The sequence below is a fragment of the Gossypium arboreum genome, chromosome 6, assembly GCF_025698485.1.
Source record: "Gossypium arboreum isolate Shixiya-1 chromosome 6, ASM2569848v2, whole genome shotgun sequence".
Lineage (NCBI taxonomy): Eukaryota > Viridiplantae > Streptophyta > Magnoliopsida > Malvales > Malvaceae > Gossypium > Gossypium arboreum.
In genome coordinates this window covers 114444928-114517016 of record NC_069075.1, presented here as the reverse complement: position 1 = coordinate 114517016, position 72089 = coordinate 114444928, and the positions used below count along the sequence as shown (strand labels likewise).

General features: G+C 33.1%; 2 protein-coding genes and 1 long non-coding RNA gene across 3 annotated transcripts; all 3 read right to left on the bottom strand.

Annotated features, from left to right (window-relative positions):
• Nucleotides 1–6396: 6396 nt before the first annotated feature.
• LOC108465446 (uncharacterized) lies at nucleotides 6397–8329 on the bottom strand. The gene is made up of 3 exons (XR_001868427.2): nucleotides 8131–8329; nucleotides 7514–7604; nucleotides 6397–6585 (listed from the first exon to the last, which is right to left on the bottom strand). It is a non-coding gene; the product is annotated as an uncharacterized LOC108465446 (long non-coding RNA).
• A 2465-nt stretch (nucleotides 8330–10794) lies between these two features.
• Nucleotides 10795–13687, bottom strand: LOC108465445 (uncharacterized). The gene is made up of 2 exons (XM_017765770.2): nucleotides 13389–13687; nucleotides 10795–11642 (listed from the first exon to the last, which is right to left on the bottom strand). The coding sequence occupies exons 1-2, from the start codon at nucleotides 13471–13473 to the stop codon at nucleotides 11041–11043; spliced, it is 687 nt and encodes a 228-aa protein (XP_017621259.1). The 5' UTR covers nucleotides 13474–13687; the 3' UTR covers nucleotides 10795–11040.
• A 10972-nt stretch (nucleotides 13688–24659) lies between these two features.
• LOC108465444 (F-box/LRR-repeat protein 15-like) lies at nucleotides 24660–31359 on the bottom strand. The gene is given in 18 exon segments (XM_017765769.2): nucleotides 24660–25006; nucleotides 25157–25315; nucleotides 25495–25581; nucleotides 26050–26113; nucleotides 26196–26659; nucleotides 27051–27249; nucleotides 27323–27344; nucleotides 27347–27482; nucleotides 27605–27757; nucleotides 28052–28219; nucleotides 28310–28409; nucleotides 28495–28583; nucleotides 28685–28783; nucleotides 28866–29136; nucleotides 29221–29418; nucleotides 29508–29607; nucleotides 29969–30101; nucleotides 30204–31359. Coding segments are annotated over 17 exon segments (2493 nt in total). The 5' UTR covers nucleotides 30333–31359; the 3' UTR covers nucleotides 24660–25006; nucleotides 25157–25234.
• Between the last annotated feature and the right edge of the window lie 40730 nt (nucleotides 31360–72089).

Sequence of the window (72089 nt, the reverse complement as noted above, 5' to 3'; positions counted from 1 at the left end):
TTGAGTCCGAGGTTCATTGGGCCATATGAGATATCCGAACGAGTCGGTCCGATTGCATACGTTTGATTTTGCCCCGAACTCGAAAAGATTCACGACGTCTTTCATGTTTCGATGCTTGACGCTATAGATCCGATCCATCGCACGTGATTAGTCCATCGAGGTTGAAATGCAAGCCAATATGAGTTACGAGGAAGAACCCACTCGTATCCTAGCTCGGGAAGTGAAAGAGTTACGAAACAAGAAAGTTCCGTTAGTAAAAATGTTATGGCTCAAACACGGATAGAAGAAGCTACATGGGAACCCGAGAACTCTATGAAAGAACGATACCCAAACCTATTTACGGTAAGATTTTCGGGGCGAAAATCTCTTAAGTGGCGGAGAGTTGTGACACCCTAATGTGACCCTAGTCGGAGAGTGGTTTCGGGACCACAAAACCGAGTCACAAGAATAATTAGGTGTTATATTCGTGCTTATTGTATGTGGAATTTGTATGCGTAAATATTTCGTGCCTTGATTTTATTAATTAGGTGCTAATTCATAAGAAAGGACCCATGTGTTAGGACTTGAAAATGTGATAGGTGAATTTTAAGTGGCCAAATAATGCATGAAGTAAAGACATGAGGATTTGCATGTCAATTTAGCCAACTATAGGAAGTGGCCGCCATGGTAATGAAGATGGGCAAAAGAAAACATGTCTTGAACATGTTTTGCTAATGGTGGATGTTAGAAATAATAAAATAAAGAGCATGGGCAAAGGGAACATGTTTCAAACATGTCTAGTTAATGGATCATGTTAGAAAGAATAAAGAAATGGAGAAAAAGGGAAATGATGAACAAAAAAAAAGAGTGTGGATGCCCCCTTGTTGCCGTGAGTTGAGGAAAAGAAAGGAGAAAAATTTTGTTGTTCATCCTTTCTCATTTTGTTACAATTGCCATGACTTGAGAAGAAGAAAAAAAAGTGTTCATGTTTTCTTTCTTTTGCTATTGCGAAATTAGAGGAAGGGAAGAAGGAGATTCGCCAAGGTGGTTTTCTAGATCAAGGTATGTTCAAGGGTACCTTTGGATGTATATACAACCTTTAGGTGATGAGCCTAAATTTTATCTATTTCATGGTTGGGTTTGGGGTTGATGGAGAGTTAGAATTGGCTAAGGAGCCTAACAAAAACATTTTGGTTGATACCTTGATGCCATTATCATGCTAAGTTGAATGGTGGATGCACTCTTGGTAAGGTCAAGGAAGTTGAGATTTCTTGTGTGTGTCTAGGCAAAATGCCGAATGATTTAGTGTTGGAGATAGGAGCTTACTTAGAATGATAAATTCTTCTCCTATGATTATTTTTCTTGCATGTTAAATGGCTCCTACTTAGCCATGCAAAAATTTGTAATTTGTATGGATGATTGGAGCATTCGGCTAGGGTATAAATGAAGGGATTTTGGTTGTTTCATCTAAGTATGGATGATGAATGTGCTATGGAAAGAAATCGGTCTTCCTATGAATATGATTCGTGAATGTTTATATTAGTAAAATAATTTATGTTCAAACACTTGAGGATTCGGCATTGTCCATGACTATTGTGTTTAGGAGGTGATTTTGATTATTTGAATATTGGAAAGTAAGAATAGGTGTGATCGGTCATGGGAATTTGAGATGTTGTACATTAGAATTGAAAATACTTGAGACTAGGTTACCTTAATAGTGATAATACATTCGCCTTGATGCATTAATTGAATGTTGGCTAAGGTTTTGATATTTTGAACAAGGATAGTTGTGAATGGAGTGAAAACTATTAAATTATACACATAAGTATCCAGCAAGAAATTTAACTACTAAATGTATTTATACTAGGAGATCAAGACATCAAAAGGGGAGAATCAAACAAAGGCAAAGCAAAGATAATCGAGTAGTCGATTGGAAATCGTTTCATCCAATATAAGGTAAGTCATTAAGCATATATTTGGTATTGTTTTAAATGATCATAATATCTATGCAATTGTGTTTAATGAGATGATATGTAAATGAAAATGTATGTGTATGGAATGATGACATTGTTGAATGTAAAAGAAATAGTGAAATGTGTAGAAAGTTGCTTTCGGCACTAAGTGTCTTGAACAATACGTGTGTACGGTGACGAGATTGGCACTAAGTGTGCATGCTGGAAATATATGGCACTAAGTGTGCATGCTGGAAATATATGGCACTAAGTGTGCATGCTGGAAATATCTGACCTTTGGGTGTGCGAGCTCGAAGGGTATGGCACTATGTGTGCGGGCTTAAATCACATGGCACTAAGTGTGCGAAATCGAGTATTAAGCACTGTGTATGCGTACTCTATATATATATATATCTCCGATCGAACAATTATATGGAGGGTGTGTCTTCATTGAGTGGAGTATGGACAGCGGAAAGAGTAAGTACCTTGAGTTCGTGGCTAATAGATACTATGTTCATGCTCAGGGTTGAGTCGGTAAGTTTTAAATCTATGTGATGATTTCAATTGCATGATTGTTGCGAAATGAAATGATGAATGGAAATTGCTTCAAATATCCTATTGAATAGTATATGAAATGTAAATGTATGACTTGGTATGACATTGATCCGAAGGTCTAAGGAACTATGGTAGTTCGGTATGGCTGGAACAATGGGCCTTGTTTCATTATTTCATTTTATGATAATTTTAGTAACGGATGGTTGTGAAATGCTTATGACTTACTGAGTTATAAACTCACTCGGTATTTTCTTGTCACCCATTTTAGGTCTCTTGGACTCGTATCGTTTGCATGCTCGGAACCGTCGTTGAAGTCATCACACCGCTGGAAATCTTTTGGTATTGTCTTCGTAGTTGAACTAGGAGAACATTTGGCATGTATAGGCTATTTTGTTTTGTTGAATCTCGGGTTGTAAACTTTAAGCCATGCGAAAATGGCCTATGTGGTCGGTTGAGTGTGAATCTAAAACCTATAGGCACGAGCCTTAGAAACCTTAATTTTGATAAGGTGGCCATAGTTTGTATTATGTATGATGAAATAGTTGGCCATGGAAGAATTATGAAATAGTCATTGTTTGCTTTAGTACCAGATGCTGCCAGCAGCAGTAAGGTGAGATGGAAAAATCACTAAAAATAGTAGAAGTATAATTAAATAGTGAATAAATTATGAAATTTAACCTTGATGAATCTATTTTCATATGGACGAAACGAAATGACCGTATGAGCTGTATTTTAAGAGATATTCAGGTTTTCGCGAAACAGGGCCAGAACGGTTTCTGGATCCCCTGCTCCGAATTTGAAAATTCACTATAAATTAACCAGAGAGAATTAGAAGTCATGATCTATATTTGCAGATTCCCTTGCGAGTCTAGTTTCTCTAGAAACAAATGGCATAAGTGTTGGAGCCCTGTACAGGAAGATATCCAAGTCGTAGTACACAAAGGTCAGTGTAGTCGAACCCTGAAACAGGGGAGACTTTAACTAATAAACTGTACTAATTGGCCTGACCAAAAATTCTAGAAAAATATGTGTAGATGGAATTATGAGTCTAGTTTCAGGGAAAATTGACGGAACTCATTTTCGAGTTCTGGAACTCGAGATATGATTTTTAAGGTGACAGTGACGCAGTTAGCTAGCCTGCCTGGAACAGAAATTAAATAATTCCAAGAGAGAAATAAGGGAAGTAAGCCCGGTAACACCACGTGGTCAAATCCGGTGACGGTCACGGGTTTGGGGTGTTACACGGTTATTCGAATGATGTCCGGGCTAAGTCCCGAAGGCTTTGTGCTAAGTGACTATATCCGGACTAGGATCCGAAGGCATTCATGCGAGTTAATAAATCCGGGCTAAGCCCGAAGGCATTGTGCAAGTTACTAAACCCGGGTTAAGTCCCGAAGGCATTCGTGCAAGTCGCTATAACCGGGCTTCGTCCCGAAGGCATTTGAGCGAGTCGTTATATCCGGTTAATTTCCGAAGGTACGTGATTCTAGAATAAGCGATCTTGCTGTAAAATTTCAGTTAATGCGGTTGAAAAAAAATTCCAGCAATGAGGTATGTTCATATGAGCTTGAATTAGTTGATTCCCTTCGAATAATATTCGCTCAGTCGAGTAATGAGTTTCCGGTATTTGACTTAGGTGATCCCTTATGTATGAACATAGGGGTTGGAATGTGAAATGAGTATGATATTGAGAATTTGTGCATATGAAATTATCCGTTAGCTTTATGAATGCTATGCTTTTGTTGTGCTGGAATTTCTTGCTCAAACTTACTAAGCATTAATTGCTTACTCCGTTTTCTCTGTTTCTCTGTTTTATAGATTTTGCTCGTTAGCGATCGAATTCGGGATCATTGAAGTGAAGTCATCCACACTATCAAACCCCCTTTTTGGTACTCTTTTGGTTGAACTTTGGATATGGCATGTATAAGACTACCCTCGATTGTTTTTAAGTTCTTTGTGATGTATATGTGTACGGCCATGCGAAAATGGTTCGTAAAAGTGGAGGATGGAATTTGACCATTTGTGCTTTGTAATTATATTTGGTTTCATGATGTGATTATGGTTTGGAATGAGAGTGTTGGTCACATGATCAGCCTTTGGAATGGCTAAATATGATCATATGTGGACCTATGTATGTCAAAATTTTAGTTGGCCCATGGAAACCACGAGATAGGTAAAGTTTACCTTGAAAATCGATGCTGGCAGCAGCAGTGGTGCGGATTTGAAAAATCGTCAAAATTTTTAGGATTGGTATTAAATAGTGAATAAGTTATGTAAACGAACCTTGACGAGTCTATTTTCATATGAAAGTAACGAAAGGATCATATGAACAGTATACCGAGAGATATTAAAGTTCTCGTGAGACAGGGCCAGGACGGTTTCTGGGTCCCCTGTCGCGACTTTTAAAATTTACTATAAATTATCCAGAAAGAATTAAAAGTCATGCCTTATATGTTCAGATTCCATCTTGAGTCTAGTTTTATTAGAAACAAACGGAACCAGTATTAAAGCCCTGTACGGAGAGATATTCAAGTTGTAACGCGCTAAGGTCAGTGTAGTCGACCCCTGTAACATGGGTGACTTTAACTAATAAACTGTACCAATTGGCCTGACCAAAAATTCTAGAAATAAATCCATGGATGGATATATGAGTCTAAATTCAGGGAAAATTTACGGAATCAGTTTCCAAGTTTTGAAACTCGAGATATGATTTTTAAGGTGACAGTGACGCAGTTTTCCAGCCTGTCTGGAAATGCCAAATTGGTCGGTACTTTAAGAGGATTTGTCTCGTTAACCCCTCGTGTCCGACACCGGCGATGGTCTCGGGTTCGGGGTGTTACAGATTTGCTGTTGTGATTCACATATGGTGATGTATATGTACGTGTTCTTTTAAGCTAAAAGATGTGATGATTTATATTTATATGTTTGGCTTATGGAATGGTATAAACTGAGGAAGAATTGGTAGTGTGACACCCCAAACCTGACCAAGATGGACCAGCCCAAATTCCAAGCGTTACATTAGATATCATAGCGGCTCTCCAGCTAATGGCCACTTGACGCACACCCCTACCTTATAACACCTCATTTATGACTAATTAACAATCATTTATTAACACGCAAGCAATTTCTGAACCATTTTTAAACTTTTTCTATATATTTAAACCTAAGGGTATTTTGGTTATTTTACCACCTAAGGTTAAACTATCCCGATTTTGTTTCTAAATAGTTACTAACCTTCTATTAGTCATATTATGCAAGCCCTAAAAATTTTAGCTTAATTCAAGTTCATTTACTATGTCTAATTCAAGTTTTATTATTAAGGACTAAATTATAACTTTTACAAACTTTTAGTACATTTTTAAATTAAAAATTAAGAGTGTTTCTACCAAATATTAATAGTTTCAAGTCTAATCCTAAAATATTACCAAGTTTCCCTATCATTGAAGGCTTCAATTAATCTAATCAAGTTTTATGACTAAATTATAAATTAAGCAAATTAGAATACTATATTACAAAAACTAAAAATCTAAACCCAAAAACTCACATGGCCGTTTCCTCAGCCCGTGTGTTGTTTAAAACCTTGATTTTACATATTCTACTTATCCATTAAACTTGAAATAGCTACAATTAATTATCATAAACATTCACACATCTCCAATTTAATTTATTTACAACAAATATGCAACAATTAATCAAAATTTAACACCCAATTACATGCTTAGCAAACACCAATTAATTCACACAAGCTACATACTTTAGCCGCAAGCAATCTGCTCCATGTAAGCTTCAATTAAACATTGTTATTATAAAATACATGCTAAATACATCGTGTTAACAACCACCATACGAAAGCTCATTAACATACCAAAAATCAAACATCAATTAAACATAAAATCATGTACTAAAGCAATTATAAAATCACCAAAATTAATGTCTAAAATTTAATATCCAATGTCCATTACAAGTAAAATAACACTAGTCCCAAAAGCATCACAATGCCCCTATATAGTCTCTAAAGTAAATTTCTTAGGCTATTACCGAGCCTTATTCTTGGATCGCCCTTGCACTCGCTTCTCGACTCCTTACGCCTGGAAATTCTCTACACGAAATATGAGGGTGTGAGCTTAAAAAACTTAATGAATGATAGTAAAAACATCAAGTAATTTGCACCCAATCATGCATAAATCAAAGCAATTAAGCATTAAATTTTCAGTCACAACATGTTAATATTTCACCATAACATCATATGCTATTTCAAGAATTAAGAATCAATTTTTCCATGGCATGCAAAATCATCTTTTAACTCATAAACATTCAATTATATTGGCATAATACATCCACGACAATAAGTAAATATGTGATCATACATTGGATAAACAGATCTCCAAATTCCCACAAATCAAATACAATCCTCCGAAATGAGTGGGCTAAAGCCACACGCTCCCTATAGCGCCTCAAATAACCTAATGAGTGGAGACTCAAGCTCAATAGTCCCTTATCTACTCCAAAAAAATTAGTCTACCAAGAGCCATATGCTCACAATATCACAAATAATGGTGAATACTCACAAATCCTATGGCATACCAACTATATCCAATGGATCCACCATGCAATATTGCCAATATAATCATACATATAAGGCATAAATTTTGATGTTTAATCACTTAATTTAGGATGTTAAAATGCAAGTAAAAGCATGGTGCTAAGCAATTTTAACATCAGTAAAATTAAGCATAGCAAATATCATTTTCCCAATATTCATATACCAATTAGAACACCTTTATCAAATGTTCAATAAATCAGCAATTCATGCGCCAAATATCAATTTATTCCATACAATTTAATCATGTTAAAAGCATAATACACAACTTATCAAACCAATTGCCATTTTGCTCTTTTATAAAATAAAACCTATTTTTGCAAATCCAACCATCCAATATGAAATTAAGTCATTAATAACACCAATTAAACCTTTAATTTAACACATAATAAGGCCAACTTACCAAATTACCCTTAATATCACTCACCTCCACACTTAGCTCTTTAAGCAAATATATGTTCAAACAAGCAAGTTTGAGCTTCAATTTTGATTTGCATGTTCCTCCTCTTGATGTGGAGCTTTAACAGAGACAAAGTATGCATTACAAACTAACAATAGCAACAAGAAACACGAAATTTGATAAAGTATACGAATCTAAATCATTACTCTAAACTACCTTATTGATATTGCACAAATAAGCCGAAATATAAAATTTCTCAACTAAACTCCCTTTTCAGCACCTCAACCACTTCTAATCTCCATTCTTAGTCCAATAACATGTATTCTAAGTGTTAATTTCATCATTTAATTCTTTTCATAATTTTCTGGAAAAATCATCCATGTTCTTGGTCAAATTCGAATTTCTCGAAATTGATCCATAAAATGTGTTCGATATTTTAGTTTAAGATTAAGAACCTCTTATTAGACCTATTGTGAGCTTTGACATCCATTAATATTTGGATTCTAGCTCAAATTAAAGATCCACTATTGTTGATCCTCAAGTTCAAGAAAGAAGACATTAAAGTTGAAAATCTATTATAATCACTTTAATTAACAAATAATGATTGAAATCAACTTAAAAATAAGTTTAGAGATGAGAATTACCTTCAGTTGAACTCAAATCATTGATTTGGAAGTTTGAATCAAAATGCTTAAAGAAATTCAGATGACTTTTTGCCCAACTTTGAAAATTATTTCGAGAGATTTTAGAGAGAATTTTGGGAGAGAAAAGGTTTAGATCTATTCTCTGATATTTGGTTTATGAAAACAAGCAAAAAAAAAAGTGAAAGAAAAAGCTCTCAATTCGGGTGAAAAGTGAGGTAGCTACAGAGTTTTTAAAACTGAAAACCCCCACTTGGTTTTCAAAATTTGGGGAATTTGCCATCAAGCCACTCCCTCGTTTCCCTTGTTTTACAATTTGCTCATTTCCCTCCAAAATTCCGAAAATATGGTTTATTTACTATAAAACCTCTTACACATTTATCTTGTTTTTCAAATTAGTGTCATTTAATTAATATTTTCAATCATCCAATTAAACCCCCATTTTAAATTATTTTTAAATTCCAATTTAACCCAAAATATTTATTTTACCCAAAATTATTTAAAACCATAAAATTAATTTTATAAAAATATTTTTATTTTTGGAATATTATTTACCAATTTTTTTAGATGAAATTAAGCTAACTAATTAAGAATATAAATCTCTAATTAACCCGATTAATTCCTAATTTTCACTTGGAACCCAGTAAACTTACCCGAAACTACTAGACCTATTTCTTACAGGTAGCTTGTTGATAGGTACAAGATGGAATGAAATTTAACACTTATAACTTGAAGAATGCTTGTGAAATGTTGCCTAGCTGAATAGTTGATGGTCATGCATAATGTTTATAAGTCATAACTACGTACATGTGTTCGTAAGTGTTTATAATAAGATTGAAATTGCATGTTTCAAGGTGGTTGACATGGGAAAACTTTGGCATGAAATGTCTTGGTTATTATGTGGTTGTTGGCATTGAATTACTTAGAAATAAATTATGTATAAGTAGTAAATGTTTTGGTAGAGACTTGAACATGGATGCTTGAACTATTTGGTATAATTTTATTGTATGTTTTAAACCAATTAAAATTGGAATCTAGTGTATATGGTGTAAGGTTTGGTTGAAAGTTATGAAATAGGTACAAAATGATTTATTTTTATCAAAAATAAGGGTCACGTCGCAACATTGCCATTATAATGAGTGACGTCATGACAAGCTAGAACTTGTTGTTGCGACGTGACATGATGTAATGACCACATCGTGACGAGAACAAGATGAATTCACGACATTGATTCTTATATTTTAAAGACTTTACAATTTGGTCCTATTTCTGGTTTGGGTTGACAAAAGAGCTCTCATAAGCTCGAATAAGACCCGGAAATGGTGAATTATTATAATTTAATCATGATTAATGTTTGAATGCATGAGAAAATGACTATTTTATTGTGAATTTGGTTGTAGTTACTTCAGCAACGAATATAGCAACCGTTAGCTCGAACCCAACGATCGGGTCGAGCGAGGGGTGTGATACGTGCCTAAACTATGGCTTTTTTTTCTCATTTTGGTACCTAAACTTTTTTTTGTCACAAGTGGTACCTAAACTAAACTAATTTTTCTAAATTGGTACTTTTGTACCACTTGTAACCAAAAAAATGTTTATGATCATAGTTTAGTTTAGTTTAGTTTAGGTACCACTTGTGACCAAAAAAATGTTAAGCCAATTTTAAAAAATAACAAATTAAAAATTGACATGTGGTAAAAAAGACAAAAAAGTACTATTTTCTCTTATATATTTATTTCTCTTTTTTTTTTATTCTTCAAAACTAGACCAGTGATTGAACTAATCAAGCCACCAATTCCCAATTTGATCACTTCGTCCGGTTTGATCAAATAAATTATTAAAAAATTATAACAATAAAAATATTTTTAAAATAGATAAAATCAGTTCAATTGGTTTTTTAGCTTGGTTTAATCGATCTATATTGATTTGAGAGTCAATTAGTTCGACCCTTATCTTTGGACTAGTACCCCAATCGATTTCAGGTCTAGTTTTGGAAACACTAATTTTATCGATGAAATAATTTTTTTTTACTCCCATCAAGTAGAGCAAGCACGCAGTGAAGTTCGAAAATTGAATTAATCGCCATCATTTTGACCTCAAGAAGGTAAATTTTGAGCATTGCTAAGAAAAGAATAAAAAAGAAATAAAAGAGATAAATAATGTAAAAGAAAATAAAAGAAATAAAAATATTTTTTCTTTTAAGAAATATAACATTTTGGTATAAATTGGGTAACATAAGAAGAGTTTAGATACCACTTGTGATAAAAAAAAGTTTAGACATCAAATTGGAAAAAGGATATAGTTTTAAGTACTAATTTGTGAGTTAAACTCTTTTTAAGAAGACTTAACAGTTAAACTAACGGAGGTATCAACTTGGGAAAAAATAAATTAAGTACCACTTATGATAAAAAAAATTTAGTACTAAAATAGAAAAAAGGGTATAGTTTAAATATCAACTTGAGGATTAAGCCTTTTATATATTATAAATTATAGAAATAGAGAATTTGGGTTTTTGGTATTTGATTTTTTAAAATTCTACGAAAAATTTTAAGTTTTAATATTTTGGAGCTTAAAATAAATTAATAATACAAGACTTCCAAATTATGCCTAATGAAAGTATAAAACTAAATTGCTAAGTTGAGTATAATATTGAGATGAAAATCATAATTTGGCCAATAAAATCATCATAAACAACATATACCATTCCCAGTAAAAAAATGTCATTTCCAATTTAGACATAAAACAGGAGAAAATTTAATAGCATAAAGTGTGGACTCATGTGAAATGAATGATAAATTAAATCCCTCCAGAAACAAATACTAGAGGGGACCAAGCTATTTAAGGCAATGGACTGAAACTGGCCCCAGAATGAACAATCAAGTGAAAAAGTGGTCCATACACTACAGGCTATGATCATAAGCCGAAGGCATATCCCACAGCAATGAAAGCTGTAATAGCATACACCCACTTATGACCAAACGGGGATGGGCCATCAGCACCGCTGCAATCATCATTGGCACCACTGAAGCACCCAGGTCTGCTGATTTTAGCCACACCGTCTTCCAGAACAAAGCTACTGTTGTGCTTACCGTTGCTCAACAGCACACACCAGAAATAGGGAGCTCCACCATCAATGCCAGTCACAGCAGCCCCGATTTCTGTCTGGTTCTTGTTGTAGAGGATTTCCAAACTCTTTTCATTTTTTATCAACATTGAGAACGCTTCGGAAGGCTGGACATATTTGGATTGGCATCCAAGAAAACGGCCGGTGATTGGTGAGAGGGTCGACGCGTCGACTCCGCAGTAAGGGGCAAAAGTTTGTGCAAATTCGGAGTCGGGAGGCTTCTTGGCATCAGACCCTCCTACAGCTTCACAATCACCTTGGTATGCTTTTATATATTGCAAAGCAATGCAGGCCAGGCCTGGGTTGTCTGCGAGGGATGATGACTTGTGTGCCGTTCTATTGGCATTAAGCACAGCCACCAACTCATCCGCTGGGTTATCGGTTAGTTTGGCTACAATTTGTATTCAACAGTTAGTGTTAAAGAATAATGATACAATCAGATCATAATGTGAAAGCACAAAAGACACAAACACAAAATTCGGACCATAAACAAGGAGTGCACTCGAGCATCTGACAGATGGAAGGAGTATATGCTTTGCATTCTTTCGAGCCATTATTTGTTTCATAAGAGTTGTACCATAGAAAAAGTGAAGTTAAGACGGATGGGGGCAACCCTTGGATTGTATGCTGAGGATCCTGACTAGAACAGCATATAGAATCAGGTGTAAATTATGCAAAACTTTCAAGGTATTGGGAAATTGAAAGAGAAGGGACCATTTGCAACATGAAGGTCATCAAAGATGTTTAGTTTGCCTCAATGAAGTTGAAGACTTTTTTTATTATGCCTCATAGAAGTGGGTAATGGTGAAATATTGGAAAAACAGCATAGCTTTCTCTTCTTGATGCATTGCTTAGTTTCAACATCTCGTGCTCACTTGGGCAATTCTCTCTCTGTTACTCGGAATACTCGTATTCAAAAATGTGTCAGATACAGGTCTTGGATAGTGATACTTAAAAGAACCGAAGAATCAAAGCAACATAGCTCTTTCTACAAGAGATGTTTATTCCTTATCATACATAAGCATGATTCATCTCATGATCAAAGATTTTCATCTGGGTTTATACCAGAGCTAGAACTTAGTATTCTAAAAACACCAATGTCCTGAATTCTTTGTTTACTACGAATTGAGATTTAGAAGCTTAAAGATACCAAATTATAAACGGATTTTTTTTCACATCCATAATAAAAACAAAAAGGTTAATAAAAAAAACACCTCAACAAACACATTTGGAAAACCATAAAACACCGCAATTAAACGATACTATCTTAAACAAGAAAGAAAAGTACAAGATCACATCTCACAACATAGACCAAATACTGTCCTTGATAAGATATACATTATAATCAAAACCAGTGGCTAAAGCCCATTTCTACAATTAATAATGTTAGCATAGATAAGCTTTCATGAATTTTATCCCTACCTATTTATCCCAAATCCTCTGCTAAGTAATGAAGCTTGGAAAAATCTCAATATAATGATGGGATGGAAATCTAAAATGCAAAAAGTAAATTTTCTTTCCTTTGTTTTCCTTGCTCTCACTAAATTAAAGCACTAAAAATAGAAACAAAATAAAAAAAACCAATCAATCAATTAAAAGACACAAATTTAATCACGAGATCCAGCGAAAACAAACAATAAAAACTCAAAAGAAAATCAAGTCAAATAAAAATAGACAATCATTGGAAAAAATTCTAGCCAACTTACCAAAAAACCAAACAACTATTCTCAAAATTCTTTCTACTCTTCCTCCATCTTCTACTATTCTCAGATTATTTTATAAAGAATTATTGCAGAAATTTTTATAATAATTATTTATAGAAATTGATTTTTTTGTACTCTATTCAAAGTTTAGTAAACTATTTTCGTTAATACAAAATGCAAATAGTCACATAGTTTCATTGTATTCTCAAATATTTTATTTTTTCTGTTTGATATTTTTTCTCACTAAAATTTCACATCAACAAGAAGCATTTAGAGAAAAAAAAATCCAAAAATTAAAATGCAAAAAAAAAACCGATATATTTCAATAGTTATGAAGCAGATCAATCAGTAGGCAGAACCAATACCCCAAATAGAAAACATAAAATGCATTGTTGCAAGTGATTAGTTTTCACCAGAAGGGGGACAGGACTTACTTTGAGTAAGGGCAGAAACAGAGAGGAAAAGAAAAGGAGACAAGAGAAGCCATAACGCCTCTGCCATTGCCATAGCCATTGCCATTGTTGTAATTTTGAGTTAACTGAGGAGATTAGAGACAGAAGAAACCAAGAGATGAAATAAGAGGGAAAATGGTGAGTAAAATGTCCGTTTCGTTTCTGTTGCTTTACAACTACGGCTAGTCTTTTTTTGGTCTTTAATTGCCGTTGCCGACAAGCCACCATCGGGGTTATCGGGTTTAACCCTTTGAATCTTTATTTCAAAAATGACCCAATACCACATTTGAACCAAAAAAAACCCGGATCTTTAATCAGGGTTAATTACAACAAACGTCCCCACACATGTATTAGTATCTTAAAAGTATAGGGTCATTTTCATTAGGCATCTATGACCAAATCTTAAATTGATCTCTCAACTTAAAAAATGTTTTAGTTTGGTCTCAAAATATCAATATCATATTAATCAATTTATTCAATCAGCTTAGGCATTAGTTTTAGTGTTAAATGCCACTCAAATATGATATGGAGCATATTTAAAACACATGGGTTAAATTATAAATATGTATATATATAATGCATAAATAACTTAAATTTAACTGTTGAAAAGAAACAATCTTTTTTTTTAGCTTTGCAACACTTAACACGTTAGATTCAATTTATTCAAAAAATAGGTACACGTGTTTACAATTAGATCCATACATTTTAAATATGCTCACATTGAATATGAATTAACATTTAATGCTTAAATTGATGGTTAAGCTTACAAAAGGATATGACTGATGCAATACTAATATTTTAAAGACCCAATTATAATATTTTAAAATTTAATGACCAATTTAAAATTTAGATGTTAATTTGGGACAATTGTAACTAATTATAGTTAAAGAAGTTTTATTTTTATTTGTCAACAAAGCTTAGTTGAAACGGTGAGACCTTCAAATTTTTTATGTTCTAAATTTAAATAATTCCACGTGTAAATACCATACAAGTTATCTTCCAGGCTAATTTTTTCAATATATGCTGAAACAAAAAACTTATTTGAGTATATGTGTTTTTTTTAATTTACCTATCTATATTGTTTTAAACGGAAAAGGACACTTTCAATCACGCCAGCTGAAATAGAATGTATTTATATTAAAATAAATCATTTATTTAACCAATAGTTAAATGTTAATGTTTTTGTCTTTAAGTCTTGGTTTGATTTTTCTTCTACTTACATTTTTATTTTTTATTTCATATTGTTTTATGGTTTTATTTTTTTAATTAATATTTTTGACACGTTAGTTCTTTTTATTAGATGATTAGATAATTGTAATTTCATTATTGAGTCCTAAGTTTAATTTTTCTTATAAACATTTTAATATATATTTTTATTTCATGTTGTTTCAATCTTTTATTATTTTAATTAATTTTTATAATTAATAAATATATTGTTTTTAACTTTTTTATTTTTAACTCATCTCTTTTTATTTATAAAATCAAATAATGAATATGTAATTATTTTTAAAAATACTAACTAATTTTTAGATATATTTTTTATATATAATATTTATATGTCAAATATTAATTTTCTCCACTTATATTTTGGGGTATGGTGATTTCTAATATTATAAAATCAAATAATTATTTCAAATATTATTGTTTTTCACCTACATTGTGGTTATGATATTTAAAATATTTTTATACGTGAAATATTTCAAATATTATTATGTTTATATGTGAAATATTTCAAGTACACATACAAAAATATATAATATGGCAATTTACTACACTCATGATATGGATTGAAAGATAAATATTACACATATAAAAATTATAGTTACTAAAACTAATGGTATTTGCAATAATTATTTGATTTTATAAATAAAAGAGTTATTAATTAAAGAGATGAATTAAAAATAAAAACTTTAAAACTACTATGAATATCTTATTAAGTGGATGTCCATCATGATCAATATAAAATTTTAATGTACTTTAAATTCTAATAGTTATTAGAATTAGATCTCTACTCCTATTATACTTCTTATGCCTATAAATAGAGACTCTGATGAAGCATTGTAAATCACTCCTTTTGATCAATAAAGTACATTCTCTACTACTTTCATATTTTCTTTGTTCTTTATTCTTTCTATCTCTCTTTATTTTATAACACGTTATCAGCACGATCTTGCTCAAAGTGATAGTTCCTTTTATCAATTATCAAATTTATCCTTCATGATTTTCAATATCTTTGACAGAAAGATGCAAAGTTTTTACAGGAAGTTTCTTTTATTTAATGTTTCATATTCTATAGCAATAGTGATTCATATTTTGTTTCTGTTAATATTCTTTGAGGAAAGATATGAAAATGTAGTAAGGAATTCTATCATTACAAATAGAAAATATTTATCTTATTTGGTACTAAAACAAATAAATATTCTTCCAATTTTTAATACTACAAAATTAGTTGAAAGCTCCAGAAGAGCTAATATATCACTATCTAAAAAGCACAAAATTTGTGATGGTTAATGCATTACTTTTAAAAGTTATTTGTAATGGATCCCATATTGAGATTGTGAATGAGAAAAATATTATATTTCATATGAATAAAAAAAGAGGATTGAGTTATTAATTTATAATCTTTATGATATTCTTTTGCCATCATCCTTATTAAAGGGTTGAAAGCAAAATATTTGACTGTGAAAGATCTACTCGTGAGCAATAGAATATGATAATTCTATCTAAAGCTTATTATAGTTGGATGCACCTAAAGGTGCAAATATTTTTTAAAAACTGTGAGTATAGCTCTACAGTATTCAGAATAAGTTCTCAATTAAAATTACGTGGTAAAATATTACTGATGAGAACTTGTAAGAGAGAAAACTTATGTATGAAAAGTCATTGGTTATGTACCTGTTATACACATGGAAAATAAGATTTACTCTCAAAGTTTACAATTAATAGATTTTTGAATATTTGAAAATTTTGGCATATTCCCTAAAGCGAATACTGCATATAATTATTTTGAAATTATATTTATTGACTTGGTGCCATTATAGACTTTGCATTGATTTAGACATTTTCAGTAGTAAATGTCACAATAGTACTTATATGTGGATACAAATTAAAAGGAATGATAATAAAATTATCAATTTGTTACAATGTAGTACAATTGAAACACATGTTAAAGTAAACCAGAAGTTTACTAATACAAATGCGTTTACTACTTGGCGTAACCAGTTAGACTATCCTGGATCGTATATGATGCGAAAATTAATTGAGAATTCATATGGACATCCATTAAAGAACCAGAAGATTCTTTAATTTAAAGAATTCTCATTTGTTACTTGTTCTTAATAAAAATTGGTTCTTAGAAACTCACTAGCTAAAGTTGAGATTTAATGTCTTGCAACTCTGAAATGAATATGGGTCCATTCAATCACTATGTGGATGGTTTTGATATTATATGATTTTGGTAGATGCATCTACAAAATAATCACATGCATTATCAACTCGCAACCTATCGTTTGCGAGAGTGCTTATTTAAATGATTAATTTCAGATTATGCAATTAAAACAATTCATCTTGCTAATGTTGGTGGGTTTACATCCCAAGCTTTCAATGATCATTGCATGTCAATTGGGATAAAAGTTGAACATTCTGAGCTCATGTTCACACACAAAATGATTTAGCTGAATTGTTTATCAAATGCCTTCAACTAATAACTAAATCATTACTTATGAGAACAAAAATTTTTATTTTAACATGAGATTGTTTTGATTTATATGTTGTACGTATCAAGCCAATAAATTATAAATACTCCCCATTATAATTTATTTTTGGTCAAGAGCCAAATATTTCCCATCTTAAAATTTTTGAATGTGTGGTATATGTTCCAACTGCTCCACCACAAAGATGGTTCATAATAAGATATTGGGAATGTATATTTATATGAGTCTCTTTATAATATTTTTGAGCTATTAATTCGAGGTTTAATTATGACATGAGTTTTCAGTTTTCCTAACATTAAGGGGAGAGAAATAATAACTTATAATGAGTTAGGGGAGAGCAATTTGAACCAGAAGTTCAATAAGGATAACTCATTACAAGTTAACTATTAGATGTATTTGATAAGCATTTATATAGATTGATCGGTTCCAAAGATGAAAAATTCTTCTAGATGGTCATATAGTGGAGGCGTGTGACAGCCCTAATTTGGCCCTAGTCAAAAAGTGGTTTCGGGATCACAAAACCAAGTCACAAAAATAATTAGATGTTATATTTTGTGTTTGTTTCATGTGAAAGTGCATGTGTGAAAATTTCATGCTTTGATTTTGTCAATTGTGAGTGAAATTATGAAATAAGACTTATGTGAAAATTTCTGAAAATGCTATAGGCTAATTTGTAGTGGCCAAATAATTTGTAGAGCAAAATAGAAGGATTTGCATGTCAAACCTCCCATTTTATGTGTAGTGGCCGACCATCATATTGGTGGTAGACAACATGTGCACTTAATAATAATAAATTAAGACATGAAGTTATGGTACTAATTGATATGTGTCATTTTATGTCATAAATAAAGAGTAATAAAATAACAAAAGGAAGTGAAGGACAAAGTTTTGTCCACCTTTGTTCATCATAGCCGAAAATAGGAGAGCAAGAGAGGAGAAAGCTCTTGACAAATTCGGTCACTAGGGGGAAGAAGGTGCAAGGTAAGTTCATGGTAGTTTGCTTTTATCTTGATGTTCATGAGTTCTTCTTGATTCTACCTTAACTCATAAAGCATATTTTGATTTTTTGGTTGTGTTGTGAGCATTCGGTCATGAATTGAAATGAGGGAAATGGTTGTTGTTTCATGTTCTTTTGATGAAAAATGGAAGATAGGTGAAGCTGAGCCAAGCAAATGAGCATGCATGTGCCTTAGATGCTAAGGGGGAAAATCGGCTAACATGTTGTGTGTATTATGGCTGAATGTGAACTTGGATAATATTGAGTAATGTTTGTGCTTTAAAATGATGAGATAGATATTATGCTTAAGTGAAATCATAGGTATGTGATGATTGATTTGTGATATGCATGTTTAAATAACATGCATGCAAGGTATGTGTGAAAGAGTGATTTGGTAATAAATCTGCTTGGGACAGCAGCAGTAACGTGATTTCGGAAAATCACCATAAATTTTGGGAGATGAGTTAGAAGCATAATAAATTATTTAATTAAATCTTAATGAGTATAGTTTCTTATAAAGGAAACCGTGTAAGCAAAAGAATTGCCGATAATGAGATATTTGAAGTGAAGTGGGATAGGGTCAAAATGACTTCTAGATCCTCTGTTCTATTTTTATAAAATCATTATAAATTGTAAAAAAAAATTCATAAGATGAAGTTTATATGATTAGACTCCTTAATGAGTCTAGTTTCAAATGAAATAAATGAGAACATATTTTGAATTCTGTACAATGAGAAATTCGATTCGTAGTGAAGAGTGGTCAGATTAGTCAAACAGTGAAATAAGGGAAACTTTAAGAAAAATATGGTATTGATTGGCCAAACCAAAAATTCTGAAAATTTTATGGATGGAAGATATATGAGTCTATTTTCAGGAAAAATTAACGGAAATTGATTTGGGGTTTCGTAACTCTAGTTATAAATGATTTAGTGACTGTTGCTCAGGAAGACAACTTACAGTGAAATTTTGATTATGTGGTAAACATTGACAAAAATTTGTTAATGAGTTGCTTATTGATTTCTTATAAGCTTACTCTGATCTATAGGTGTGGAATTCAAATATATATATATAATATATTTTGAAAGTGATGCTTGAATAGTCGAATAATGACTAAGTTTAAAATTGTTGAATTTAAGCTCAAGAGCATAGAGGGGCAAATTCAGATAAGGGAAAAGAGAAAGTAATCGAATAGCCATTGTAATCGTTCGGCAACATTCGAGGTAAGTTCTTAAGTGTTTAAGTTTGATTCCTTTTTATATGCCTAAGAGTTAAATTAATATGGCAAAGAGAATGTAAATTTTATTTAGTTAATGTGTCGAATATGTAATGATTTAAGGCTATAAGCTGATTATGGCTATTATGCTTAAGTTGAATTGGATTTGGAAATTTGATGCACTAAATGAGTGTTACAATGAATAAACTATGCCGTATATGTGCTGATAGAGATATTACGATATGTGGATTCGTTCCGTAAAGTAAATTATTCAGGTACGAACAACCTAATTAAGTTCATGTGAATTAAATGAATTTGATGATTGATGTGAATCGAACATATAAGAAATGGTTTCATGTTTATGTTCAACTATGAGACCTTGTGTTAAATCGACAATAGATATCGTTCAATACATTAAGTTGGTCAGGTATGCGATATGTACTTATGCATGTTAAACCGATTGGAATTGAATCATGAATGTGAATTGAGAAGCATAGGTGAAAATGCCTATGTCATTTAGGTGAGTAAGGGTAAAACCATCGTAAATTATCAATAAGGATGGGCTATGTGCGGAACCATCTTATAATTGCTAATTTGAATGGTTGCGTGCGAATCAGTGAGCAAGATGTATTGTATTGAGATGATGCTTCAATGAAAATATACATATGTTCTTTGTGTTGAATGAACATTAAATTTAAGTTATGAGCCGTATATGACTAGCATATCTAGTCGAATTTGATACTATTAACTGATGTACTAAGATATGTATTCCAATGTGAAATTAAACCCTATGTGGTTGAAAGGATGAAAATCTTTGTTCATAGATATGTGTTTCAATTATACATGATTGAAGTATAAGTTATGAAAGTGGGAAAGAACATGTGAATTGTTTATCGAAATATGATATTCGGGTTAAATCCCGCAGGCTTCGTGCTGGTATTATATCAGGGTTAAATCTCGCAGGCTTCGTGCTGGTATTGTATCCGGGTTAAATCCCGCAGGCTTCGTACTAGTATCATATCCGGGTTAAATCCCGCAGGCCTAGTACTGGTATTATATTCGGGCCTTTGAGCCTAGCAGACTATTATGCCGGTGAGACATTATTCGGGCCTTTCGAGCCTAGCATGCTATAATGCCGGTGAAATGATATCGGGCCTCGAGCCTAGTAGGCAAAATGCCGGTGAATGAATAAAAGTCTAAGGTCAAGGCACCTCGTATTAGTTTGACAAATGAATACATTCAATACGTTAAGTGGGCCAAGTACGCATTATGTACTCATATGTGAGTTCGATTTGAATGGAATCACGAGTGTATAATGTGATACATATGTGAATAAATGTTATAACTATATCTATGACCATGATACATTCGGTCAAGGTGTGAAAGTATTTTGATTTATTTATGTTATATGAATTCAGATTAAATGTTATAAGAATGTTGAATGTGCATTATGTGCTTGTGTATATTCGGCCAAATGGTAATATACGTAGAAAATGGCCTGTTGAGAAATTGAATAATCGAAGTATAATTGCATTTAATTGTTTGCACTGCTTAAAACTTACTAAGCTTATGAAAGCTTACTCCGTTTGTTATGTTCTCTGTTTAATAGATTGTTGGCTCCAGTCACTTGCTCGGGTTGGAGTTCGCTGGAGATATTATCACACTGTCGAGCTCACGCTATTGGTATAAGTAAATCTTAGTATTTCGAGTCTATGGCATGTATAGGGTTTTAATGTTGAGTATATGATATTATAATTTAGCCAAAGGTGGTGGCTTGTATTGATAAAGTGTTTTGGCCATGTAAATAGGCCTATGTTGGCTAGTGATGTTTAAATTTTTCGGCACGGTTTTTGTGTGATTGATTGAGTTTAAGTTGGGTAACACCTCGAACCCTGTTCCGGCGAGGGATACGGGCGAGGGGTGTTACAAGGCGTGTGCTCCAAAAGAGACCCAAGATATAACTAATAAGTAAAACTTCAAAAGAGATTTAGGCACCTGAAACTGAATTTTAAAATAATGAAAATAAGAGATCTCGATAAGTTATGTCAATTCGAGAAAATGTGGAATCGAATAATAAAAGTGGTCGACAATGATTTTGCATGCAATATTATTATTGAAATAATGAGATAAAAGGAGGAATTTAAATAAATCTATTGAGAAATATAAATATGGATTAAATTGATCAAAATAGAAAGATGTAACTCAAGTACAATTAAATTTGTGGAGTTTTTGGACCGTAGTCCAAATATCTAAAGGTATAAAGCCGTGAGGGTTCAATTGAAGTAGTTCTGCAAAAGCGGAATAAAAATATGAAGTTTTTCGCTAAGTTCTAGCATTGATTATAAAAAGATATAATATTCTTTTGTGGAGGATGCAATAACCTTTAGATATATTATTAAATTGACAATTCATAAAAGATTTAACTTGCGTCTAATGGTTATTGTTACAACTTTTTATGAATCACTATATAGTTAGGTTTATAGTAAAATCCTTGAAGGATTTAGGATGCTAGAAGCATATTGAAATTCTCAAGAAATTGTTCATTTATATGGATTGAAATAATTTGAATATATGTGGTAAATTTGACTTAGTGAATAGTAGTTGAAGGAGGATTATAAAATGATCCAAAATACCTATTTGTATTTTTATAAAAGAATTATGACTAAAGTTTGTTATGATTATTGTTGAATCTCCTGAAGGGATCAAAATATATTTCTCCAAATTTTTCTCACTCATGACTTTTAAAAGAATGGTGATATAAATGCTTAGCAATGCATTTAAATAGTCATTTGAAAAACTAGTATTCAAGATTGAATACATAGAATATGAGAAAGTATGTGATGTTTTCATGAGGGGGAGTAAATACACGTTGTACTATTTTTCCCTTAACCAAAGTTTTGTCCTATTGGGTTTTCTTGGTAAGGTTTTTAATGAGGCAACATATTATGCGTATTATAGATTGTGTACTCTTTTTACTTCATTAGGTTTTTATCCCACAGGGTTTTTCCTATTAAGGTTTTAACGAGACATATTATCTATCAATGGACATCTAAAGAGGAGTGTTATGAATATCTTATTAAGTGGATGTCCATCATGATTAAGATAAAGTTTTAATGTACTTTAAATTCTAATAGTTATTAGAATTTAGATCTCTACTTCTTATGCCTATAAATAAAGACTCTGATGAAGCATAATAAATCATCCCTTTTGATCAATAAAGTACATTCTCTATTGCTTTCATATTTTCTTTATTCTTTATTCTTTCCATCTCTTTTTATTTTATTTTTATTCTTTCCTTCTCTCTTTATTTTATAACAAAACAATATATTTATTAATTATAAATTTTAATTAAAAATAAAAAAAGCTTGAAATAACATGAAATGAAAAATACATATTAAAATATTTATAAAAGGAATCAAACTTAGGACCTGGGATGAAATCACAATTATCTAACCATCTAACCAAAAAGAGTTAATATGTCAAAATATTAATTAAAAAAGCTTAAAACAACATGAAATAAAAATACAAATGTGAGTAGGAAAGAAATCGAACCGGGACTCAAGAACAAAAATACTAATATTTAATCATCTAACCAAAAAAGATGAGTTGCTTATTTTCAATGAAAACACACCATGTAGGACGTGTTTTCCTTTCTCTTCCAAAAACAATATAGATCGCTAAATTAAAAAAAAAAACACATATACTCGAGATAAGGTTTGTTTTCAACGTATATTTAAAAATTAGCCTTATCTTTCAAATTTATATGGAGTTTATATCCTAATTCTAATCTAAATTTGGATATATTTCTATTTTCAATTTGATTTGCACTTTGCATTAATTTTATTCTAGCTATTATTCGGACATGTATCATCATTTTATTATTTAAGTGTGTACTTGAATTAGTGTTACTCATAATTGGGTCTCAATTCAATTCAATTGTTAAATTAATAAAAATCATTATTTTATCAAAATAATAAATATTAATTTAAAAATATTTTTATATAAAATCCAAACTAAAAAATACATGCTTATAATGCCAGTTTGAACCCAAGGCAACAAACAAACACTCCCAATTTTACCATTTCAACAAACATAATATCTAATTTTCATGTCAATTCTAAATAAATATCTACACTATTATTTAAACACATAAATAAATTGGTGGCACGAATCAACCAACCACCAACTCGACTAGAAAAATTACTAAAATGTCATTTCATATTAAAATAAGTTATATTAGTCACGAATACTTAAATCTTTTATCTAAAAACAATAAATGATATGATATGCATATGGTGAGGTTGAAATCAAGCTAATTGCATTAGTAAAATATTAAATTTATCAATCATCTAATGTTTTATTTTAAATCATTTTACATATTATTATCTTCATATGCACACTTTATCAACTCGACACCAACTCAAGATTGACATAACAACACAATAAGCAATTGTAGCACATTTAGTATTTTTAATAAGATATATTTATATATTTAAAATTCATGTCGCTCACAATTTAATTTATTCTTTTTCATTTTAATATCATACATATTTCATTTGTTATTATTAATTAATTTCAAACCATAGGTTTCTTTATTTATTGTATGTTATTTATTCTTAATATGATGTATTTACGTGTTTAAAATTCATTTCCTCATAATTTAATTTATTCTTTTTTTCATTTTAATATCATACATATTCCGTGTGCTATTATTAGTTAGTTTCAAACTATACATTTCTTTATTTATTATATGTTTTATTTTAAATGTGTAATTTCACATAATTTTATACTTTTTAAAAATATTTTATTTTCATTTAGATTAATTTGATTTTAAATGTTGTTTAATATTTAAATATGTGATTAAATTGATGTCACAGATCAACTTCATAGTCATTCACAGTCACTCAAGAAAATTACTAAAATAACTTCTAATATTTTAAATAAATTATATAATTACAAGAGTATTTTTTTCTTGTTTAAAAAACTAATAAAAATTAAAAATATTAATACTTAAACCCATACCATCAATACTTATAAAATTATCAACTCAATTATCAATGTAAAAATTATCATACCATGTATATTTTAGTATTTTTAATTTAATATAATTATTTAAACTTTTTAACTCTCAATTTAAACTAATTTTTAATTTTAATTTAATTTAATACTTAACGCATATGTATTTTATTTTTATTTAATGCTTAATAAATATGTATTATACAATATTTTTAAACACATATTTTGATAAAATTCCTAGGAGTAATATAAATATTTAGGCATTAATAACCGCAAAATCTAATGTCAGCGTTAATGAAAATTACGAGCTTAAATTTGTGAATTTTAAAACGCATATACTGACGGATAAGACCGTTTTCAGTTTTCCTGTGGATAAAATGCCATCGGTTGGGTCTCTACTTAACTCTCTGTACGTTAAATTATTATTCTTGTTGACCCAAGCAATAATGATACTGCCATTTTTTGCAGTTGCTTCAGAGCCAAGTCATAGCCTACTATTTTGCCTTCTTTTATGTTAAATAACACAATAAAAAATAACGAAGTTAATTAACTCCTTTTGTTGTGGGGGGAGCAAAACTTTACTCAACAACTTGTTACAAACCCAATGTAGTTTAGGAATTCCGTGGGGACAGCTCCCAACCTTCCCCCGTTGTAATTCCTTCTGTCAATACAAAAACAACCAATAAGATAAACATAGGCATATGCATATGCATATACACGCATACATACATATATATAAATATCCAAAAGAAACTGGGGGGCGATAATGAGTGAGCATTTTACATACAGTGTGAGGATTATGAGAAAATACCATGCCGTTGTTGCTGCCAATAACTTGAGGTGATATCCACTTGCCAAGGGAAATAAAACTTCTTTCATCACATTCACATCATGCAGGTGACAAGCTACTAAAAATACGCTTCAAACTGGGACAAACTGCACGTAACCTCCCCATGCTCGTTGAGCAAATCTATCAGTCACCGCATTTCAAACATCAATGAACTGGATTATGTTTCTTTCTTTATTCTTTTTCTCAAGTAAAATCTAGAGATTGAAATATAGGGGATGATAAGCCGTGCACCAGAAAAGAAAGCTACGCACTTTATGAGATGCGAGAAAGAAAGGAGGGAAAACAAAAATAATGCTCACCTTCGGACAAAAGCGAACATCCAGAGTCTCCAGCATGCTACACTGTGATATAGCACTTTCAACTGCTTCTTCCTCAATGTTGCAAGACTAAAATGACCAGTATGCAAAAAAGAATAAAAAAGACGGGGGTAAGAAATTCATGTCCGTACATTAATTACAAGGACGGATATAAAGCATCACTTGTATGATTGTCTATGACAAAAGAAATCAGAAAGACTTGGCACGAAGGAAACAGGAATCTGGAAGAGGATTTAGGGGCAGAACGCAAATACTCTACAGAAAAAAAAGACAGTTTTCAGAGTCAACAAAATTGGTATTGTTTACATCAAAGTTAAAATAGGCAAGTTTCGCATGATATTTCATCAGGTAAAATCAATGGAGCTACTCATGCATGTCAGCCTTCAACAAAAAGAGATCTCTCACAGAAGCCTATTTAGTAAAAACTAAGCATCTTTAAGTACATTCCTAGTAGAAAATAACCGGAACAGGGGGGAAAAATGGACCTAAAACATTAAAAATCTGTGGTTTCAAAGACTGAGAAATGAGGGTGCATACCTGAAGAAAGAGACTAGTCAGTCTAGGACACCTTAGCTTCAAAACTTCCAAAGAGCAACAATTGCTGTATTCAGATATGGACGGAAAAATTTAGGAGTACCAGATAAAATAAATAGAAACCATAAGCAAAAAAGATGCATACATACCTTAGATTAAGAAAGGACAAACTGAAACAAACAAGATTAACTTCCTTTAAATTGGTTGACAAAGAAAGATTTAGGGATGACATGTGGAAACAACGTGCTGCTGGTGGGATGACCACTTCCCTAATATTAGGACAACCTACGCAGTTCAGGTTCTGCAGTAAACGGTTCCCTTGCTTGACTGGCTCATTGATGTTCTCAAAATAAAACATAGTAGATCCATTATGTACACTAAGAAACTCGAATCGGCTATCAACAGAACCCCAATTCAAGTCATGCATATTTATACATCCATTCAAGCTCAAATGAGTAAGGTGTGTGCAATATGCAAGAAGCTCCTCTATGGCAGATTGGCAGAGGGTACCATATGACAAATCCAAATCCTGGAGTTCTCGCAAAGCACCTTCCTTGTAAAGAGGTTCCAATGATGAGTCAGAGAGATATTTGCAAGCTTGCAACTTTAGCACCTAAAAGAGAGAATGAAAAGTGAGAAAAACAACATGGGCAGGAAATATGGAAAACATGGACCATCCAAAGCATAGAAAGCTTAAACCAGACAATTTACCAGAATGTGAGAATTTACTTAAACTTGCTTTAATGGTAGAAGATTAAGCAAAACAATGAATGTCATTAGAGAAAAATTCTCCACAGAAGTGACTAAAATGGTATTAGCATTTTTTTATCAAAACACAAATTCAACAAGAGTACAAACCAATGCAACATTCATGCGTTCAACAGGTAGGTATAATATGATCTACTGACTGTCAAACAACACCGACATGCCATGTATGTCTCATCAATTCATGCTTACATATGTCTCATCAATTCATGCTTACATATCAAGGATTTCCAAGTTACCTTAAGATGAAAACAAGTGTCAAAAACTGGCTGCAAATTTATCAAAAAGGTATACGAAAAATCAAGTGTTGTTAAATTTGGAAGCCAGCACAGAGAGTAAAGACCGTCAGAACCAATAGACGGGGAAGACATCAATATTAATGACTTGATCAGAGAGCAGGAAGCAGTTGTTGCAGATAAGCAATCATCCTTAAGCTGGCTGCATGTAAATTTGAATAGAAGCATCAGCCACAGAACAAAGTAAAGCATCATCAAAAGTTAGAAAAACAGACCTGCAAAAGGAAGCATCCAAGATTTTAGTAGAGGACAGTTTATGGTTGCGTCAGATAAGACACCACATCCTTTGAGCTCAAGTGACACCAGATCTGGAGCATTGATTCTGAGGGTGTTCAATTAGGGGCATATTCCAAGATTAAGTGACCGGAGAGCCACCTAAAATGAGGGAAATTTTCAGGCATTATATTTTTCCTAAGAGCAAGAAATTGCATGCACCAAATAGTTGTTAACACAGCAAATGAATTTCATATAAAGTTTAAGAGTCGGTCTAAGCTTACAGGACAAAATGATGCTCTTTCCAGATGATCACAACCATCTAAGAAAATCCTCTCAAGACAAGGACATGCAAGATCAAGAGTAGAAATATCACGACAACCAACCAGCGAAAGACTGACTAAAGATGTACTGGAGAACTGCAATGCTGTCAAGCTCTAGCCAAAACAAAAAAAAACAAAGAATTTTTTTCAGAAGGCATAAGAAAACGACTCACAACAATGCAGGCACCAAGATGCCAATTTAAGTGACCAAAGGGCTGAGATGAAACCATCTTACAGATCTCTATCATCTCATGCCTTTTTTATCACCCAGTCATTGAATGTGTATATAACATCTTATGTCTCATTTATCACCATATCTTTGCATGTTCCTATAGTAAGGCCCTCATCCATGCGCATAAATGAGAACTGAGAGAAGACTCACTACACAGGAAAAACCTATTCACAAACCTCACAATTATCCAGAACCAATGATTTTAACATAGGGCATCCACCACCATCACTAAAGACATTGCAAATAGAATTTGTCAAAGATGCACAATCTGTGAGGTCTACATCTTGCAAGCCTTGACACCGCAGTGCCAATATTGTCAAATTTTCCGTCTTCAGTGCTAATTTCTGCATTTTCATGTACAACACTATAATTCAAACTCTTATCAACAACAAAGACAGTAGAAATAGAAACCAAATTGTGCATTGAGAAAATACTTGAAGTGCATTTGAACTGATGCTAATGCAACGGAGTGCGACACAATTGGACACTGTTATGGATGACAGCGTGGAACTTTGAAAATTCAAGTCAGCAAATCTGCATGGAAGAAATTATATATTATTATAAAAGAAAAAGAAGAAGATTGGAAATAAGAAGGGAAGTCAATAGAATAGCCATATACTTTCGACAATGAACCAGTCGAATTTTCTGCAAACGAGGAAGATCCAATGACACTGATGTCAACATGTGGCAATTATCAAGCTCCAACTCCTGCAACAGAGAGAAGAATCAGTACGGATGGCTAGAAATCTTTAATAGAGATAGCAAAGGCATCTGACAATTTATATATACACGAGAAAAAAGATTCAAACCTCCAACATATAACTATAAGCTATTGCAGCCATTGAAGCCAAAGTGATACCCTCGCAGTTGTCAAGCTTAAGAACCTTCAACATCGGTAGTCTTACAGACTTCACAAACAAGTAAATGCATCAAAATAAACCCAAAAAGCAACACCAATTAGATCTAAATTAACCATTTGCAAAAACAGACCTCAAGTGATATGTTAGGACAATATGACGAATTCAGAACATGAGGATTAGAGCAAGTGAGAGCTATTTCCCGCAATGGTTCATCGCTAACACAAGAACAATTTAACATGTCTAAAGACTCTAATTGGGGGCAAGAGGTCACTACCAAACGGATTGCTACATCTGTAAGTTTGTGGCAAGCACTTATATCAAGCAGATTTAAAAGAGGACAATTAAGGGCTGCCTGTGCCATATTACTGCGTTTCAAAGACAAACTTTTTAGTAGTGGGCACCTGCAAAAGATCAGATGTCAGCATAGAGAATGACCAGATTGACATCACAATATACTTTAAAATCAAATCAAGACTTTGTTTCACCTGATGGATATACGCATCACACGGCATTTAGTTAATTTCAGATCACATAATCGATCATGGTTAATAAGTACCTCTTGAACACCATCATCAAGAATAGCATCATTCACATCCAAACTCCTCAACATACTACACTCGGTCAACGCATGGAAAAAAGCATCACCTAGTTGGCCTTTTCCCAATGTTAAAGCCTCCAGATTTCTGCCAATTGGAAAATTTATTCAAATTAACAGGAGGCTATGCAAAATTCATTTTATTAGAGAACATAAAATATAGTGACAAAATATTACCGTAACGAATAGACAGCTTTCATAACAAGAAGGTGGATAATTGGAGTTCCACTCAGATTCACTTCAGTGGCACTAGGATATCGTTGACACATGTCCTCAACTGCAAAATCAAAATGCAACATTATTGCAGTTCAGCATCAAATTTCATCACAACAATGGACTACTTTTGCTCATGCAAAATAATGTAATGAACAAACAAAAATAGAGATTGAGCTATTTATGAAGATCTGTAACATATGACGTGAGTATTCTCTTGCTCAGGAAGCAAGCACCAAACATGTTAATTCTCAATTTATAAAAGATAAAAGCGCAACTGATATATAATTGCATACTCATATAGTTTTCTTATCTGAAAAAAGATAGTGTCAAATTTAATCAATTTCTGAACTTCATTTGCTTGGAATACACTGTATAAACCAAATGAAAACGAAGTAAAGATATTAAGTAAATCTAAAACTCACATTTTTCAAGAGATCTACTCCGGTTTTCAAAGTTCAAACACCTCCAAAAATCCTCATGAGCACTAGCAGATCGCCACTGCCTACAAACCATGGCTGAGTTGCAAAGATTCCGATGATCCAAGAACGAGAACACCTGAAAACAGGAAAAACAAACAAAAAGGTTCAATAAGATTAAACAATACAAAAATTATAAAAAAAAAACTAACATATAATGTAGATTATACAAACTGCCTACCATATGCAATAAATCGTCGGTCAGATCCATTCGAATTTCAGAATCTTCAGCTCTCAAATCACCCTCATTTTCCTCATCTTTCCCACCATTACCATCAAAACGATGCCCATCACTCCCACTATTCAACATGAAATTGTGATAAAATACCCCTTTATTGGATGAAATCGATGAGCATTGGTTATTATTATACTCTCTCGGTACTAATGAGTAAGAAGTGCTCTCACTGCAGTGAAAAACTTTGCAGAATACCGCAACAAATTAATTTCTTAACTAATTTTGCCTACATTTGTCCAGTTAACTCACTGATAAACAGTGTAGACTTTGGCTCGTTTATGGTGCGAATCATGGTAGTCAGAATCTTCAACGGCAGTTGAAGCGGAGGCGCTAGTCTCACCCTGGGAAGGACGCGAGCAGCCAACCAATGGGAGCGACTTAGCATCAACCCAATTGCCACCGCACCTCATGGCGGCGGACATTTCTTCAAACAACAGGAATGTCTCGTGTCTCTGTCGTCGACTGTTAAGTGTTCTGTTTACGGAGAATGCAAATCGATCTGGGGCGACGGTGACACTGGCGGGAGCTTATTCGTCGCCGTCATTTACAATATTCTCCTCAATGTCGTCAGCATTTGCCAAAAACCCTCCCTTCATGGTTGTCTTCTTCGTCGTCGATAAACCAGAGGCAGTATTAAATCCTCATGGACCAAACCCTCCACGAAAACAATATAAACCCCTAACTCACCACCTTACACCTTCCATCATCCACCCCCCCCCCAAAAAAAGAAAAAAAGCTCCGGCCTCTTAGGAACCCTAGAAAATTTTCCAAAAAAAAAAAAGAAGATTTCGAAAGTTCAATCTTTTAGAAAATCCAAAGAAGAATCGATTGATACGTACGAACCAAGAGACGGAGATGTAAAATATACAGAGAGGGCAACGAACATCACCGGATCTGGTCTAGTAAAGTAAAATTCACTTCTTTTTTAGCAAGCATGAAAATAAACAAATGGACCGGCGCTAATTGATTAAATAATCTGAGTGATTTTTCAAAAAAAAAAAGAAAGAAGAAACAAAGAACCCAATGCTTTAAGTTTTGTTAAGGAAAAATAGGTTAAAATTATTATTACTCCTCTCTTGTATAGATTTTGAGATTTTGCATTTATACTTTAAAAGTTAAAATTTAATCTTTTACGTTTTTAATTTAAAAATTGTAAATTAAACATCATCGTCATTAATAGTTTTTATCAACATTTACTAATTTAATATTTTTTATTAATTATATTTCATATTATATGAGGACCACTTAATTAAAATTTTAAGTTGTAAATTTTAATAAAAATACTTATAATTGAGATTTTTACATAAAAATAGAAGAACTAATTTTTAAACTTTTTAAATGTAGGAGCTAAACATTAAATTTAGTCTAAATATAAAACTAATAGCAAATTTTAATGGAAAAATAGCATGAAATACAATTTTCAATTTTAACCGTTATAAAATTGAATTAAAATGTGTGATGAAAATTAAATTTAGTATCATTTTTAAAACATAGAAATATCAATTTAAACATAGAAATTTAATCCATACAACTGTATGTAAAAGGAAGGCTAACACGTGTCCGACCGATTTTTATTTTTATTTTTACATTTTAAATCTATACAACTATATATAAAAGGGCCTTCCTCAACTGACTTGTGTCACATCGGTGTCTTTTACATTTTAAATATGTTTCAAATTTAATTTTAGTTTCTCTATTATGTTTAAATTTGATATTTAATTTTATATTTTAATTTCTAATATCATTTGATCACTATATTTTTATAATATTATTATTTAATCCAAATAATCAGTAATATTAATTTTTCATTAAATGTTAGCTTCTCATTTTTTGGGTTTGACTTGCCTTTTTTTAGTATTAAGACAATGGTCAAATTTTAGTTTTAATCATTTTATTATGTTGAAACTTAATATTCAATCTATATATTTCAATTTTATGTAGCTTGGTCCTCTATTTTGTAGTGTCATTATTTAATCTAAATAGTTAATATTATAAACTATTTCAATCAAAATGTTGGCGTCAATTTATTTTAAGAATACTATTCCAACAAAAGAAAAATTATTTTATCATAATAAGTTCGAAGGGGTATTTTTATGAAAAAAATCTACTTCAGTATTTTCAATGTTATTTTTTGTTACATGACTACCAGTGACAGAGCCAAAGGGGCAGGTAGGAGCCCAACCAACTAAAATGGAAAATTTTCTATTTAGACAGTTTATAATTTATAAAATTTTAAATTAATAATAGTAAAATTACACTTTGGGCTCAAAAATAATAAAAATTTATTTAATCCTTTAAAATTATAAATATATAGTCTATTAAAATGGTAAATTATATCTTTACTATTGTAAAAATATACAATTTAATTTCGACGCAAAAAAGAATTTTACGGCTTCTTCACTTATGACTACCAAGTGTTTTTTCTTTTAACTTTCAAAATTACACATCAATTAATTTAATAAAAGAATTTTAATGATAATAACAATCGAATCTAAATTTTTACTCTAAAACATAAAAGGATTAAATTCCTAAAATAAAAATAGTTGAATTAAATTTTAAATGTACTAAGTGTATTAAGATTTATAGTATATTTTAATATTTATTTTATTAAAAGATATATTTATCAAATAGTTTAAAAATATATATTTACTAGTAAAAAAACACAATTGAATGATCGTCGTGGAAAATAAAAATTAAATTGGTAAAAATGAAAAAAGAAAACTTGTGTTTTTTTATGATGACAAGACAAGACTGGTTATTGACTAAAAAAGTCGCTTTTTTTAACATTAAGGTAGGTTTTTCAAAGATGAAATCGCACGTGCAACCCACAACTTTTGGGTCACTTTTTCTTTATCTGTTATTATGAGTATTAAAAAAACATTTTGATTAATCAAATTAAACAGATATTTTATGTTTAGGGTGAGAGGTTTATATCTTTATAAGTAGAATTGAATTAAGCTCAATAATATATATTTTATGAGATTTTTGTGCTCGAAAAATTTGAAGTCAAGTAAAGATAAATATTTAAATATAAGTAAAATTTTCATAATAACATTTTCTTTATTTATAGCACTCATAAACATTCATATTCGAAATTATATTTAAAGAGACTTGATATAACAAATGTTGACAGCTCAATCGCATATGTAATCTTAGATTACATAACCCTCAAATATAACAAAATGATATATGTATTAAAAGATATATAAAATAAATAAAGTTTTAATAGAAATGGTAAATTTAAAGGTAAAAATTTATTATATTTTGGGTTCAAATTTAAATTCTTATATTTTTATTGATTTTATATAAAAATATAAAAAGATGAAGGGCAAACTACATATAAAGTTATTAAATTATAGTAAATTTCCTATTTTTGTCACTTAACTTTAAAAAGTTATAAAATATTTACTTAATTACAAGAGTGAAGGGTGGGGCAAGCAATAGCCTTGGCCCTCTAAAGTAGAAAATCATATATCAATCCCTTTAATTTTTAAGAAATTATAAGTTAGTATAATGGTAAAAATTACACTTTGGCCCTTTTCTTATTTCTACCCCAAAACAATTTTACGGCTTTGCCCCTATTGAACTATTTAACATTTTTTTATTTTAAGTCATTGGATTGTAAGTTCTTTTTTTTTTAAGTTCGACTAGCGAATTCCAAGCAATAATTAGACTTCATGGCGACAACTGACCTGTAACGACACTGACATATAACCAACCCGAACATTTATGCAAGCCACTCTATTGTCGGCTGCATGGCACTAAAGGACAAACAATGTCCCCTTATATAAGCTTGGATGCATAAAGGACTAAGGATCGACCCACCCTCCTTTGGACTTTACACATCAACCTTAGAGCATCACATTTTTCCTCACCTTCCTCTCATTATTATTCTCTTCCTTCCACCAGCTCTCCTCCTAACATAGGTGAACCAACATTCCTTTCCACCGTCCTTTCCTCTTTGTTGACTACTTGTATCAACAATTGATGTGGTAAACATAGATTGAACCACCATGGCTCACTATTCTACTATCATTTCTAAAATGCATCAAACCAAAACCAAAACCTCCCTCCAACCCAAACACAATCCTAGCAACATCCTCAAGTTACTCAGCCACCCACCAACCCAAATCAACAACTGTAGCATAACCAACAATACTACCCACCTCTACCAAGAATATCCTCCATTATCCCTCACGATAACCATGCCTACCTACCAAATTATCAATATCCACCACATGGTACTATCCCAAACTCCATCAAGGTAATATCAATGTTCTGCCAAACAACCAAACCTCTTAAAACCCCCAGTCAAGTTCCCAATAATTCATTGAGATGCAAGAAAAAATGAAACTCTTTGAAGCTCAACTATCATAACAACAGGGGTTGTATCAAGAACTAGGGGTGAGATCGGTTTGGTTCAGTTTGTTTTTTTTTTAACTAAACCAATGTATTAATTTTTTCTATTTTTCGAACCAAAACCAAACTGATGGACATAAGAAACTTGTTATTATTGAACCGTAGTAATTAAATCGGTTTGGTTCAGTTCGAGTTTCAAGTTTCCATATTGTTGTTGGGCCTTGAACTTTTGGACTTTATTTAGACAAAATTGTCTTTGAATTTGGACTTTTCAATTTTAATTGGGTATAATTATCTTTGTTTTATGTTTCTAGACCAAATTTGATAATTTTCAATTTTTTCAATTATACAAAAATCTCAATTAATATATTTATCTAAAAACAAATTGTAAAATCTATAATTATAAATATTTATTAAAAATCTAATTAAACACTAGTTTAATCACTTTCAATCTTCTTTAAATATAATCAATTGTTAAATTATTTTTATTTTATAAATCTCAATGTATAATAACATAAAAAAAGTACCATAATTTAGAAATGTTAATAATGATAACCAAAAGTTTAAAAGTTTTAACAATAATAATAATAGAAAAGAATACAATAAATAATAAGCAAAAAGTTATCAACACTTGAATTCTTAGAAATTTTAATAATAATAAATAAGCAAGTCTATTAAATCCACACCCGTTGTTCTTGTCGTTAGTTGGTGAGTATAATGATGAACATAGTGGATTTTGGGATTAAGATCTTCATTCTTGAGAGATTGAGACTGAAATAAGATTTATGATTTTTATTTGAAAGATATGTAAAAATATAATAAACGCTATATTTAGAATTTAGAATTAATGAGTTTTATTTTGGGTTTTAAATGAGTTTATATATTGGGTTTATATGTTCAAAAAAATATTGAGTTTATTTTTGGAAAATTTTAATAAGGTTTTTTTAACTTTTTAGTGTCTAATAGAATAAATTGCAACTGAACCAAAATGACATAGTTTGATGACATCATCTAATCGAACTGAATCATAAAAAAAGAACTCGAACCAAATTGTAGGCTCAACTTGATTTCTCGGCTTGGTCATCTTTTTTACTCAACCCTACCATGAACAACACGTTGGAAAAACTAGGTGAAGAAAACATATATTTTAGGTACAATGAAAGTTTAAAAATTTCTTTTAAACTAAGCATGTAGTGTTATTTATAGTAATAAACCAAAACTGAGATGTATTTGTGCTTTGTGTGAGGCGGACTGAAGTCAATCCTGGTTTTCAACCAAATAACCTTCTCTATTATTCTCGAACCAAAAATTGTCTTAAGTGTGGACTTGAGCAACACGAACCAAGTCACATAATGAAATATTTTAATTTACTTTCACTAGGAAAGTAAATTAACTCTATAACCCTATTGAAAAAATCGATTGAGAAAAACAGTTATTTTAGGTACAATGGAAGTTTTAAAATTTTTCTAAAACCAAGCCATTTTCTGATATTTATAACAATAAACCTTAACCAGAATTATACATGTGCTTTGTGTAAGATGGACTAACTTCAATTTTGGCTTTCAACTGAACAACTTTTTCCGCTATTCTTGAACCACAAATTGCCTCAAGTGTGGGCTCAAGCAACACAAACCAACTCACAGAATGAAAACGATTTATTTACTTTCAATAGGAAAATAAATACTCTCTATAAACCGATAATTATTCAACATTTCTAGAAAATAGAATTTATTCTTTGTAAATAAATTACCACTACTTTCTAGCCGAATAATGACGTTTATGAAGTGTATATTTTTCTTAACCAGTGATCTCTAATTATAGAGAAAAGTACAAGATTTCTGCTTAATTAAGTTTTGATAAAATAATATTATTTTAATAGAAAATACAACTCCTACTTGAACTTTTGGAGAGAGAGAAGGGCAACGTCAAGCCCTATATTTTACTAGGGTTTATCACCCCTATGTATCATACAAGGCCTAGTTGGGCCTTTTCATGTATTTGATTCAATTATATGTGTTTTCTAGACTTTTGATCCAATATTTATAATTTATCCAACCCAATATTTATTTTCTATTATTCAAAATAAATATTATTTAATCAACTAATTTAATTAATCAAACTAAATAAATTAATTTCTCAATTAAATAATTTTCTCAACCTAATTCTAGTTCGTTGAAGTCATAACAATTTTACCGTAATAGAATCTATAAGGAAATATTTCAATAAATTCAAAACGATTTAATTAATTTAATTTCATCTTGAACTCTAATTAATTAATTAATTAATTAATTAATTAATTAATAATTTGAAGAATCTTAAAATAATTCATAAGTAATTTCTTGTACCTAGCAAGAAAATGCATTCATTGTAGATAGAGATACATGTAATCTATTTATCTTATTTTATCTTTTTCATTTATTTCTATTCATTGGTTCTATATGCAATTAATTTCGGTTATCTCGAGCTAGTAGAAGGTCTGATTAGACATATATGATTAGGGCTAAAATAATTTATAATTAATTTTTGGCTCCTCATCTATTAATTACAATATTATTTAGTCACGAAGTCATTTCACTAAAGTACCGTGACTGAGCTCTCCCTTATTATATACTATTACAAAAGCTACTTAATAAGTGTTTCTCTAATGACGTTATCATAAGTGTGCTACCCTCATATAATATCTTTAATCACTTTGGGATAAATTAATTCTCCCAATATGATCTTATTTTATCTCATGGTGAACATTATATCTTCCTTCATGAAAAGTCAATTACTATCAAATAGTAATTAAATCATTTATCATTAAGATAAATGACTCATGACCATGTTTACTTTTCATCTATAATGTAATGCTAATGAGAGGATATCATTTACCCTTTGATTGGGTTATGAATTTTACTGTTACAGAATGATGCTACATACAACAGAAGTTGTATACTCTGGTGAAAAAAATTCCATTCGAAAATTGTTTTCTTGCACAATGAAAAATAAAAATTTTGAAAATCGAGTCGATTTGTGATGTTTATAGCAATAACTTTTTGTAACATCCCGATTTTGGGCTTAGTCAGAACAGTGGTTTCGGGACCACAAATCCGATGAGGAAAATTTCATTTTTATTATATTTTTATGGTCTACAATTTCACAAAATAATTTCGTGAAAATTTCGATGTTTGGGCACTCAATTTAGTAAAAAGGACTAAATTGTAAAAAGTGTAAAAGTTGAGTTTTATATGTTAGAGGTGTCAAATTTTACACAAACAAGGCCATTTTGGTCATTTAGGGGTAAAATGAATTAAAAGACAAATTTTAAACCCTAAATGTGTCCCTTTTCTTCTTGATACAGCAGAATGTACCAAAAGCAACCATGGTTAGGGTTTGGCCAAGCTTCCAAGCTTAATAAGCTTCCAAGCTTATCCAATAACATTTCAAGCATATAACATTTATTCTTTACACATGGATCCATGGTTTGGATAACTGGAATGTTTTTAATTATTTTATTTTTCCGCTACGCCTTGGAGGCACCGGCGTTCCAACAGTTTTGACTTAGAAAAATTGTTAAAAATTGTAGAAAAATAATTATGGGTTATAATTTATATTCTTATAATCCTTAATGAGTTTAATTTTAGGATAAAGAGACGAGAATATTATCTGAGTCTCGTACTATGAGATAAATAAATTTTAGTGAAGAAAGGTTGAAGCTATCTAACAGCGAAACAGGGGAGACTTTGAATAATAAAATGCACTTACTGGCTAGACCAAAAATTCTGAAAATTTATGGTGGAAATATATATGAGTCTAGTTTCTGGAAAAATTTACGGATCTTAATTTGGAGTTTCGTAACTCCAGATATAAATTATTTAGTGGCTATAACTCAAGAAAGTAGCTTAACCAGAACATGTGTAAATGTACAATTGGGTTAGTTTTACTATGGAAAACATGTTAGTAAATTGCTTATTATTTTCATGTGAGCTTACTAAGCGTAAAGCTTACCCCCTCTTTTCCATTTCTTTTAGTGTTGTCAGGTTAGCTCAGGATTGGAGATCGTCGGAGGCCGCATCACACTATCAAGCCAACACCTTGAGAGTATAATCACATATGTTAGAATTATCAAGTGAGTGGAATGTATAGGGACCTAGTTTTATAACATGTGTGTTATAGGCTTCAAAGCCCTATATAAGGGATGATATGAATGTGTTTAAGATGTTTTAATTTTGGACAAAAATTTTGTGGCCCAATTTTGCATGTTGTAAATGTTTAAGTCTGGTAACGCCTCGAACCCTATCTCGGTGTTGGATACGGGTGAGGGGTGTTACACTTTTTCCTGAAAAAATATTTATACTTTGAGCGAGAAAGGTCCTAGACATTTTAGGCTTTCAACCGAGGATGTTCTCCACTATTCACATACTACGAACTGTTTCGAGTGTGGGCTTGAATTGTAATGACCTGAAAGCTAGTGGTGTCGTAAACGATGGTTTTGAAACCCTATTTTTTGATGATCAAGTCTGTAAATGTTATTAATTAATATTTATGATTCAATTATAATATTATATTGAATTTTGGTCTATCAAATTTTTTAATTAGATAGTTAGTTATGGTACAAGTATATTAACCCTAAAGTTAGTGGTGTTGAAAAATAAGGTATTGGAACCTTGTTTCTGTAAACCGAGCCCGTAAATATTTTTATTAAATAATTACAGAGTTATTTTATTGGTGAATTAAATTTTGGATAGGAAATTTTTTTGAATTAGTGACTAATTAAGGTATAAAGATTAAATTGTAAAAGTGGCAAAAAGTTAATAGTTATGGATTTTTAATTAAGTGGAGGACTAATTAAGTATTTGGGCCTTTTTATTTGTGACAAAAAGTGGTGAGATACATCTTGCATCCACCAACCATGCTAATTTAGATTAAAAATTAATTAATTAAGTTTTAAGTTAAATTAATTAAGATTAATTAGTTTAATTATAAGTAAAAACTAAAAGTTATCCTCCATTATATTTTTTCTTCTTTCACCGAAACAACAAGAGGAAACTAGCAGCCATTGTTTTGAGTTTCAATCTTTTGGTCCTTGGTAAGTTATTGCAATTAAGTTCTTTTCTTGTAATTTTTATGTTTTTGAGGTTGTGAGAGTTTGATTTAGCTAACCCATGTACCAATTTGCAAAATTGTTAGAATTTTTAAAAGTTACCATTAATGATTACTTGATGAAATTTGTGTTAATTTGTTAGATTTTAAGTTTATATGAAAAAAAAACTAATTTGTAGAGTTTAATTGCTAGTTTTTGAACATAGGAACTAACGTGAAATTGGTGTAATATTTCTGTAATTATTGATAATAGAGGGCTATAAAAGGATGAAACTGAGATTGGTCTCAAAATCAAAACTCAAATTTGAAAGATATTACAATTTCAGTTTTAATAACTAAATTGAATAAAATGCAAAAATTTAGGACATTCTAATAATGAAATTGAATTGACATATGCCTATAATAGAATGATATAAGATGTTTAGAATTGATAAATTGAACTGAATTATTGAATAGATCAAAAATTGGACCAAATCGAAGATAATCGAGAAAATGGCAAAATTTGCTGATTAGTCCTTAGAGAGTTGTTTGTTGTTGTTTTGACCAGTTAAGTTCATATGGTATGATTTTATATAAATTGTTATATGTATTTAAATTATGAATTTGTGTATGTTTAATAGTAATTTGAATTTTTGCAATTTGGTACAAAATGTGAGATATAGACTAAATTGTAAAGAAAATGATAAATTAGTGATAAATTGAATATGATGAATTGAAATGTGAAATATTAATGAATTAATAGTTGATTATGACTAATCAAATCATAATGTTATGAATTTGACTTATTATTGAGATAGAGGATTAAATTGAATAAAACTGAAAATAGTGTAATTTGATGAAATTATGGAATTGATTTTGAAATGGTTTTAACTAGGATATGCTATGTGATAAACTGATGAATTGAATTTTTTAAATGTGAATTGAACAATATGATGATTGAAAAAAAGGTTACCCTATTAACTGTTTAGGTAGAGTAGGATGTAGTTGGCATGTCATAGGATAGGTCATGTACGAGTTACTTCGACTACGAATTGATAAGTGCTGGGCACATTTATACTTCAGTTATACCTATGAGGCACTAGGTGTTGAACACATTGAGGAGCGTTGGGCACAAACTATTTACTTTAGCATTGTCCAATAAGGTACTAGGTGCCAAACTGGTGTAATTGGTTGGATCTGTATATCTATTTGAGTCTGAGTCAGGTTAATAGGATCTAAAATATAAATTAGATAAATGATATTCGAATTGAATTGATATTATGATTTGATGATTTATATACACATTGTGATATACAAATATCGATAGCATGTGACAAATCAATGAATTCGATTCGAAATTCGAATAATGAAACGAAATAGTGAATGACATTATATTGAAATTAGATGTATTGTTGATAATAGATAGAAAATGATATTGAATGGAATAAATGTTGGTTATAGGTGATTGAAATGTTATATGCTTGATTTATTATAAGATGCGATATAGTTGTGTAACCTCCCAAACCCGACCTGTAACACCCCTAACCCGTATCCGTCGCCGGAAAAGGGTTACAAGACATTACCAAATAACACATCTCATTCATATATATTTATGCAATCATTATCGAAAACCATTCACAAACATTCACCTTGTCCCTTATAAGGTTCCACGAGACCTTAAAACATGCTTAAGAATGGTTCGGGACTAAACCGAACACATATAAAATTTTTCTGAACTTAACAATTTTTCTAAGTTACAAATGTCACACTCCCGTATGAACAGGCCGTGTGCCTCACACGGCTACCAGACACGCCTATGTCCTAGGCTGTGTGAAAACAGAGCATACATACTGACTTGCACCATACGACCGCTGACATGCCCGTGTGCCTTGGCCGTGGTCAAAACTGACTTGGGTCACACGGCTAATCACACACCCGTGTGTCTAAGCCGTGCTCGAGACTGACTTTAAAATGTGGGACTACCTCAGGGGACACACGACCGTATAACATAGCCATGTGTTGCACATGGCCGAGACACACGCTCTTGTAGACAAAAATAAGCCATTTGAAAAGCCAATTTGCCACACTACAATCATGCATATAAATCAAATATTTAATACCATTTCAAGTCATTTATAAGCAACCAAAACCCACCAAAATATATACATAACATACAATATATAATCAACCATTTTAACTAATCATTTCCATATTCAAATTATACTAAATTATCACAATTTACCATTACTCAAACTTTGATAACTAACTAAAACAACATCCATTTAACTATATCTACCCCGATGACAAACATACCAAAACAAGCCAACATATAAAGACATTATTTGCATCACATAAATCACTTATCAAGCACTTAAGTCAATTTAATTGGCTAAAACATATCACCATTTACATTATTAACAAGCCAAATCACATGGCTATCATCATAGCTCAAAACATACCAAAATAACAATAGCCTATACATGCCATATACCATATATACAAAGCTTCAAAAGTACCAAAAAGTTGATCGATAGTGTGATGACACTTCCCGATGATCCCCGAGTTCGAACTAGCTTTGATGATCTATAAAATAGACAAATAACACACAGTAAGCTTCATAGCTTAGTAAGTTCCTAAGTGAATTACTCAATTCATCACATAAACATGATTTCAACCAATTTCATATTACCAAATCAAAATCACATTAACCACAAACCTTTATCAGGTCTCAAAACATGATTAAATGCCATCTCAATGATCTTTCTCAATGTAATACATGAATAGGTTCCACACGTACCTGTACCACATCATACTAACCTCTTTCTCAATTACTTCATTCTTTACTCGTTGAACCATTCGAAATAAAAGTTGAATACTCAAGATCTCTATTGATAAGTACCTATACCATGGCCTGTAGCCAAATCAAGGTATCATTCGCACCTGAAGTGCCGATATCATGGCCCGAAGCCAACTCATTCAACATGCATGGCCTGAAGCCAAATCGATTTATCAACTTAACATTTCACAACTATCCAATTCTCTATCAATGTTCAACCAATAAGTTTCACTAGTCGATTTCATCATCGAACACCTCCGTAGTGTCGAAATCATCATTTAAACTTTATCCAAAATATTATAATCATAGTTTATGCAATATCAAAGCATTTAACATGAATTTATAATGAAATTACACATACAAACTTACTTCGTACTCGAAAGTGACGAATCGGGCTGATTACTCAATAATCTTCGATTTTCCTCTATCTAAATCCGAATTCCTCTTTTCTTGATCTATATATATTCAAAATTAACCCATTTAATCACCAACACATTCAATTTCATCCACAATCACATATTTGGACATTTTTACACTTTAACCCTTAAAGTTACACATGTATTCAATTTAGTCCCTAGTTCACAAATACACAAAATTCACCAAATTCAATTTAACCGATGCTTGGTCAAATTACCATAGTGTCCTTAGTAGCCCATATTTTTCATTTATTCACATATTTAACCCCACATTTTCACATTTTCACAAATTAACCCCTAATTGTCATTTTTTTTTCAAAAAGTCACTTTATAAAACATGAATATCTATTACCAAGCTTTCATATTTCACCATTTAACATCAAAAAACTCATGAATTCATCAATGGCATCACATCAAATCATCAACAATTTCATAAATTTAAGCATGAGCTAGCTAAAACACATAACAACGATCACAAAAACATAGAAATTATTAAAAACCATACCTCAATCAAGCCAAGTGTGTCCCAAATATCAAAATCCCTAAATGGCTATCTTCTTCTTCTTATTTTCGGCTAGCATGAACTAAAATGATGATAATTTCATTTTTTTTATATATCATTAATAATCTAATTACCATTTTAATCTTTATTAATACATTTAAAATCCACTAACATATGTCCATCCATGTCCATTTACTAAAGTTATGGTCTAATTACAACATAAGGATTTCACATTTAATAAGCCATTGAAAAGAAACACCTTTAACTTATGGAATGCCACTTTCGCATTTTACGCGATTAAGTCCTTTTTACAATTTAAACACACAAAGGGTAAAATTAGCACACGAAACTTTCACACATATCACAAACCATGCTGTAAACATAGAAAATAATATTAAAATAATTTTTTAACTCAAATTCATTGAAAATAAACACCTTTAACTTATGGAATGCCACTTTCGCATTTTACGCGATTAAGTTCTTTTTACAATTTAAACACACAAAGGGTAAAATTAGCACACGAAACTTTCACACATATCACAAACCATGCTGTAAACATAGAAAATAATATTAAAATAATTTTTTAACTCAAATTCGTGGTCCCGAAACTACTGTTTTGACTAGGTTCTAAACCGGGCTGTTACACGACCTAGACATTATAGTCGAATCATGAAAGTTACATTGGACACCTAAGCGTTAGTCCTACTTTATCAATAGTTGAAACCTCCAAAACACTCTTTTTTTTTTATAAAATTGAGGTTACCCTTGTTAATTTTGGGAAAACGTTCATTTAATTAATTCAACCTTTATTAAGTTAGTTTAGCAGAACTAGCGTGGTTTTTAGAAAACATTGCACGACATTGCTCTAGAAGGAAAAAAAATTGATTTATCCTATTTGCAGTGGTAAAACGAGTAAAATTTCCAAATATTAATTTAGTCGAGTGACATGCTCAGTCCAATTCCAACATATAATAAGTATTCAATCCCAAATTTGAAAACCATGCATGCAAGAAAACCCCAAAATAGAAACAGTCCTAAACCACAGTTCAAATAATTTTACAGTCCAAAACCCAAATAATACTAGGAAATTTTAAATAAAGATAAAATAAAAATGATGATCTGAAAATGAGTCCAAAGTTTGACGTACGTTCGTATGCCAAATCTGATCCTAATTCTGTCCATTACCTGAGAAGTTGAAGTAATGGGGTAAATTAACAAGCTCAGTGTGAGTCTAATCAATCAAACAAAAATCCTACAATCAAACATTTTCTCATGGAACCAAATAACACAATCCATATCAATAATAACATTCTTATGTAACATGATCATAACATAATGCACATGTGAGTTCCTACCCAAACCATTCACTACACACCACGAGTTTTCCAGAACCTGTCATCCAAACTCCAAAATATTATAGGGCTTAAGCCCGTTGTGGTTAAAACCACCAATGACAATATGCAAAAAATTCTGCCAGTAATAATGCAGACAAGTTGCTAGTAAAAATGCGATAAATCGCTGCTCCCCTCAGTACTCCAGGTGCAGTGCATTGACTACATTTAAATACCAACTTAATATGCCTCTAGTACTCCACGAAACTCCTTCGTCAACCACAAAATAACCCGCCACAATGCACATGCAATATGTCATACAATCTCATACATAGCCATTAATCAGTACTTTCACATTTAATTGGCATTTTCAACATATGCCCTCATTTATCAAATACTTTCAATAAATGGAAATAATGTTCCAACTTTCAATTTAGCAATAAAATGGTACCATTCAACATCTAAAACAAAGTTAACAAGCGAAATCTCTCAATTAACAGGCAGAAGATTAACTCGTTTCAATGGTTGCAATTAACTTCAGAATTCGAGTTTTCTTAGGGAATTAGTTATTAATTAACTAGTATTACCTCTCGGCCTCTACTACTTAACTAATCGACTAGTACACACTTATCTCTCAAGCTCACTTTCCTGACTGGGATAAATGCACGATTTACTCGATAATCTTATCTCTTGACCTTGTTTAGCCTAAATTGCTTCCTACGGTCGTCAATCATAGGGTTTAAACACACGTGAATTTATACTAACTAACTCTATTGGAAAAACCCTAATTCCTTCGTTAGTCACTCCCACATCCGCTCATTAATCTCCCTAAGGATCTGGCCATTCATCGACTTAACAATCATCTTTTCCACAATTAAATTAATGATGAAATAACACAAATTAACATAAAAGAGAAAGAGATAAAAATTGTTCGTTTGGTGAACTTGATGTGCTCGGAATCACGAAATCCTTTAACAATGGTTGAGATCTCGTTGGTTGCAAACAAGATGTGAAAGAAAATTACGAAAATAATTAATAAGAAAGACTTGGAATCAAATCGAATCCAAGTTGAAGAATAAGAAAATAAACTAAAACTAAATAAAAATCCTAAATAACTAACTAAAACCCTAATACGGGTTGGCAAAAGCTCCCTAAGCTTTGTCTCAACTTAACTATTTATAGACAGAGTTTAACAGCCTAATTAGGTCAAATACAAGCCTTAATCACATAAAATATGAGTTGTGTAGACGAAAACACCATTGCTTAATTTCTGCCCATCGTCGCACCTATGTCACGACACTACCTAATATGTGTCGTGACACAACTTCAAGTGTAAAATGCTGCATCGGCTCGATTGTGTTGCGACACTGGAAGCTTGTGTTGTAACTCAGTTGTTGTTCCTAATACTTTTGGGCCCCAAAATGAGTATCTTGTACACTCAATTAAAGCATTAAAACCACCTTAAGTTCGGTATTGGCCTAATAGGTTAATTAACTCGAATTAATGCATAAAATGTTTATTTTGTAATAATTTAAATCTAAGATATGAAATGTGAAAATCTAATAAAATATATTAAAATGTTTAGAAAACAGTCTCAATAAGTGCCAAAAAGTACTTAATTTTCCAATACGATTTGTGGCAGATCATTGTTTAAATATCTGTGAACTTATTAAGCATTTCTAATGCTTACCCTATTGTTTCCCTTTTCCTATAGTTGGCCATCTTGTGGAACATGTATAGTGGATTGTCTAGGAGCTCAGACTATCCTGTTAATGACTTGGTAATCTTTTTATCACTTAAAGCTCGATTTTGTGGCATGTACATAAAGTTAATATATGTGTTTGTTTTGGATATGGTTTTGGTTTGAACCTTATGAATGCTTACCTTTGGAATTGTAATGGTTATATGGAAATGCATCTATGATGGTAATGTGTTAAATGATTTATGACGTACTTGAATTGACAGTTTGGTAGTCAATTGATATGACTAAATTGTTAGTATGCTTGATTAGAGAATTGGTATGGTTTCATGTTGTTTTGGAAAAGTTTGAATTGTATGATAGACTAGTTGGAACTGGAATTGGTATGTGTTGTTGTGAATTGGTGCCAAATATGACATATTGGTTGTTTTGGTACTATGATGAGATGATCTTGAATTGCATTCAATGGTAAATTCGAGCATGATTAGGCATGATAACATTATGGTATGATATGACGATGGCATAGAATGGTTAAGTACATGTTTATTAAATTGAATTTACTTTAAAATGATGCTTAATTAAGACATCTTGGATTGTTTGAATTGAGTAATGATAAATGACTGTTTGAGAATGCTTTTGGATTGGTTTTGTGTAGGTTTAGATGTACATGTATGCACCGAATGAGCTAATGGTTTGACTTAACGTGAATAGGTACCAAATGGTTAAAATTTACCAAAAATAGGGTCCTCGTCTTGAGGTGAAATACCTCTCGTTGCAATGTTGGCCGACATATTGTGACATTCGCGATGTGAAAAATTATTTGGTGACATTACGGCGTGGAGGAAGTGACATCACGATGTTGAGCCCAAACCTTCAAATCTTTGCAATTAGTCATTGTTCATGCTCAGGTCTACAAAAGAGCTTTCGTAAGCTCAATTAAGACTCAGATTTAATTGTGTACATTAATATCTAGGTATTTATGATATGATTGAATATTTAAATGATTTGTTTATGGTATACTTGATCATAAATTTTAGAAATGTTACAAAAAAGTCCCTATTTGATCTCAAATTGACTTTAAAGCATTTGTATGCTCGTATAAGAACCGAGAAAGAATGTTCATGTTATTCAATGTTGTATTATTGATTTATTGCATGATTGATAAAGTGAAATGATGTTTTTACTGTGTATTTGTCAGTAGTTGCTTTGGCAACGACTATGACACTTTGTTACACGAACAATTACGAATCAAAAATAGAACCAGAAATAATTTTATTACTTTCAGTAGGAAAGTAAATCTCTCTCTCATGAAAACCAGTAGAATTGTTAGTCTCAGAAAATAGAAATTAGACTTAGAAATAAATTCTCATTATTTTCGGGCAGAATAGTAATATCTCAAAAGTTGTGTAACACCCTATACCTGGCTTGGTTGTTGAGCTCGAATATCAAGATGTTACACCACCGTCACACATCAAACTCAATTCTTTTTAATATGCATTCGTACGAATTTTAAGTCCAACATACATACATTAAAACATGCTTAGCATACTTTAATGGAACTAATATTAAGAAATATACATGCTTTCCATCCACTTAACAAAAATTCTTGAATAAGTATGTAGGTATCTATATTGTAACAAAGGTATTGATATTTCTCTTAAAGGGTATTGATATCGATTGAAAAATTGATATCAAATCAAGATTTTGTTTCTCATTTAAAACCAACTAAAAAATTATCGATACCCTTATTAAAGTATCGATTAGTGTACCCTGAGCATCGATACCTGTGATATATTATCAATACCAAATTACAATACTGATTTCCTGCACATCAAAATATCATAGAGGTATCGTTTTTGAAACCCGAATATCAACACCTTTGCTCCAGACCATAAAAATACAACATAATTAAACGTTTAATCTGTTCTAACAAATATTTATTCAACATGCGTCATTTATCCTATCAAACCTATGTCAAAACAACCAAAATAATAGTTAAAAACATCAAAAACATGTCTGAGCAAGAATCAACATACCAAGGTTCAAGCCTATAATTCCTGGGAACAATTAAGCAATAAAATATCTAAAACATCATGGCAATAACAAGCAATATTTCTATTATTGTAACAGCCTGATTTAGACCCTAATCAGAACAATAGTTTTGGGACCACAAATTTGAGTCAAAAAAATATTTTAATATTATTTTCCATGCTTATTATATGTGAATTAGCATGTGTGAAAGTTTCGTATGAAAATTTTATCATTTGTGTGCTTAATTTGATAAAAGGACCTAATCGCGTAAAATGTAAAAGTTGCATGTTATATGTTAAAAGTGTCTATTTGGTATGGCTTATTATTTGTGAGGTCCTTATGTGGGTATTTGACCATGGCATGCATTAAATGACTTAAATGGACATTAAATAATGGTTTATTAATGATTTAATGTAAGGGCAAAAATGGTAAACTAGTTAATAATGTTAATATAATTAAAACAAAACATGAAATTAAAGTCATTATCATCTTTGTTGGCTGAATGTATCAAAATAATAAGGAATAAAATACAAGTTAGGGTTCGGCCATTGATTTCTTTGATTAAGGTATGTGTTTTGATCCGTTTTTGATAATTTTTACGTTTTTGTAATCGTTGCTTAGTAATTTATCAAGCCCATGCCCTAATTTCTGATTTTTTTGATGATTATGAGTTATTCCATTGTTGATAATGTGAGTTTTATGAGGTTTGATGATAGTAAATGAAAGATATGTATTGGGCTAACATGTTTTGTCTTTAAATTTTTGATAAATTTGAGTAATTTAGGCTAAATTGTAAAAATGAGGAATTGAGGGACTAAAATGTGAAATAAATGAAATATATGGGCTTATATGAAGTGTAGGAAAATTTGGCCAAGCATGGATGTGGTGAAATTTTGAATATTTTTTTGTTTTGTGAAATAGGGACTAAATTGCGAAAAATGTTAAATGTCAGGGGCAAAAGTATAATTAGCCCGTTTATGTGTTTTTAGATGAATTTGATTGAATATATGATTAAATAAGTTGAATTTGTATTGAATTAGATCAAGAAGTGAGAAAATCAAATTTGGATCGGGGAAAGTCAATAAATTATCGAATAATCGTTCCGGTCCATTCGTGTTAGTACGAGGTAAGTTCATAAGTAAATAAATGTATGTGCATTATAGTGCCGAATTGAATTATTACTTGTGTATATGTATATGCCAAATTGAATACATGGGAGCAATATTTACAAGCTTGAATCGATCAAGTTACGACGTCCGAAAGCCCCGTACGAACATTAGGAATAGTTAGGATACATATGTCATGACATAAGATTCTGATATGTGTTATCGTGTAAGACCACATCTGAGACGTTGGCATCGATTTGTGATTTATGTGTAAGACCATGTCTGGGACATTGGCATCATATATGATTTCGTGTAAAACCCTGTCTGGGATAGTGGCATCGATATTTGATTACATGTAAGACCACGTCTGGGACGTTGGCATTGTATGAGCTTATGTGTTATCCGAGTATCCTTATTGATTTTGAACGGTTCAACGGGCATTTTGAGAAATAAATGAGTATATGAATGTGCATCTGAATTAGGTATGTCGTGAGATATATGAAATTAAGCAATGAAAGTAAGTATGATTATGATCAGTTGATATATGAACTATATGAAAATGAGATGTGGATACTAGCAAGTGAACCATGATCAAATGAATTGTATGAGATATGTGGAATTATATTTGTGTTTTGCCATATATGATTCAGGTACATGTGATTTGTATATGAAATTCTGATATGAAATGTGAAATATATGACAATGAACGATGTGTTATATATGTTTGTTATATGAAATTGTGGTCCTATGTTTCGAACATGAGAATTAAGAAAAATGGAACATGGTTTGGATGTGTGATTTGTTATGATTATTTGGGTTTTGAAATGCTTAAAAAGAAATTGATATATTTCTATGCATGAAATGTAATAAATGACCATCTTTCAGTTGGTTATGTAATGGAATTGTGCAAGCTTAATTTATATGAATGATCTAATGGTCGTTATTCGAAATTGAAAGCATAGTTTATATGTTCACCAATAAATAAGCCTAATGAATTTACTTAATATGGTGATGTTGGATTATATAAGATAAGTGATTGAATATGTGTACGAAGTTAACTAAATTTGGCTCATTCAATTTGAATTATATACATGATCTTGTGAAGATTTATTTGCTTCTGGCTTACTAAGCTCTCGAAGCTTATTCTATGTGTGTTTTTCCTAGGAGATTTGCTCGGGTTGGAATTTGATGGAGACGTCATCACACTATCTGGTTATCATTTTAGAAATAATGTTTTGAGATTTGGTTATGTGGCATGTATAGGCTAGAAGTATGTGAATATGTCTGGAGATGTAAATATATGTTTTGCCAAGTGATATGGCTTGATAATGGATGTGAATATGGTTTGGTTTTGTTATGGTTTATGTGATGAGAAAATGGTATGATTTGATGCATATGAATGACTAAATGAAATGGTTAATTTGGTATGTGCTTAATTGTTAAATTTGGTATAAGTTTGGCATGAAGATGGATAAGAAATTGAGATGTTGGTAAAGTATGATTGAATGAATTTGGCTTATGATTTTGGTATATTTTGGTATAGAGAGTAAACATAAAATTGGTTGATGATATTTTAGATTAATAAATATATGTTTGGAGTTGGATTTGGCTGAAAATGTTACATTTATGATGCTTGACTTTGGACTTGTAGGGAAGACCCAAATGGGTGGCATATTGGCCTTGTAAATGGCCTATTTTTGCCCACATGAGTAGGGACATGGGCGTGTGTCTCTGCCGTGTTTCTCGGGGGCCATTTCGAAATGAGCCTGGGCAGACAACACGGTTGCACATACACGGACGTGTGCCAGGCTGTGTGGCCAAGTCAGTTTCGACCACGGGCTAGACACACGGACGTGTCTAGTGCTGTGTGAGGTACATGGACTGTTCACACGGGCGTGTGATCTTTGTAACTTAGAAAATTGTTAAGTTTTTGAAAAATTTTGTATGTATTCGGTTTAGTCCCGACCCCTTCCTAATGCATGTTTAAGGTCTCATTGACCTAAGAAAGGGACTTTATGTTGATTTTTAATTATGAAATGATGATGTATGACTTTTGATTGCTAAATATTCTGATATATCCTGTAATGCTTCTTAACCCTAGTTCGGCGACGGATATGGGTTAGGGGTGTTACAAATACATTGCCTTTATTTCTTCAAAACATAAAAAAAATGAATAAACACTTACGAATTAATATCAAAGTCTTGCTTGGATCACCCTTGGAACCACACCACTTACACCAGAACACAACTAATCTGCAATAGTATGAAAAGGAGTGGGTGAGATTTATAAGCTTAGTAAAAGATCAAAACAGCTACCACGCAAACATGTCATTATGCATTATCGAAACAATCATTTAAAATAATTTCAACATTTCATGCTTTAGTACCATATTAGCTATTCATGCATTATCTACTGATTTCTTTACATAATAATCACATATCATTTAAGCATATATCACAATGCTTATTTAAAAGATAATTTGGCACTTGAGCTATGAAACGTAAAATTGGGCTCTATCACCACTCATCGGATACATGGATCTCCAACACGCCAATTAACTCATAGAGTCGAACATATCTCAAAAGTTGAAGCGTGAAGCTAACACTCTCCAACACACCAAACATGTCCCGTTGAATGGAGATTAGCTCACATTCCCTTATCTCTCCAACCTGTCTCAAGGCCTAAATGCTCAAAAACACAATACATATAGGTGAGGACTCACAATCCTATAGATGCCAACTATATCCAATGGTCTCAAGGTTCACAAGGCCAAAATATCCGTTATTAAACATACATATTACTTATTGTTTACTGCACTTTTCACAGTATAATCACATTATTATCACAACATATTCACTGTCACATGGCATGTATAACATGCCCACAATTTACTATTTCAAAATAGCCGTCATAAGCTTATTACACATATCACAACATCACATTTTAATCCACAGTTTCACAACACATATAAAATCATGTGTATTGTAACACCCCTTACCCGTACTCAATGTCGGAACAGGGTATAAGGCATTACTATACTTGAATGCAATCAAGCACCCAAAAACTGGACCATAAAATTTTGTTCCAATTAAAGTCATTCAAACATATGCTTAACATCCTTTATACGGGCCTACAAGGTCCAAAACATACATTGGGAAAGATGTAGTATTAAACTGGGAATTTCTGGAGCTTTTACGACACCTAGAAAATTTTCATGTTTTAGAGAGTCACACGCCCGTGTGGCTTGGGACACGCCCATGCCCTCAGCCCATGTAACTATCTTACTATGACATCATCAGCCAAATAAGGTCACACGACTGAATCACATGCCCGTGTGCTAGGCCGTTTGGCGAATTAAATTCCAAAATCAGGTGCAGACTTTACACGACCTGGGTACATGCCCATGTCTTGAGGCCATGTCCCTCACACGACCGAGACATACAGACGTGTACCTACCCATGTGTTTACTACTGGGCATTCTGTTTTACATTCATTAGGGTGCAGGGGACACACGGCCAGACCACACACCCATGGGGTAGACCATGTGTCACATACGGCCTAGACACACGCCCATGTGTCTACACATGTGGACAACTTTAAGGCTATTTTCCAAGCCAAATGCCACCCTTATTTGTCCTAACACATATATACAAATAAGCAATATTTCTTAGACTCGCATACATGTATTTCCATACCATCTTATACACACACATGACATTCATCAATAGCCATAAGCCATATAATAATGGAATTGGCACATACATACATAGATGAATAGATATACAATCCAATATTCATTATGAGCCATATCTTAGGGCCATACACAAAATGAATCAACTATCATTATAAGCCAACACCTTTTGTAGACCAATATGACACATAATAAAAAGACTAAGTCCCTATATATGCCATATTCAAAATATTGAGACTAACTATACCCAAATATTCCAATCGATAGTGTGATCGTGCCTCCGATATACTTTGATCCCTAAGCTAGCTTGGTGATACTATAAGAAAATGGAAAAGAGAGGGAGTAAGCATAAAGCTTAGTAAGCTTGCATGTAATTAATAAGCAATAAGAATATGCATTTTCATACACATACACATACATATACACATACACAATTCTCAATTATCATTGCTCAATTTACAAAATGTTCAATAGAACCTAAGATCATAATTCCTTTATTTTCATCTTACTGAAGTCTTGTCATTTCGTAATCTCAATAACTACAACCTTGGTGTACATACCTGTAACCTTTCAACATGATCATATCACATCATTTTTTTGACAAATCCTTCGACTACCCATTGAACCACTTGGAATACTAATGACACTTGGGATTATCATACACACATTATGTAACACCCCAAACCCGACCTAGACGTTATGGCCAAATCCAATGATGTCACATTGAAGTGTTTTTCACAAAAGGTGATATCGTCAAATAAAAACCCTTTTCCATATTTACATTGGTCGTGAGTTCTTAGTGATAATTTCAAAACATGTCATTTAACCTAAAAAAATTGTGAGTCGTTTGTCGAACGATTAGACGTATTAAATTGTTAATAATTTAAAACATTATTCGTTGTAGAAGTTTTTAAAACATGTTGCATAAACGTGGTGTTTTGAAAAGCATTTATCTTTTTAAAAGCCCGTGTCCTAATGCTAGTAGATATCAATCGAAATAACAAAACCCCAAATTAAAGATTAAAAATTTAAAGAGGCCTTATTACATAAAAATACCCAAATTAAGTTACTTATAAATTAAAAGTCAATTATGGAAGCATGTGCGGTTGTGTGGCCACCTTCGAGTCCCTAGCAGCATCGACCCTCCTAAGCCTGAGGATTACCTGTACAGATAAACAGATGGGTGAGTTTACAGAAACTCAGTGTGTAATCCCTTAATAAACAATCAGTCAATTGTGTAGTAAAAAAATATAGTCTGGGCTTAAGCCCGAATTAGTAACAGTCCAGTTTCAGTTAGGTATTACCATACTCGCAAATAATTGAACCAAATGTTATCTATTACAGAGACTTGTTATCTATTACCATACTCGCAAATAGTTGAACGAAATGTATATGAACCTGCCGAAAGTGTAGACTAAGAAGGGGAGACAGAAGTATTCAGACAACACCCAAACACACACCCTTAAACCGAGGCACGAGATGAAACAATCGTACCCTTATCAATAATCGACAGAGAAAAGAATTTCTTAGAGGGAAAGCTATTTCGACAGAGAGAAAAAGAAAGAAAAAGAGCATAACCAAATAGTTGTATTACCACTAAATTTACAGATAGCACAGGAGAAACGACACAGAGAGGGTGAAAGAATGAGTAATGTTCGGTCAAGAGGAAACTGATTGGGGAAGAGAAAAGATGAGGCATTTGGTTAAAGTAACAATATAAAAGAGAGGGGAATCTGTTAACACAACAAGAATCGAAGGAGGGGGAGAGAAGAGAAGAGAAGAGGTTCGGCTAAAGCAAACTGATTTTTAGGAGAGGAAGAAGGGTATTCGGTCAAGGTTTGAGAGAGGAAGAGAAGGAAACAATCGGTAACAATAAGAATTTAAGGAAGAACTAACCCAAAATGGACCAAATTGAGAAAAACCCCTGACTGATCTTAATCAGTTATCTGTCCCAAAAAGAGGAAAATGAAAGATGAAGAAGTAGTAAAGACCAAAAGTAGGAATTCAGCACCCAAGAGTGTAGGTGAGTTAATGACCGATTTTGGCAAAATGGAACTCCTACTTTCAGCACAACCCTCCCATTCTTTCCAAAATTCCTTAATTTCCTCCTTAAATCTCTCAATCGATCACTCATCTATCCAATCCTATATTTTCTCCTAAAATTCGGCTACTCAATCCCCACGCCCCTGAAACACTCCAACCGCCTACCAGCATCAGAGTCCCACTAATATACAACCTCTTAAATGACACAGCAACAAAATAAAACACTCTACTGCCCCCACCAGGATTCAAACCTTAGCCCTCTAGCATAGGTAACACTCCACTTACCCCTAGACCAGTAGGCTCTTTATGTCATAAAATACCCATATTTATTTAAGAAGCCTACTGACTAGAGACAAGGTTAATTTAAGTAAGAAACAAAATTTTTGCACAAGTCAAGGCTTGAACCTAAGACTTCTCAGACACTTCCCAGAACACTTAACCACTGAGGCAGAAATACAATTGTGTCACAACCATACAAAATAATTATTTAAGATTTGGAGCATTACAACTCTACCCCTCTAAAAGAAAATTTCAGCCTAAAAATTTATTTGATCAAAACAGATGAGGGTATTTTTGTCGCATCGCCTACTTGGGTTCCTACGTGGCCTCTTCTGAGCTATGATTATGCCAAAGTACCTTAACTAGTGGGATATATTTTTTTCTCAAAACTTTCACATCACGATTTAAAATCTGAACTGGCTCCTCCTCGAAAGTTAGATCAGTCCTAATCTCAACCTCCTCAGTTGAAATAACATGCACAGGATCAAAGCGGTAGCGCCTCAACATAGAGACGTGGAACACATCATGAATCCGGTCTAATTCTGGAGGTAACTCAAGTTGATAGGCAACCGGTTCCATACGTTTCAGTATACAGTAAGGCCCAATAAACCTAGGGCTCAACTTGTCTTTTCGTCTAAATCACAATACCCTTTTCTATGGTAAGACCTTGAGGAAAACAAAGTCCTTCATAGACCTTGAGGAAAACAATGCCGCCTTCAGTCGATCCTGAATTAATCTAACTTTATCCTTGGCATCAGAAACCAATTTAGGGCCCAGAACACGCCGCTCGCCCAACTCAGTCCAACATGATGGAGTACGACACCTATGACCATAGAATGCCTCGTAAGGTGCCATTTATATGCTAGACTGGTAGCTATTGTTATACGCAAACTCCGCTAAAGGCAAGTAATCCTCCTAACTGCCTCAAAAGTCTATCACACAACTCATTAACATGTCCTCCAGTATCTAAATCACCCTCTTTGACTGACCATCTGTCTAAGGATGGAACGCAGTACTGAAGTCTAACCTTGTACCCAGAGCCTCGTGTAACTTTTTCCAGAATCGAGATGTGAAGCGAGGATCTCTATCTGATATTATGGAAACTGGTACCCTATGCAGTCTAACAATCTCAGACACATACAGCTTAGCCAGCTTTTTGCGACGAGTAATCGGTACGAACTGGTATTAAATGAGCAGATTTGGTCAATCGATCCACGATGACCCATACCAAATCCTTCTTAGAAGGCATTAAGGGTAGCCCACTAATGAAGTCCATAGTCACTCTCTCTCACTTCCAAAGTGGAATCTTAACTAGCTAAAGCAACCCTGAAGGTAACTGATGTTTAGCTTTAACCTGCTGGCAGGTTAAACATTTACTTACAAAGTTGGTAACTTCCCACTTAAGACCCGTCCACCAATATAACTCACGAAGGTCTTGGTACATCTTATTTCCACTAGGATGAATAGCATAAGGGCTACTATGTGCCTCTCATAGTATAGACTGCCTCAAATTAGTATCATTCGGTATACAGATTCTCCCACGGAAATAGACTACGCCTTCGCTATTCAGTCCAAAATCTGATGTGATACCATTTTCAATCTGTCAAAATTGAGACCCCAGTGACTCATCCTCCAACTATTTACCACTAATCTATTCAATCCACTTTGGGTTAGCTTGGAGCTCAGCCAATAAGCTACCATCATCAAATAAGCTAAGGCGATCAAACATTACCCTCAGATCAGTCATAGCCCTATGGCTCAGTGCGTCACCACCACATTGGCCTTACCAGGATGGTATTCGATTGTACAGTCATAGTCTTTTAGCAGCTCTATCCATCTACGCTGCCTAAGATTTAGCTCCTTCTAAGTGAGGAGATACTTGAGGCTTTTGTGATACGTATAAATGATACACTTCTCACCGTATAGGTAATGCCTCCAAATTTCTAGTGCGAATACCACTGTAGCCAACTCCAAATCATGCGTTGGATAATTCACCTGATAAGCCTTAAGTTGACGAAACGCTTATACAACCACCTTACCCTCTTGCATCAACACACATCCTAACCCAACATGTGATGCATCACTGTAAACAATGAACTCTTTCCCAGACTCTGGCTGTATCACGATAGGGGCCTCAGTTAGAACTTTCTTAAGATTTTCAGAGTTTTCTTACTGTGCATCAGTCCAGTTAAACGGCATACCCTTATGCAACAACTTAGTCAAAGGTGCAGCAATCAATGAAAACCCCTCAACAAATCGTCCATAATACCTTGCCAGTCCTAAAAAACTACGAATCTCAGAGGCCGTCTTAGGCGGCTTCCAGCCCAGGATAGCTTTGATTTTTTGAGGATCAACCCTAATCCCTTCGGTAGATGCCACATGACCCAGAAATATTACCTCTTGCAACCAGAATTCACACTTACTGAACTTGGTGTACAGTTGTTTCTCCCTCAGAATCTGCAGAACCACTCAGAGATGTGCATCATGTTCATGTTCAGTTCTTGAATACACCAGAATGTCATTAATAAAAACTACTACGAACCGATCCAGATAAGGCTAGAACACTCAGTTCATCAGATCTATAAAAGCTGCTGGTGCATTCGTCAACCCAAACGACATCACTAAGAACTCATAATGACCATAACGAGTCCTAAACGTTGTCTTATACACATGAGTCTCTTTAACCCACAATTGATGGTACCTCGATCAGAGATCAATCTTAAAGAAAATCGAAGCTCTACGAAACTGATCGAATAGATCATCAATTCTCGGTAAGGGGTACTTATTCTTAATAGTCAATTTATTCAATTTTCGATAATTGATGCACATACGCATGGATCCATCCTTCGTTGTCACAAACAAAATCGGTGTTCCCCACGGAGACACACTAGGTCGGATGAACCCTCGATCTAATAATTTTTGAATCTGAGCCTTAAGCTCCACAAGCTCCTTCGATGCCATTCTATAAAGGGGCGATGGATACCGGAGCTGTACCAGGCAAGAGCTCAATCCCAAACTCAACTTCACGGTTTGGAGGTAACCCAGGTAGCTCATCAAGAAAAAACATCCGAAAAATCTTTAATTTTTCTGATATCCTTAATAGAAAAACCTTTAGAATCTAAAACACTGATCTAAGCTAGATACGCCTCACAATATTTACAAACCAATTTCTGGGCCCTCAGTGCAGAAATCACATTTGACAAATAATCCCAACGCTTTCTAATTACAACTACCTCGTCATCCTCCGTAGTTTTCAGTACCATCCATTTAGTAGCACAATCCAAGTTCACTTGATGTTTAACCAGCCAGTCCATACCAAGTATTAAGTCAAATTCTCCAAAAGGGAGTTCCATCAAATCCGCTAAAAAGATAATTCCTTACACCTCCAAAGGTACATCTCTGAACAATTTATTTACCCTCACTGCCTGCCCTAATGGAATCAACACGGTAACCTCATTGGTATTGCTCTCAACCATTATACCCAAAGTTTCAGATACAGTGCATGCTATATATGTAACAGCCCAATTTAGACCCTAATCGGAACGGTAGTTTCGGAACCACGAATCTAAGTCAAAAAATATTTAAAAATTATTTACAGTGTTTATTTTGTGTGAATTTATATCTGTGAAATTTTTGTGATTTAATTTGGTCGTTTAGGTGTCCGATTATATAAAAGGACTTAATCGCGTAAGATAAAAATTTAGTGGTTAAATGTGAAAGTACTTAATTGCTATTGTCTTTATTAATGGAAGCACCTATAATGCAAATATACCTTTACATACTTGCATGGACACATTCAGCCATTAGTAAGTAATTTATACATAATAATCAATAAGGGTAAAATAGTAACTTATGTGATAAAATGTTATAATATAAAGTATATCATAAAATAATATGACAAATCATAGTGTGTTCATACTTTCTACTAGCCGAATATCAAAATAACCAAAGAAAAGAAAAGAAACTTAGGGTTCGGAACTTTCAAGCTTGATTTAAGGTAAGTTTTAGTTCAGTTTTTAATAATTTCTATGTTTTTGAGATCATTGCTTCGAATACTTCAAAACCCATGCTTGAATTTTTGATTTTGATGAATATTTTGAGTTGAGCCATTGTTGATAACTTGTGATTTTTTTTGTTTGATGATGAAAATGAAAGATATGTTTTAGATTAACATATTTTGTATTGGAGTTTTTGGTGATTTTGAGTAAATAGGACTTAATTGCAAAAATAATAATTTAAGGGACTAAAATGTGAAATTGATAAAATATATGGATTTTTATGAGCATGGGTATCATTCGGCCTAACATGGGTGTTGTGAAATTTTGTGTATTTTGTGTTTTGAGCAATAGGGAATAAATTGTAAAAATTGTAAATGTCAGGGGTAAAATGGTAATTTGCCTATTTATGTGATTTTGGACTAAATTGAATGAAAATATGTTTGAATGAGCTTAATTTGAATATGTTTAGATCAGGAACCAAAGAAATCGAATTTGGACCAAGGAAAAACGAAAGTTGTTGACTAGCAGCCCTGTCCTATTCTACGACGTCTGAGGTAAGTTTATAAGCAAATAGACGTGTTTAATTGTAGTTAAATATTAAATATACATGCTGTTATGAAATGTTGAAGTTTATATTTGATATATCCAAATATGGAAAGGCTTGGTTATTTTGTTTCTAAATTCGATTCGACTGAGTTACGACGTCTGAAAGCCCCGTATGAACTTTAGGAATAGCTAGGATACATATGTCATGACATAGGATTCCTATATATGTGTGCGAGTAAGTCTATGACATCGATTTGTGTTTTCGATATGTGTTTACGAGTAAGACCCTGTCTGGGACAGTGGTATCGATATGTGGCTACATGTAAGACCACGTCTGAGACATTGGCATTGTACGATATATGTGATAATCCGAGTGTCCTATCCGATTCCGAATGGTTCATTGGGCAAAGGTAAATCGTGTATGGATGTGTACTACGAGTTAAATGGCCAGGTATGAATTAACTTGATGTCCACTTGAGCTAAGGTATGACAATACTATGAAACTTTATTATAAATCGTGTGTAATGCTAATGAAGAATTTGTGCGTTTGGCATATGTAGTTGGCTTGTGGATGAATAATATGTGAATCATTGAAATGTTTTTCTTTTAAAAAGATGTGCATATGTGAGATGGTATATTCGGCCATATAGGAAATAAGTTACCTGTGACGTCATTTGATGAATCTTAGGTTTCTACATAAGAGTAAATGGTTGAATGGCTTAATATGTCTATTAGGTTTGAGAGATGGATGTAATGTGTTAAATGATTATGTGTGTATTCGGCTTAGGTATATAAATGTCTATGAAAATATGATAATTATTCATGTTGTAGGTTTGAAGTCGAGGATAGTAGTGTTAATGTAATTCGACTGGTTAAAGTGGTTGATTATATTATTGATATGTTTATTTGCTTATAGCTTACTAAGCTATCATCATCACACTATCAGCTATCTTGGTACCTTTATAAGTCAAACTTGAATTATGGCATGTATAGGCAAGGATATGTTTTGGAATTGAACTTTAATTTTGTATTAAGGCCATGCGAAAATGGCTTATTTCTATGCTTATGTTCGGTTCTAGATTGATGATGGTATAAGTTCAGTTTGATTAACATGCTGTGTGCCATGGATAATCATAGTATGGGTTATGTGTTTGAATGTGGAATTAGGTTAATGACTTTGCATGAGGTATGGAGAAATATGCAGTATGTTATAAGTATTTATAAGTGATGCTACGTAATTGTATATCAAAGTTGGATTATAACATAGTAAGTGAATTCGATCATATGCTTGTTAGTTTAAATTGGATATGTTTGAGTTAAGGTGAAATATACGCATGTGAATTCGCTTTTAAGTTTGGGTTTAGGTTCGTATATGCATAGACATAATTCTTAGCAAGCCTTGATTGAGTACTACCATTTGGTAATGAAAGGTAACAAGTACTAAGTGCATTTCTTTTTTAAAAATTTGTTTGATTAATTGTTTTACATGTGCGCATAAATAAAATGTGTGCAAGGGTTGTTATTTGCTATTATTTGGCAGTTTGATAATTTAGTGAATTTTGGCATGATATAAATTCAAATTATCGTTAGGGTTATTCGAGAGATTTATACTAAATGGTAAAAAGGTGTTTGAGTTTGGTATTATATGTTGCATTTTTATGTGATGATGATTTATCAATTTGAAATTATAATTTGCCTTATAGTTTTATATGGTCATATTCAGTTACAACTACTTAAATGTTTATAAGTTTTTAAAAAAAGGTGTATTAAATTGCGTTAATGTGTTACCTATGAATAACATATAATTAAAGTAGTAACGCCATATAAATAGATAAAAAGAAAGGTAATGAAATTTATTTCATTTAGTGCAACTTGTGCATACACGTGACATATGTATACAACAAGTTAAATAATCATTCATGAAACCATAGAAGTGTTCCATGTTTTGGGTACAGAGTAAATGTTTAATTTGTACATACATTAGATTATACACTATTAGTGATGTATTAAGTATCTTAAATTTCTTTTAAGGTTTAATAATAAATTGAGTTAAAAGCTATATGTGATCAGAATCTTGAGTTGAATTTTTTTTATATAAACGTTGTATGAATAATAGTTTAATCGGTGATGCCTCATAACCCTAATCCAGCGATGGGTACGGGCTAGAGGTGTTACAATATAAGAATGAGTAGATCCAACATCAATTAGTGCAGTAAAAGGTACATTATGAATAAAGAACGTACCCGTGATAACATTTAGGGCGTCTCCATCCTCTCGGCGACGTGCAGCATAAACCAGAGTTAGCTGCCTCGCCTAAATATGACCAGTACCTCTACCCGGTGCCCTCTGACCATGGCCCATACCATTACCACCTCTAGCCTGACGACAGCCTCTTGGTGGTTACTGAACACCCCTCAGCGACTGTATATTACCCTACCAGTAGCTTGCACCTGATCGGGCCTCTGTGAACAATCTCTAATACGGTGCTCCAAAGATCCGCACCTCAAACATGCCCTAATTATTTTCCAACACTAGCCCTGATTGCGTCTCTTACAATCAGCACAGGGCTGTGGTCCAGTAGCAGCAACAGGGGCCCCAACTCTGACTGGCCCATCAACTCTGACCTTTTTCTTAGGCCTCAGAAATGAACTTGAGGGCTCCGAATCCCTCTTGTCCCTACCTCTTTCCTTCTCACAGTTTTGTCGTTTTGTACACTTCACTTCTTCGGCGATTTTTACCTTATCCACTAAAGTAGAAAAATCTCGCTCCCTTTGTAGAGCTATCAAAACCTGTAGACTATCTCTGAGGCCATCCTCGAAATGAACACAACGCTCATATTCAGTTGGCACCATCCCACACGCATAGCGGCTTAATCGCAAAAATTCAGCCTCATATTCAGCTACTGATTTATCCCCTGAGTCAAATTCAGAAACTATCTCCTCCGAGCATCCACATAACTAGTGCCCACATATTTTCCCTGGAAAGCAGTCTTGAAAAACTCCTAAGTCAACCAATCGGGCTGAGTTCCCTCATTAACTGTAAGCCACCACTAATAGGCTTCATCTCGCAGCAGTGACACTCCACCTTTTAGTTTCTGCTTGGGGGTGCAGTCAAGGTCATCCAAGATCCTCTCTGTGGCCTCAATCTAATATTCTGCCACATTAGGGGCAACTCTAGCAATACCCTTAAAAATCTCAGCCCCAATAGACCAGAGTCGTTCCGTAACTGACCCACGGCCCATAGTACCAGTATTAGGCCTAGCGACTCTCTCTAGAATTCTTAACATGGCTTGGGATAATGCATTATCCCCAGCCACACGATCGTGAGACCCAGTCTCAATCACAGGTGAAGTTGGTGCCTTTCTAGCTTCAATGTTAGGCATGTGGCCAAATGATGAAGACCCAGCCCGAGCACCTTTACGGCCTCCACCGCGGCCTCTTTTACCCCTTCCACTAGTACCTTTGGTGCTCATTATTAAATTACGCTTTATCTGTATTAGCAATTTTATGCATCAGTTTACAGTTTCATTGTTTATTAACAGATATTTTATGAAATGCAGTATCAGTATTTAAGAGTAAGTTTTCGCAGATCACAGTCCTACTACAGTTTTATTTTACCCTAAATAGAGTATTTCAGTACAGTTTACTACCTATAGTAGTCTCAATATTTCAATTTAAACAGTTAGTAGTTTCAAAAGACTTACAGAATCAGTGCCGGAGACTCGGTGTGCCACACATTCAGAAAAAACTTTTCAAAATACTTTCAAATCATTTAAAACATTTCTTTTTGGAAATTCTAAGTTTTAGAAGTAACCCAAATCCACAGCCGAGTTTTGCAGCCTAATTCTGATACCACTAAATGTAACACCCCAAACCCGGCCTAGACGTTATGGCCAAATCTGACGATGTCACATTGAAGTGTTTTTCACAAAAGGTGATATCGTCAAATAAAAACCCTTTTCAATATTTACCTTTGTCGTGAGTTCTTAGTGATAATTTCAAAACATGTCATTTAACCTAAAAAAATGCGAGTCATTTGTTGAACGATTAGACCTATTAAATTGTTAATAATTTAAAACATTATTCCTTGAGGAATTTTTTAAAACATGTTGCGTAAACGTGGTGTTTTGAAAAGAATTTATCTTTTTAAAAGCCCGTGTCCTCTAGCAGATATAAATCAAAATAACAAAAACCCAAATTAAATATTAAAAATTTAAAGAAGCCTTATTACATAAGAATACCCAAATTAAGTTACTTATAAATTAAAAGTCAATTATGGAAGCATGCACAGTTGTGTGGCCACCTTCGAGTCCCTCGCAGCACCGACCCTCCTAAGCCTAAGGATTACTTGTACAGATAAATAAACGGGTGAGTTTACAGAAACTCAGTGTGTAATCCTTTAATAGACAATCAGCCAATCGTGTAGTAAACAAATACAGTTTGGGCTTAAGCTTGAATCAATAATAATCCAGTTTCAGTTAGGGCCTTAGCCATTACAGTACCAGTATCAGTGTGGGCCTGAGCCCATTTCAGTGACAGTAGCAGTGCAGATATGCAAGCAGAAATTCTACCCAACCAACCTCTACACTCCAACTCTGTCTAGCACTACACTCCATGTCAGGATAAAATCAACGTACCCATCCCTACACTCCAAAATAGCACCGGTTGTGGCACTAAACAGTATTTGCAGTAGAGCTGCTAGTACAGTACACTTCCTCCAATCATAATAAACCCATCCCCATGCAACATATCATGTGTCATGTCATAGTATCATACATGTATACAATATATATATATATATATATATATATATATAGAATGGCATATATCTCATAAGGGCATAACAGTCATTTTATCAATTTAGGGGTCTAGGTATACTTACCGACCTAACAGTAGGTCCACAGTTGTCTTGGGCGACCCGTGCAACCTTAACATACAAACAACAAAAATAGGCCCAAGGCCCATAATGCAGGCCTATGTGGGCCCACACGCTCGTGTGGCCCACATAGTCTAGAAATGGCCTTGGCCGTGTGAACTAAATAGCCTGGCCCAATATGCTCTACACGTATGTGGGGCCCACACAGCCCATTTCGGCTCACCTTGGCCCAAATCAGACTCAGGCCATGAAATCGCTCATGATCGGCCTTAACGATTGTACGCCTACGTTTAGGCGTTTGGAATACCACAAGAATAGGTGTACGCTCGTGTAGCGTCGACGGTCACCTATTTCAACTTTTGCCGATTTACGGTATGGCATTGTTTTTTACACACCTGATTGTGAAAGTGCGCAACTAGCCCACGAGTACTCCAACCTATCACAAACAGAAGTTTCGGTTAATTGCCTAACAATCGAGTTGAAGTGAACCCTTACCAAAACACTTATTCAAATGATTACCTATACCTCACCTTGATCGATTGATTGAGGCTTGCACAAGAGATTGGTTGTAAACTCTAAAGATTACCTGTATTCCAATAGAGACTTGTTATCTATTACCATACTCGGAAATAGTTGAACCAAATGTATATCAACCTACCGAAAGCGTAGAACTAAGAATGAGAGACAGAAGTATTCGACCAACACCCAAAAGCACACCCTTAAATCGAGGCACGAGATGAAACAATCATACCCTTATCAATAATCAGCAGAGAAAAGAAGTTGTTAGAGGGAAAGCTATTTCGACAGAAAGAAAAAAGAAAGAAAAAGAGCATAACCAAATAGTTGTATTACCACCAAATCAACAGATAGCACAAGAGAAACGACACAGAGAGGGTGAAAGAATGAGTAATATTCGGTCAAGAGGAAACAGATTGGGGAAGAGAAAAGATGAGGTATTCGGTTAAAGTAACAATATGAAAGAGAGGGGAATCTTTTAACACATCAAGAATCGAAGGGGGGGAGAGAAGAGAAGAGAAGAGAAGAGAAGAGGTTCGGCTAAAGCAAACCAATTTTTAGGAGAGGAAGAAGGGTATTCGGTCAAGGTTTGAGAGAGGAAGAGAAGGAAACAATTGGTAACAATAAGATTTTAAGGAAGAACTAACCCGAAATGGTCCAAATTGAGAAAAATCCCCAACTGATCTCAATTAGCAATCCGTCCCAAAAAGAGGAAAACGAAAGATGGAGAAGCAGTAAAGACCAAAAGCAGGAATTCGGCACCCCTGAGTGTAAGTGAGTTAATAACCGATTTTGGCAAAATGGGACTCCCATTTTCGGCACAACCCTCCCATTCTTTCCAAAATTCCAAATTTCCTCATCAAATCTCTCAACCGATCACTCATCTATCCAATCCCATATTTTCTCCTAAAATTCGGCTACTCAATCCCCTCACCCCTCAAACACTCCAACCGCCCACCAGCATCAGAGTCCCATAGACATACAACCTCTTATACGGTGCAGCAACAAAATAACACACTCCACTGCCCCCACCAGGATTTGAACCTTAGTCCTTTAGCATAGGTTACATGCCACTTACCCCCAAGACCAGCAAGCTCTTTATGTCATAAAATACCCATATTTATTTAAGAAACCTACTGACTAGAGACAGGGTTAATTCAAGTAAGAAACAAAATTTTTGCACAAGTCAAGGCTTGAACCCAAGACTTCTCAGACACTTCCCAAAACACTTAACCTCTGAGGCAGACATACAATTGTGTCACAACCATACAAAAATAAATATTTAAGATTTGGGGCGTTACACATTAAGATACCAATGCCATGTCCCATATGTGGTCTTACATGGGATCTCACATCGATGCCATATACTAGATATGGTCTTATACAATATCTCATATCAATACCATATCTCAGATATGGTCTTACATGATAATTGTAACACCCCTAACCCGTGTCCGTCTCCGAACGGGTTACAAGGCATTATCAAACAAAATTCATCATTTAATAATTATCATCATTTTAATATCATAGTTAAACATAAAGTTTATAACATTTCTATAATATACAATTTATAGACAATATTAAATCCTATCAAATACAAAGCATTCATTAAAGTCAAGGATTTCTTACATACATATATAAAATAAATAACGTGTATATATATATATATATATATATATATATATATATATATATAAATCACCTGATCATTATCTAATTTCATTTGGCATCTAATCATTATCAATTATACCTTTCATATGGTCATTTGTAAAATTCATAAATATGCCAAATTTCAAACATCTAATATACACATGATTTAATAATCAAAGTACCATAAACAAAGTCAATTTTTATCTTGTATGAACTCATCTAATTTAATCAAACATAAATCAATGTCCATTTATTCATTTTATCAACCAAAGCGAATTTAATTATACTTATTAAAGATCCATTAGTAACTTTTTCATTCATAAAACATGCATAAAATCTCACATATAACTAAACCTATAAGCCAACCAAAATTCATATCTCATATCAAAAATCTTCCAAGTACACAAATAAATTATTTCTTCTAGAACTGATTATCAACAAATCAATATCAAATGCCCAATTTATACTATAGTCAACGACATACATCTTTAATAATTTCATATCAACAATCCACTCTTATGCATGATATATCCATAATCTAACCATACCAACAGATCATGAATTCATTCGCATACACCAAGAATACTAAATTAATTCCATCACATATATATTTATATATTATAGCATTACTTAATTATGAAATCAACCATAATTTACTTAAGTTTAAACATCATATTTAGCCATTTTCACATGGCTTCCATAAGTACAACTCAAATCCAACCAACAAAAATACTAGACTATACATGCCATAAATTCAAATTAAACATTCATTAATACCGAAATAGACGATAGTGTGGTGAACTTCACGGACGATCCCCGAGCACGTAACGATCTCTAAAATCTATAAAATAAAAACAAGTAAACACACACCCAAAGTAAGCTATCTTAGCTTAGTAAGTTTTAAGCAATTTAAACAATTTAAAAGACATTGATAGTTCAATTATGTAACACCCCGAACCCGAGACCATCGCCGGTGTCGGACACGAGGGGTTAGCAAGCCAAGTTCACTTGTTTTGCCCATCCATTGGACATTTCCAGTCAGGCTGGAAAAACTGCATCACTGTCGCCTTAAAAATCATATCTCGAGTTTCAAAACTCGGAAACTGGTTTTGTAAATTTTCCCTGAATTTAGACTCATATATCCATCCATGGATTTATTTCTAGAATTTTTGGTCGGGCCAATTGGTACAGTTTATTAGTTAAAGTCACCCATGTTACAGGGATCGACTGCTCTGACCTTCGCGCGGTATAACTTGAATATCTCTCTGTACAGGGCTTTAATGCTGGTGCCGTTTGTTTCTAATGAAAATAGACTCAAAATGGAATCTGTACATATAAGGTATGTCTCCTAATTATAAGTTGCGACAGGGAACCCAGAAACCGTTCTGGCCCTGTCTCACAATAGCTTTAATATCTCTTAACATGTAACTCCTATGACCATTTCGTTTCTTCCATATGAAAATAGACTCATAAATGTTCATTTACATAGCTGATTCACTATTTAATACCATTCCTACAAATTTTGGTGATTTTTCACATTCACGTTACTGCAGCTGGCAGCATCTGTTTTAAGGTAGGTCTTACCTATTTTGTAGTCTCCATGAACCAACTAGTCTTGCCTTACATAGGTCCACATATGATCATTTTAACCATGCCAATGGCTGATCATGTGACCAACATTCCCATTTCCAATTCATAGTCACATCATGACACCATATATATATATACAAACCGCAAATAGTTTAAGTTGATACTTCACTATTACGAGCCATTTTCGCATGGCCGTACACATATACATCATAACATATTTAAACCAACAAGGGGTAGTCCTATACATGCCATTTCAAGTTCAACCAAGAATTTATACCAAAATGGGGGCTTGATAGTGTGGATGACTTGACTTCAACGATCCCGAATCCGATTGCTATCGGCGAAATCTAGAAAACCGAGAGCCAAAGCGGTGAGTAAGCATTTTTATGCTTAGTAAGTCTCAAGGAATATAATCAACTCTAATTACAGCAATACATTCACATAGTTAAATGCATCATTTCATTAATACACATTCTTACTTCATACTTCATCATTATATAAGTTCGCAAAGCATCAATCAATTCAATAACTGAAATTCATTAGTCGATTGAGCGAATGTTGCTCAAACACGTCGACTTTCCAATGCACATATAACGTACCTTATCCTTTGGGCTTTCCGAGTGTACTAATTAAATTCATTTCGGCAACCAACACTCACCTCCAGCCCAAGATTCTTGAATATAACCGGATTTAATCACGTGCACAAATGCCTTGGTCTTAGCCCGGATAGAATAACTTCATACGAATGCCTTTGGGCCTTAGCCGGATATAGCCACTAGCACAATTGCCTTGGTCTTAACCGGATATTATTTCCAGCATAGTTGTCTTGGGCTTAGCCCGATATCATTCAATTTCTCATGCACACATACATCAATAATCATTGGACATACATATTTCATTTTCGTTACTAAGGCTCAAACACAATTATAATCATTAGCATATTCGCCGGGACTTAGCCCGGTGGAATTCAAATACTCATACACACATAATCAATAATCATACACATCCATATTTCATCTCACATAATTCAAGTAAGGTCACTTCTTGAGGACTTACCTCGGATGTTGTCGAACGGCTTTTACGGCTATTCGATTACTTTTCCTTCCCTTGTCCAATTGTGGCCCTCTTAGCTCTTGAGCTAATTCAAACAAATTCAATTTATCAAAACCTCATTGTGCTAGCTTATGGCGAATATGACAAGGAATTTAAATGGTCATATGGCCACCCTTTAGCTTGAATACACAATGGTCATGCACATTTTATACTACATCAAGCAATTCAATACAATTTATTCGAGCATCAAGGAAAAGCTAAGGCCTTCAATAGGCTACCCAAGGCGAATATACTTGTCCATGTTGAGGCCAATTATGCACTTAATACCACACAAAACAGCATGCATTTTACTAGTTAATGCTTTGCATATTGTAGCTCAAAACTTACAATATAGCATCAAGCACTCATATGTGTGCTAGGCAGAATGTGCTTACAATTTCACAATTATTCTTCAACATCTTCTTCTTTAAACAAACTTATTCATCACTTCCTTCATAACCAAAACATCATGTGCAAACATATATATACATATATGAGCATGGCGAATTTCAAGGTGTCCATAGCCATCCAAAACACAAATTTTAACTAACATGCAAGAAGCATGAACCATGCTCATGAATGCATCATGGCGAATATGACAATCATGCTCCTTTTCAACTTCAATCATGATAAAACAAAAAGAAAGCTCAAAATCTTACTCAAGAGTAGACAATCCATCATTGCATGCATCATCATCAAGCTTCACACTTAGCATGCAATGGCTTTATCACCATAACAACTTTGGCCAAATACCATTTCCATGGCTTAACAAAGTTTTGAGCCATGGCTAACATGCACATCAAGTTAGCAACCAAAACATGCATGAAACTCCTAACACAACCTCATACATACCTTAATCTTGATGCAAACTTAGCCAAATCTCCTTCTAGATCTCTTCCAAACCAAGCATGAAGCAAAAATCCTCCTTCTTCCTTAGTTTTGGCTCAAAGAAAGGATGAACAAAATTTTTTCTTTCCTTCTCTACAACTCACGGCAATGGGGGATTACCACACTCACACACATTTTTTTTTCATTTTTTATCACCCATACATCTTTGTTTATTATTTCACCCTAATGCACCAACAAAACATGTTTCATGACATGTTTAGCCCATCCTCCTTGTCATGGCGGCCACCACCTATAAAGGGGAATTTGACATGCAAGTCCATTATTTTGCATGCATGCTTTAATTAGTCATCACACATTTCCTATCATACTTTCAAAGTTCATTACTAAGTCCTTTCTTGTGGAATTCACCCTTATAACACTAAATCAATCATCATAAAATGTCATACATGAGCACACACATATTATAGGCATCAAAATAAATTTTAATTATTTTTATCGTCGGTTTTGTGGTCCCGAGACCACCTTCCGACTAGGGTCAATTTTGGGCTGTCACAACTCTCCCCACTTAAGAAATTTTCGTCCCGAAAATCTTACCGGTAAATAGGTTTGGATATCGCTCTTTCATAGAGTTCTCGGTCTCCCAAGTAGCTTCTTCTATCCCATGCTTGAGCCATAACACTTTTACTAGCGGAACCGCTTGTTTCACAACTCTTTCACTTCTCGTGATAGGATACTGAATCGGTTCTTCCTCATAACTCATATTAGCTTGAATTTCAATTTCGATGGACTAATCACGTGCGATGGATCGGATCTATAGCGTCGAAGCATCGAAGCGTGAAAGACATCGTGAACCTTTTCGAGTTCGGGGCAAAATCAAGCGATATGCCATTGGATCGACTCGCTTCGGATATCTCATATGGCCCAACGAACCTCGGGCTCAACTTGCCCTTACGGTAGAATCGAGTATCTTTTTCCAAGGCGATACCTTGAGAAACACTTTATCACCCACGATACTCGATATCCTTACGCTTGGTCGCGTCGACTTCGACGATCGAAGGCTATCTTGGACTTTCACGGATTACTTTTACTTTCATTCAAGATCCCTAATCAAATCCACCCGAAAATCTTGCTTTCACCGAGCTCGGTCAAAACAATGGTGTACGGCATTTACGAATCGTACAAGGCCTCGTAGGGTGCCATCTTAATACTTGATTGAAAGCTTGTTGTTGTGGCGAATTCAATCAACGGCAAATACCGTTCCCATAAACCACTAAACTCGAGGACGCAACATCTTAACATATCCTCAAGTATCTGAATTATCCGCTCGGATTGACCATCGGTTTGGGGTGAAAGGCGGT

What these genes read in the sequence shown, in the direction of transcription:
- LOC108465445 (XM_017765770.2), bottom strand. Translation starts at nt 13,473, where the DNA reads ATGGCAATGGCTATGGCAATGGCAGAGGCGTTATGGCTTCTCTTGTCT. An exon ending in TGTTTCTGCCCTTACTCAAA is followed by an intron (nt 11,643 to 13,388) that starts GTAAGTCCTGTC and finishes TACAAATTGTAG; the next exon opens with CCAAACTAACCGATAACCCA.